The sequence below is a fragment of the Pelmatolapia mariae genome, linkage group LG16_19 (assembly GCF_036321145.2).
Source record: "Pelmatolapia mariae isolate MD_Pm_ZW linkage group LG16_19, Pm_UMD_F_2, whole genome shotgun sequence".
Classification (NCBI taxonomy): domain Eukaryota; kingdom Metazoa; phylum Chordata; class Actinopteri; order Cichliformes; family Cichlidae; genus Pelmatolapia; species Pelmatolapia mariae.
Window position 1 is genome coordinate 36,989,877 of NC_086241.1, and position 72,089 is coordinate 37,061,965.

Consider the following 72,089-nt stretch of genomic DNA (forward strand, 5'->3'; position numbering starts at 1 on the left):
TGTGTGTGTGTGTGTGTGTGTGTGTGTATCCCGTGTTCAGCTGAGAGAAAGTGTCACCACGCCCGGTTAAGCAAAGGTCAACAGTCTCCAGTAGACCCAGGTGGCCTTGAAGGAGGGACAAAGAGTTCTCACAACAATCTGTTATCATGGGAAGAATTTGTTGTTCCAGTCAGCTTCGACCTTGGCAGGCCTTCAGCTGGCGCCAGTGGGATAGCCACATGAGTGAAGATGGTGAATGTTTGGGTTTAGTGTGAACAACTGCATCCAATTTTTACAGTTGTTCTAATGTCCGTCACTGGTCTTCAATTCTCTCAGTTCTCTTAATTCCTGTTCTTCTTCTTCATATTCCCAATGTCTGGCACTTTTAATTTTTGAGCAACATCATCTATCTTGCATACAGAATATTTCCACACACCTCAAAGCTTTTGTAAACAATTAAACAAATAAAAATATTGCAATGCAGTAAATTACAGGGAGCAAATAAATAAACTACTAACTCTTTTATGCTACTGTCATGGTTCTGGGTCATTTCGACCCAGCATTTTGAGTTCTTATCTTTTGGTTTGATTTTTTATTATGGGCTATTCTTAATCTCTGGTTGTGTCTTGTTAATTATTATTATTCTTAGTCTATGTTTCAGTTAAGGTTTTGTTCTTGTACCCTCGTGTTTAGTATAGCTTTAGTCCTGTGTTAAGTTTGTGTCTTAGTGAATTGTTTCCTGTTTTACTTTGAAAGTCTGTGTCCTATGTAAATGCATTGAGTTTTGCTTCCCCTGTCTCGTCTTGTCAATTACTCCCAGCTGTGTTCTCCTCCTGTGCCTCGTTACCCTCATTATCCCTCTGTGTATTTCAGCCCCGTGTTTCTCTTTGTCAGTGTGGCGTTGTCTGTGTATGGTCCCTGAGGTCATGTCAAGTGTTTTTTCAAGATTCGTTGCAGGTCATGTTCTTAGTGTTTATTTCAAGTCAATGTTTTCTCATGGTTCTTTCATGCATCTGCACCAAATTCGGTTGGGATTCAGTTTCGTCTCCTCATCTGTGTCCACACCTGTGTCCACCTCACTCTCTCCACTCGGTCTGCCCCGCAGACCGTAACAGCTACATCCACACGTATATAGGTATTTTTGAAAACGCAGCTTTTCGTATGCGTTTGGGCCTATTGTCCACACATAAATAGCATTTTGAGTCACTGAAAAAGATTTTTAAAAACTCCTGCCAGGGTGGAGATTTTCGAAAACTCTGGACAAGGAAAACTGAGATTTCGTCATGCAACGTCAAAGGTGTGCGTCTTTTTTGACGTCACGCTGTGTACCATGTTATTGTTTACATGAGATGATTTTTTTACAATGGCTGATATAGAAAAAATACTGGTGCTGTTAATCTGACAATCTGCAGTTTTTACACGCTTACATATACAGATGCAGTTACTGTCTCTCCATTTAGAAAGACAGAGGCGTCAGAGTAAACTTCGGACGTGGCTTCAGCATTCAACACAGACGCTCTGACAACCCAAATCCCGACGTCGGATTTGAATAAATTTTACTTTTTAACAAATTAAATTTATGGATGCTCTATGCATTTTGTTCATTCCTAAGTTGTGAGTCTACACCAACCATAATGCTGTCTTTAGTTATTAACATTTTAAATGATGAAGACACTTGAAAAGTAACACAAAATTAGCTGCCTTTACAGAAAAACACAAAAACTTTTCAGAAGTATTTAAGGTTTTGTGCAGCACAAAACCCTGTTTACTGTTTCCCTCCCAGGCTTCTAGACTTCTGATTGGCCAACGTTTATTTCTACATGGTTAGGATTTGGCATGTTCTTGACGTTGTTTCTTGGTTTTTAGCCTTTACATGTGGTCGATGCTTATGACATGAAATGTGCATTAAAATAGACTATATGGAAATGAACCACATACAAGCAGATCAATTATAAATAAATGTTACTTATTTTCTTTAAAACAAAAGAAAATAAGTAACATTAATAAAGTTAGTGTGCAATGGTAGGGTATTGTGAGAGTGATACTTTTGAGATTGTCACTTGTGCTAAGATCTATATAATCATTGTGTACATGTGTGCTGATAAAATGTCTTTCCTTATTAGGTTTTATAAGCTTCTGTGTGCACTCTGTGCATCATGAGATGGAAGAAGCAGCCTCGTCGGCTATAATTTTCTATTATACATTTAGAAACGAGACAGTTGTGTTCTTCTAAGGTGCAAGACTTCACACCTCTAAAACTTCATTTGAGATATAGTATAAAAATAGTTCCTATTTTTATAGTTTAGCGAGAAGCTCACTTCTGCTTTTTCAGCATACCTCATACACATGTTAAGTTAATTGAAAGGTCACATCCTGTACAGGGCGACTGGAAAGGTTGATAAGAAACTATGTCTATGTATGGTATGGCTTCACCACACACACACACACACACACACACACACACACACACACACACACACACACACACACACACACACACACACACACACACACACACACACACGTCTGGTTTGCTATCCTCGTGGGGACATCCCATTGACATAATGCTTTCCCTAGCCCCTTACCCTAACCCTAACCATTAAAAATGAATGCCTAACCCTAACCCTTACCCTAAACCTAACCATAACCTAATTGTAACCCTGACAGTAAAACCGCATTTTGAGTGTGAAAATTGCTTTCAACCCCGAGGGGACCTGGATTTTGGTCCCCACGGTGCAGAAAGTCCCCACCAGGATAGTAAAAGTCAGATTTTGGTCCCCACCAGGATAGTACGAACCCGTACACACACACACACACACACACACACACACACACACACACACACACACACACACACACACACACACACACACACACAGGCGTATACTTTGCTCACACACACATGCCTGCTTAAGACTGTCACGTGTTAAGAAACTACGTGCATATTCATGTATAATTGCTTGTTGTGAATAGAAGAGGCAGTAACAGGGAAGTCAGCTGAGGTTGGCTAAGTTCAAGTGGAGGGTGAACAGCTCTTTACCTTGGCCGGCTTCCCTCGCACAAAGAGCACGAAGGGTGCATTCTTGTCTTTTTTTGCTGTGCAGTTGGTTGTCTCTGTTCCAGCAGAGTTTGTACCTTAATAACAACATGGTCACTTCCCCTGTTCCCCCATGTAAGCAGTAAAATAAAAGCATGTGCAAAAAACAGTAATTAACCTTCCAGGCAGTTCAAGTGGATAGCTGCTGGTCAAAGCCACCAGCAGGGCGCAGCAGCAGCACTCATAGTTGCTGTATCCACATATTCCCACGTTAACACATAAGTTCAACACATGAGCAGAAGGGAGCAAGCAAGATGTCTGTCTCCTACCGAATCAAATAACCCAGCTAAATGCCAGTTTACATACTTTCTCAGCAATATTAGCATTTGCTTAATACATGAATACAGAGCAGGACATGAGCTAGGCTAGGCTAAGCTAGCGGTTACGCTAGTGGCTAAGCATGGTTAGCCCGTTTTACACTGTAACTTATGACACAAGTTTCACACACAATTCACCGATTCAGTTTTACCTCGCAGTAGGGTAAACCAGCTTTCACACTCCAGTTAAATGACCGCCAACCTGAAAATAAAAGTTTGTCGCCTGTCTATGAACTCTGCGTCCACACTGTTGCTCATCTCTCGCCTCTCTCTTCCCAGGGAGTGCACACAACTCCCCACTTACTCCTACTCCCTCTATCTGACACTACTTCAGGGTTGGCTGGAGCTGTAGTACATACCAATAACAATACAAAAAATAATGACATACATCTCAAAATACAAATAAAAAGGTGTCTAACTGTAACTTGTAACTCGTGTAAATATTTTTTACAAAAACAAATCTTTCTTACACACACACAAATTCTCACCTTTAGATGCACAAACCTACATTTTTCAAATATTTTGGTTTACAAGGTTACAAAACTCAGTACACAAATACACATTTGATGTACAAGTATAAAATATTTATGACTACAATTTGAGCCCATAAGATTACACCATCACATTCTTGGCTAAAATGATATTATAAGTATATAATGTGACACAATCTGGCTATTTTGAAGTATAGTTCAGCTAGTTTCCATGTCTGTTGTGCTGAGAAATGCCCACTAAAACAATGGCCACCAGGCAAAAGCAATGGTTTTGACTCAGAGTTAATCCCGCCCCCTGATTTTAATGGACGAGACTGACAGATAAAATTAATTCATGAACACAGCCAGGGTAAGGAGTGCCAAAATGAATTCAACATGTCACGAGGCAGAACGGACTCAAGCGCAGACAGAATGCTCAATTCAGTTCCTTTTGTTTACACACTAGACCAGGTGCTAGTATATACAGGTGAGAGAGAGAGGGGGAGTCCTGAGGGGCACAGGGGAGATCGGGGAACAGGGGCTCTTCACACATGGTTGATTCTTCAGACAGTTCCACATGTAACACACAAGCAGCTCAGCTCGCCTGGGGCTTCCAAGGAACAGAGAATCCAACAGGAGCAAGCAGTTAGTCTAGCGAAAAACATGAAAATGAAACTAGAAACAAGCGAACAGGAGCTTACTACCGAGGACTCAATAGTCCAGCGGTGAGATGTTCCCAGCCACTGCCTTAAGTAGGAGACGCTGGTGAAGTGATGAACCACAGGTGCGTGATGATCCACAGGTGCGTGATGATCCACAGGTGCGAGGTTCAGGGATGGGAGCCCGCAATGAGGTCCGCCCAGGGGACGCATGGCCAGCGTGAGCCGAGAGAGATAAGAAAACATATGTAGCCCACCTGAGCCAGCCGGGCAGACACGAGGACCATGACAAAATAAATAAATTAATATAATTAAATAATTGGACAAATGTGTCAATAATAATTTAAATATATAATACATTAATTAAATATGTCATCAATTAATTAATCATTAAATGTTTTAAATGAAATGAATGGGCATTTTATTAATTGATGATATATTTATTTAATTCATTAATGAAACATTACATTAATTATTTAATGTCATATTTAATTAATGCATTTTATCGCTCATGGCCCTCCTATATGTACTATGAGTCTTACCCAGTAGATAATGTAGAGTTCAGATGGAGCTGATGTACGTGACGGGCCTTGCTCAGTCCTACATACCTCAAAATTTTCCAGGTGTCTTCCCAGCTAACACTGATAAAATAAGCAAACCTGAGAAGCATCAAATCCTATCAGTCCCACCTGTTAACAGTAGCTCCCCTATTGAACTCTCTAATCCTAAGTGAAAACAAAACACAAATGATTGTTTTTTGATAGTCACATTCCCCTGGACCAGCTAACTGATACACTGGGGTCCTATGTCAGCCATCTCTCTTATACTGTTAGAAATCTTGGAGTGGTCCTGGATAGCTCCCTCAAGCAAGTCTCCACAGTTGTGAAAATCAGTTTTTACCAGCTACGCCAAATTTCCAAGGCAAAGCCCTATATTCCACATAAAGACCTTAAAAAGCTTATCCACACTTTCCTTACTTTTAATAATAATAATAATAATAATAATGGATTGCATTTATATAGCGCTTTTCAAGACCCTCAAAGCGCTTTACAATTCACATTCACACATTGGTGGAGGCAAGCTACAGTTGTAGCCACAGCTGCCCTGGGGCAGACTGACAGAAGCGAGGCTGCCATATCGCACCATCGGCCCCTCTGGCCAACACCAGTAGGCGGTAGGGATGGGTACTGGTTCTGACATAAACAGTAGTAACCAGACCGAAAAGCAGCGCACATTTCGGTGCTTTATTTCGGTGCTTTTTTTTTTTTCCTGAGATGTCATACACTTTGGATTCTAGCCAATCATTTTACCTTTGCAAGGATAGTAGGCGGGCCCAGGTACGTACGTTCTTTTAGAGCAGAGCTACAGATTAAAAATGCCCAAGGCGAAGCGGTCAAAAGTCTGGCTGTACTTCACAGCAAAAGATGCAAACTCAGCAGCCTGCAACAAGTGCTTTAAGGTGATACTGTGATACTGTGCAAAGGAGGTAACACCTTGAATCTGCCGACGAACCTGGAGACGCATAGCGTTTTTTTAAAAGCCGAGAAATGCACCGAGTTAGCAACATCCCTCAAGAACCCGAAGAGGAGAGTCCTGGCCCCTAGCCCTGCCAGTGTAGCAGAAAAATGACGGATGATGATGGCAGCAGCAGCCGTTCTTCTCTGCGTGAGTAGCTTAATGTTGTTCATGTGTAATTTACGTTGAGTAGGCTAACCACGTTATTAAATTAATGCATGTAAGGTGAACTAGCAAACACCGTCGTAGTTACATGCAGCTGTCTTCTTGTTTGATGGCAAATGCTCCCTTCACCCTGGCCAAAAAGGCTAAAATGACCAAAGACAAAGTGGAAAACAGCTAAACATGAGAGGTTTTTGGACAAAGTTTGTGTTTTTTCCGTTGTTTAAGCACTGCTTCCAGCCAAGAGTGATACCATATATGCCCTATAGCTGCAGAAAAGGCTAACATTGTTATCTTTTTACAAAAAAACAGCATAACATGTGAGGTTTTTGGACAAAGTTTGTGTTTTTTCCATTGTTTAAGCACTGCTTCCAGCCAAGAGTGATACCATATATGCCCTATAGCTGCAGAAAAGGCTGACATTGTTATCTTTTTACAAAAAATCAGCTAAACATGAGAGGATTTTGGACAAAGTTTGTGTTCTCCATTCTTTAAGCACCGGTTCGAGCACCGTTTAAGCACCGGCACCAGGGCTGGACTGGCCATCAGGCATACCGGGCATTTGCCCGGTGGGCTGCTTGTGATTTTTCGTTTTTATGGGCCGATGGGGTTTTATTTCTTTTATTTTTTTAACGGTATAAATGAATGGTGGTGGATTGGCCAGTGGGTCATGATCGACTCTGGGCTGGACCAATTACAGTCGAGGAGGTCGAACTTTAAAGTTGAGGTGAAAAGGAACGTGATTTGTCCCGTGCTACTTCAGCTAGAAAGTTGCTAATTCAATCATGAATGATCAGCTGATCGGCTTTTCTCTGCGCCAGAAAGAGGAAACCAGCGGATGTCGCGCTAAACAACAGCAGCATGTTTAAGCTTGATCAGCTGTTGTTAGCATTTATTTAATATTACTTTCTAGTATCAGCTGATGTTTGCTGGAGCCACAGCTGTAAAAGCTGCTGGTCATGATGTCGGTTTGGATATGTGGTGAGAGGGAAACATGAAGATGAAACCAGGAGATGTCCTTACTGAATCATCAGAGCTGAACAGGTGATGGAGAAACAGGTTTACCTTTTAGGTGACATGAATGAGTTGAAGTTATGAACTGTTTCTGAGAGACAAATAACACCAGGATCCTTTTCTATGTAGCTGACAGCTGGTAACTGTGCAGGGGTGGCTCTAGCAAAGTTTAGCCAGGGGGCCAGGTAGGGCATTAACAGGGAGAGGGGGGCACAGAGAAATACTTTTCTTTCTTATTCTTATTTAAAATGTCTCGCTTTTAATAAAAAATTATCTGAATCTTACAACCAAAGTTTTCATCTGATGTAACATGTATAGAAATCCATTATTGTATTCAGTAAATATTAAGGCTAGTATATATCCTAGTAAGTTATAGTATTCTTTCCTTTGGGAAGGTACCATCTGTGCAGTCTGCAATTCTGTTGAAGAAAGATGTTGAATCTACTTAATTACTGGAGAAAAATAATAGATTTCTGTGCATTTGTTTTATACGTGCATTAAATTAAAAACGTTTTTGTCAATTAAGCATCTTGAGGCAGAGGGTGGGGGAGTGGTTCCCTATTTTTTACTTTTCTTTTTTTGCTGGGAGTTGGCAACCCTATTAGTGAGGTATATGTAATTATAAATTAGGTTGTTTTATATTTTTGCTAAGTACTGTTTAGAATAGCAGAATAGGGAGGATGGTGTAGGTTTAGGTTTATTATAAAGGCTTTATGGCTTTTCCTATAATACCATGGTGGGCCGGTCACTAGTCAAAATGCCCGGGCTGATTTTTTGGCCCAGTCCAGCCCTGACCGGCACCATTTCAAAAGTACCGGTTTAGCAACGGTATCGGATAAAATCTAAACGATACCCATCCCTAGTGGGCGGTAGGGTAAAGTGTCTTGCCCAAGAACACAACGACCAAGACAGACAGAGAAAGGAATCGAACCAGCAACCTTCGATTCATTGCTTACAAGATGAGCTTCCCAACCCCCTGAACCACGGTTGCCCCACAATTTTTAGACTGGACTGTTGCAACTATTGTGATATTTGGGCCTCCAACTCTCTCTCCTCCAGCTTGCAATTAGTTCAAATTGCCGCAGCACGCCTCTTAACTGGCACCAGAAGGCATAATCACTTCACCCCTGCCCTAGCCAATCTACACTGGCTCCCCATCAAATACTGTATCATTTTTAAAATCCTTTTGTATACCTTTAAAATTTTAAATAACTTGGTGCCTAGTTACCTAACTGACCTCCTCAACTTGTATAGCCCCAAGAGAGAACTTAGGTCCTCTAACCAACTGCTCTTAGTGCAACCAAGGACCCGACAAAAGACTAGAGGGGACAATGCTTTTGCAATTGCCGCACCCAAACTCTGGACTAATCTTCCAATTGATGTTCACACGTCAGAATCCATACAATCATTTAAATCCCGCTTAAAAACTCAGTTGTTTGATCTAGGGTTTTTTTGTTGTTGCCGCCTCTCCCGTTTGGTTCTTTTGCCATCTGAATTATTGTCTAAAGGCCAAGATAGATACCCAACGGATTTGCTTTACCAAGTGGACCATCCCGGCCTTGCCGTATTGGTCCATTTGACTGACCTTTGTTTTTGTTGTTTATTTTATTTTATTTTCACTTGCTACACACGGGACAGACATGACTGGGGGAAAGAAAAGGGAGAAAGAAAGAGAGGGAGTGAAAGAAAAACAGCGGGGAAGAGGAACGGTGACCAAAAAAAAGGTGGGCGGGGAAAAAATACATATATATATCAATCACCTGGATCACATGTTGAGAGAAAAAAAAGCAAAAGAGAGAGCAATATATTAAACAACATCATCGCGATAATCTATGTGTATATAACTTTAAATACTAAATATTGAATATTATTGTGCAGCACGTAGGATCGACAGCGCACAGTGTGCTTTGAGGTAGGAGCCAAAAAGGGTGTAGTTTGTGTGTGTGAGCACCCGTGTGTACACCTGTGAGCATGAACGCGCTTGTATTTAAAAGGTTCCTTCATGTAATGATCTGCTAGAGGGTGTGGGGAGCCATAGCCCCGTCCTCCAGGGCATGAAGCAGGTATGGAGGAGATCAAAACTCCAGACATCCAGAGACCCTCAGAACACAAGGGACCAAGGAAGACCAACAGAGGGGCAACCGTGCCACTCTCCCGGAAAGAGCTGAGGAGAGCCCCAGATGAGGTATCACTCAGCAGCCGCAGGGAGTTGCAGTGACGTGCCTGTGAGCTCTGTTGGCAGCCAGCTGTGCCAGAGTGGACTGAGCCCCAGGCCCAGAGGCTGAGGGCACCCCACCCCCGAAGGGGCCCAACCGAGCCACAGGCGCCAGGTCCCAACAAGCAGCCACCGGGAGTGAGCCAGTGCATACCTGAGTGCCCAGCCCGGGACACCAAGAACCACCAATGCACCGATGTCTGAGGGCATCAGCCATCGGCAGGGGGAGTGGTGGGGGGAGATAGGCCTCCATACCTTGGAGGGCCTGAGATGTCCCCAGAGAGGTGGCGTCTGATACCCGACCTGACATATAGACACAGACAAACAGGCACACACAGATACAAACATCCATTCCCACCCCCATGCACACATATGCAAATACTCAGCACTCACCCAACCTGGAGACAGACATAAGTAGAAACTGTACACACAATCACACTCCCCAAATGTACTCTATACCCCCAGTCTAGGTACCCTTGCCCCTAGAGGGGAAAACTGCACCCAGACCCAGGAGTGTTACCCTTTTCCCTGGGGTGGAGACAACCAGACTGCCCCCGACTCCGCAGTAGCAGGGAGGCCCCACATTCCAGACCCCAATCGGACGGCCAACTCCTCCTCCCAGCCCCCCGCCCCAACAGGCAACAGAGAACAGGGGTGTGTGAAGACTTTAATCTAGCCTTTGAATCAAATTAGTTCGGACTTCCATCCGATCAGCATTTGTGCTACATAACTGTAGTTGCTACTGTACCTATAACTGTTTTTTGTTGTCTTTTGTTGTAAGCCACATTGCGGCACTTGTGTGAAGCAGTTTGATGGACATTGGTACTTTTTAAATGTGCTATAAAAATAAACATTGATTGATTGATTGTGGCACTTGTAATTTCTGGCATTAATTTTAGAGGCCTGGACAGTAGGCCCCAAGAAAATGTTATAATTAAAGAGCAAGGGTAATCTGTAAGATCTGTTTGCACTAACAAATAATAATACTCAGATCTATAGTGGTGGTCGAATTGAAGCTTAAGCTCCGGCAAATGTGTTGAAAAAAACAACACACTTTTCAGAAGCACAGTCTCGAGGCTTGGATCTGCTGACCAGAGTCATGTGATCACAGTGACGTCCAAAGCTTCATTCGGTACGTCACTGCTTTAGTGTCTGATTCAGTGGTTTATAAGGAAGTGAATCATTAGCTGGATTTTGGCTGTGTTGTGGTGATTTTGTGTGAGAGATAGCGAACCAGTGTGCGACATATTGAGTCACATGGAGCCAGTGATGAACAGAGGACATTATGCCTATTCCTATTTAAAAAACCAATGGAATAACCTTATTTGTTGTCTTTATTTTACTAGTTGACAAGAAATTCTACTCCCAGGTCAACGTACATAAAAATACACTATACATATAAGTTATACCATATAAATGTACTTGTCCACTGGTTAATTACATAAACACGTGGAAGCAGGGACCTCACAGCACAGGCTTACTCCCAACTTATTATGAGAGTGTGCTGTACATTATTATATAGAATATTTTGTCTATTGTATTTTCAAATTTCAAGAAGTCAAGCAAAGGGAGACCACACCATGGCACATGTTTAAACAAAAAAGGTTTACTCATTGAAATTATGTATTAAATAGACATAACATTCTATTTTTTCACCTCCTAAAAAAATACATTTTCAAAGCACCACGGTGGCAGCCCGATATCGCACAGAACTGTCACCCTTTCTCCCTCCTCTCATGATGTCTAACCTCACCCTGTTGATCTCTAATTAACTGATGTCCACTAACACCTTATCAGCCATGCTCTATATGACTTACATGATTTAACGCAAAGTTTAAAATTTAAACCTTGAAATCGCTTCATTACATTTTCTTAGTCAGTCTTAACATTGAAACTTCCATGTCATTTGAACATAATGTCACATACGTACATAATTCACATTATGTTTCATTCAGCTTACGTAATTCAGCTTCATTTAGATTTGTTTTTACCACATTCTGACATGAACATTTATTTTAACATAATCCTTTTTCATATAAATACAGAGGAATACTTTCTTTTACTTTTTAAAACTCTGTTTGTCAGTTATTTATTTTTTAATACAATACTTCTTTTTATGAAATCATACATTTACAGTGTGTGTCACTTTCACTCCCGTCCTGCACCAACCACACACACCAAGGTCAGACTCTATACTGGCTATCAGTCAGGCCTGTTGTTAGAATCATTGCATAGATTTTATTTTACTGTTTAGTATATGGGGTAAATGTAAACGTACTAATTTTTTTATATACTTGATTATATTTTGCTCAGTATTAAGCATAATTACATATCAGCAAAATGACACATGGTTATGGTTCTATGTTCAGCCACGTATAATGATGGTTTTGTAGCTGAGTTCTTATCTTCTCGCATTTCTGCAGTCACCCACTAATCTACCGAAGTTGAAACTGGATCGTGTATAAGCACAGAAAACTCAGACTTCGGAAACATTTTTACTACTGAAACTAATTTTTAACATATTGTTCAAACTTATATTTTCATTTACCTTGGCTATGGAATAATCCTTTAACCCTTAATTATTTGAAAATAGGAAAAGCTTTGTTTTAGCACTCAGTTGTGAAGACAAGACTTCTGCTTCTCTCTACCTCACATCACCTGGCAAGGTAGTGTATAGAAACACAGATAGCGTAAGAAATATGCTTAGTGGATGATGGGAATCTTCCACCCCACCCAGCAGCCTAAAGGATATTTCCAGACTGCCTAATCCAGACCTCCCTTTTTTTGGTCATTCTTTGTATTTTGGTCTTGTGATGGTGTCACAAATTCAGAAATAACCCACTTTGAACTTCTGTTTCCTCTGTTCATACATCATAGTTTGGATTAAAATAGATGTTTTTATAATATTAAAAACATTTGAAAGAGCCTTACTTTCTATATTACCTGACTGCTAATTTTCACAACACCTAGAAGTACTACAGTGATTGAAAATGATGCCTATTGCTTTGGATCTGCAGAAAGTTAGGCCTAACTCACACAGTTATGAACATTAAACTCAATGAATGAAATTTGTTCAGTATTTCTTTGGTTCGGTTTTACAGAAAAAAATAATTAAAAAAGTAATGTAAAGTGAATTCAAAGAAACAGTGAAGACTGTAATAATTAAGAATTTCTCTTTGAACACATTATCTACTGTTCCCTGATTCAAAGCACAAGGAGTTGATTTCTGGGTAGTGATGAGGGCAATAGTAAAGAGGCATTTTCGGGCAAACACATTTTTACTTTATTTTGTTTCTTGGTTTAGTTACGTCACAGATATGTGAGTAATGTTGCAATCTGAAAATATAACACTGCTTGTTTGGGCTGACTTACTCGTAAACTGCTGCTAAAACAGTAGAGACCTCGTTTTAGTCACTCTATTCTGTCACTTTGACTATGTTGGCATTCCTGGAGCCAGACTTCAGTATTTGAAATGTAACAATAAGCTTAATAGATTTTCTAAACCAGGGGTAGAATAAGGCATAGACGATAGGGTTGAGGCACGAATTAAAATAGAAAAGACATAAAACAAATGCAGAAGATGATCCGTTGAGGAAAGCATTCTGGCCTGAGAGTGTGACACAATAAAATGGTAAGACACATGACAAGAATGCAATTACAACAATACCAAGAGTCCTGGCTGCTTTCATCTCTGATTTCTTTGGATTTCCCTTCCTTGAACACTGGTATGTGACACCTGCAGTATGAGACCGCATGGCCCGAACCTGAGACACAACCACTACAAATATTCTCAAATACAGAACTATAATGACAGTAATAGGAAGTAGGAAGCTCAAAGCAAGATCTGCAACATATTCAATAAAGTTAATATGGACAACACACTCTCCCACACAAGAATTAAACCTGCTTTGCTGTTTCAAGTTGTCCTTTAAGAGGTAACTACCAGCAAGGGCAGAAAAGCTCCAACACAGTGAAACACAGGTCTGAACTCTTTTTGCGGTGACTTTGATGGGATAATGCAGAGGATCACAAATGGCCACATAACGGTCAACTGATATGAGTACCATGGTTCCTATTGAGGAAGAGGTGTTAATTGTGCCAATAACATAATACAGAATACACATGAATTCACCAAAATACCAGCAGCCGTCTATAAACATTATGTAAAAGAGCAAATAGAGACCCACAAAGAAATCGGAGACAGCCAGAGAGAGGAGGAGGAAGTTGGTGGGATTATGGAGCTGCCTAGAGAAATAAGAAAGAAAGCACTTGTTATTTGCAGCATAAATTCATAGTTGTTGTTTTGTTTTGAAGTTTTTCCTTAAAAACAGCTATTAAGCTTTTAACTTTACAAAATATGTGGCTACTTGAAGTGGGAGATGGAGATGATGACCAGAAGGTTAAGAGTTGCAGTGAGCACAGAGACAGAAGATATTATCATGTAAATGAGCGTGGAAACTGAGACAGGACGCAGAGCCTTTCTGCAAGAGGAGTTGAGCAGATGTGGAAAGCAGAATTCAACCCCCTCCATCATCATCACAGGAGGTGAGCTGATTAGGTTTATCTTGTTCTTTGTCTCCTCCCAACATGTTCTCTTCATTAAAAAAGGTCCCTCCTTCCACATATTGAGACCTATGTACATTTGCTCCATAAGGGTTCACAGACCAATTTTAGTATCTGTAATGGACAATGGTGTGAAAAAATGTTTGCCTCCTTCCTGAATTACTTTTTTTTGTATATTTGTCACACCTAAATGTTTCAGATCATCAAACAAATTAAAATATAAGACAAAGATTACACAAGAAAACAAAATGAAGTTTCATAATGAAGGGCTTTATTATTAAGGGGCAAAAAATCAAATTCCAATCAAGTGTGTTGGGGGAATTTTGGCCCACCCATCTTTGCAGAATTGTTGTAATTCAGCCACATTGGAGGGTTTTAAGAGAAGATAAGATAAGATAACCTTTATTAGTCCCACACGTGGGAAATTTGTTTTGTCACAGCAGAAAGTGGACAGTGCAAAGTTATATAGCAAAAATTAGAGAGCACTGGAATGCAATAAGAATATAAAGAAAGATACTGTACACAACTGTACAGAATAGAATAGAATAAATAAAATACTATATACAATAGAATAAAATCAAATCAAATAATATATACAATAGGATAAAAATAGAATACAAATGCTATATACAACTGAGTAAAAATACAACTTTGTCATAAAAAGAGCATTGCACTTAGTCTTATTGCACATGTGTGGGTTTGTGTGTGTTTGATCAGCTGCAAAAGTCTTTTCAATCGGGGCGATCGTGGCTCGAGAGTTGGCAGTTCATCTTGTAATCGGAAGGTTGCCGGTTCGAGCCCCAGCTCGGACAGTCTTGGTCGTTGTGTTCTTGGGCAAGACACTTCACCTGTTGCCTACTGGTGGTGGTCAGAGGGCCCGGTGGCGCCAGTGTCTGGCAGCCTCGCCTCAGTGCGCCCAGGGCAGCTGTGGCTACAATGTAGCTTGCCATCACCAGTGTGTGAATGGGTGGATGACTGAATGTAGTGTAAAGCGCTTTGGGGTCCTTAGGGACTAAGTAAAGCGCTATACAAATACAGGCCATTTACCATTTCTTGTGGAATCTGACAGCAGTGGGGAGGAAAGACCTGTGAAATCTCTCCGTCCCACACCGTGGGTGCCGCAGCCACTGAAAGAGCTGCTCAGTGCTGTCAGAGACTCCTGCATGGGGTGGGAGATGTTGTCCAACAGGGATGACAGCTTAGTCACCATTCTCCTGTCACTCACCACCTCCACTGGGTCCAGAGGGCATCCTAGAACAGAGCTGGCCCTTCTGACCAGCCTGTTCAGTCTCTTCCTGTCCCCAGCAGAGATGCTGCTGCCCCAGCAGACCACACCGTAAAACATGGCTGAGGCCACCACAGAGTTATAGAAGGTCTTCAGGAGTGGGCCCTCCACTCCAAAAGACCTGAGTCTCTGCAGCAGGTACAGCCTGCTCAGCCCTTTTCTGTAGAGGGCGTCTGAATTGTGAGTCCAGCTCAGTTTATTGTTCAGATGAACACCAAGGTACCTGTAGCTGTCCACAGCCTCAATGTCCATACCTTGGATGTTCAGTGGTTGCAGTGGAGGATGTTTGTGCCTGCGGAAGTCTACCACCAGCTCCTTGCTTTTATTAGTGCCACTCCAAAGTCTTCAGTTTGTTTTCTCAAGGCATTAAGAGATGGTGTGTTTTGGACCATTGTCCTGCTGCAGAACCCAAGTGCGCTTCAGCTTGAGATCACAAACAGATGGCTGGACATTGGAACGTGGGTTGTACTCAGTAGTTGAGAGGAGGCGGTAGAAATACTTAGCAGGACAGTCAGAAAAACTCACGACCACACTGGTACAGGGAATTCCACAGTACTTCTCCTTTATTGCACACTCTCTTCATCAACTTTACAAGGCCCGGTTGAACGGCTGCTGCTTATATACATGAAGCACAGTGTCCCTACAACCGGTAACAATGCAAATTGTTAGAAAGGTAAAAGATATAAGGTCCATCTCGGTCCATACACTCACGTGCAAGCACGTTGCTCTCATACGCCACAGAGGGCAGTGGCGCATACTTGCGACATCACTGACTCATACCTTATGTTGTCTTAAAGAGACACCACACAATTGTGACTGTTGCAACATTCTCCTTCAGGATGCTTTGGTAGGCAGCAAATTCCATGGTTCCATTTACCACAGCAAGTCTTCCTGTCACGGTTCTGGGTCATTTTGACCCAGCATTTTCAGTTTCTTGTATTTTGGTATTTTTCTGTATTATGATTCGTGTTCTGATTCTTTAGTTGTGCTGTTTTGATTATTATTATTCTAGGTTTAGGTCAGTGTCAAGTCTGCGTCTTTGTGATTTGTTTCTTGTTTCCTGTTTTACTTTGAAGGTCCATGTCTTATGTCAGTGTGTTCAGTTTTACTTCCCCCCCGTCTTGTTAGCCCTGATTTCTCCCAGCTGTGCCTCCCTCCTGTTTCCCATTCCCTGATTATGCCTCTGTGTATATAAGCCCCGTGTTTTCCTTTGCTCTCTGTCACGTCGTTAATGTTGGCCACCCTCCTCTGTCTTGTGTTAGTTCCTAGTTTCACATTTGAGGTTTTTATGTTAGTGTTTATTTTCATGAAGTGTTCTTCCAGCAATAAAAGCTGCGTTTTGAGTTCAAGTCCCGTTTCCGAGAGTCCACCACTCCTGCCTGCCACACAGCCTATCATGACACTTCCAGCTCCTGAGGCACCAAAACCGCCCCAGTTGATCACCCTATCACCACAATAGTTTACTTTTGGTATGATGTTCCTTTCCTGAAATGATCTGTTACTTTTAAGCTAGATGTAATGGGACACACACCTTCTAGAAAATTCCACTTTCATCTTGTCAGTTAACAGAGTACTTTCCCAAGCCTTTGGGAATCATCAAAATGTTATCTTATATATTTTGTCTTTGAACTCTGCCATGCAAGCCATTTTTGCCCAATCTCTTCCTTATGGTGGAGTCATGAATACTGACCTAAACTGAGGCAAGTGAGGCCTGCAGTTCTTTGTGTTGTTCTGGGGTATGTCTGTGAAGGTTCTCAGTCATCCAGGTCATCGTAGTCTAAGGAGCTTGGAAAGACTTGGAGATCCATCTGCATCTAAAGGACAACAGTCACTCTTTCGAGGATGCCAATGTTCACATTTTAGACAGAGAAGACAGATGGGTTGAAAGAGGAATGAAAGAACCATCTACAGTGGCTTGCAAAAGTATTCGGCCCCCTTGAACTTTCCCACATTTTGTGACATTACAGCCACAAACATGAATCAATTTTATTGGAATTCCACGTGAAAGACCAATACAAAGTGGTGTACATGTGAGAAGTGGAACAAAAATCATACATGATTCCAAACATTTTTTACAAATAAATAACTGCAAAGTGGGGTGTGCGTAATTATTCAGCCCCCTTTGGTCTGAGTGCAGTCAGTTGCCCATAGACATTGCCTGATGAGTGCTAATGACTAAATAGAGTGCACCTGTGTGTAATCTAATCTCAGTACAAATGCAGCTGCTCTGTGACGGCCTCAGAGGTTGTCTAAGAGAATATTGGGAGCAACAATACCATGAAGTCCAAAGAACACACCAGACAGGTCAGGGATAAAGTTATTGAGAAATTTAAAGCAGGCTTAGGCTACAAAAAGATTTCCCAAGCCTTGAACATCCCACGGAGCACTGTTCAAGCCATCATTCAGAAATGGAAGGAGTATGGCACAACTGTAAACCTACCAAGACAAGGCCGTCCACCTAAACTTACAGGCTGAACAAGGAGAGCGCTGATCAGAAATGCAGCCAAGAGGCCCATGGTGACTCTGGACGAGCTGCAGAGATCTACAGCTCAGGTGGGGGAATCTGTCCATAGGACAACTATTAGTCGTGCACTGCACAAAGTTGGCCTTTATGGAAGAGTGGCAAGAAGAAAGCCATTGTTAACAGAAAACCATAAGAAGTCCAGTTTGCAGTTTGCCACAAGCCATGTGGGGGACACAGCAAACATGTGGAAGAAGGTGCTCTGGTCAGATGAGACCAAAATGCAAAACGCTATGTGTGGTGGAAAACTAACACTGCACATCACTCTGAACACACCATCCCCACTGTCAAATATGGTGGTGGCAGCATCATGCTCTGGGGGGGCTTCTCTTCAGCAGGGACAGGGAAGCTGGTCAGAGTTGATGGGAAGATGGATGGAGCCAAATACAGGGCAATCTTGGAAGAAAACCTCTTGGAGTCTGCAAAAGACTTGAGACTGGGGCGGAGGTTCACCTTCCAGCAGGACAACGACCCTAAACATAAAGCCAGGGCAACAATGGAATGGTTTAAAACAAAACATATCCTTGTGTTAGAATGGCCCAGTCAAAGTCCAGATCTAAATCCAATCCAGAATCTGTGGCAAGATCTGAAAACTGCTGTTCACAAATGCTGTCCATCTAATCTGACTGAACTGGAGCTGTTTTGCAAAGAAGAATGGGCAAGGATTTCAGTCTGTAGATGTGCAAAGCTGGTAGAGACATACCCTAAAAGACTGGCAGCTGTAATTGCAGCAAAAGGTGGTTCTGCAAAGTATTGACTCAGGGGGCTGAATAATTACGCACACCCCACTTTTCAGTTATTTATTTGTAAAAAATGTTTGGAATCATGTATGATTTTCGTTCCACTTCTCACGTGTACACCACTTTGTATTGGTCTTTCACGTGGAATTCCAATAAAATTGATCCATGTTTGTGGCTGTAATGTGACAAAATGTGGAAAAGTTCAAGGGGGCCAAATACTTTTGCAAGCCACTGTATGTGTGTTTGGCAGTAAGTTGATTTTACAGCACTATACGCTGCTGAACTACTTCCATTGTTTTTTATTGTTTTCTTTGCTTGAGGCTCACGTACTGGTGACAAAAGGGAAAGGTTGAGTTCCGCCTCATAAAACTGACACCGCTCCGTGCGCAGAGTAGAAGGGCGTGTCAGCCACCACCCTGAAGTCAAGCGTGCCAGTGATGGCCCAGCAAAATCTTTGAGAATGGAGAATAAACAAGCAAAATTAACACCTGATGAGAAATGTTTAGAAAAACAACAAACCAGAGCAGGAATAATCCAAAAGAAAGACAGAGGAATGCATAGTAGAACAGCAAGAGGTAGAGGTAGGCCTACACACACACACACCAAAAAGTGGCTTTAGCACTGCATGCTGGAGGTGTGGAAAAGAGGGACATTTTGTACGTGACTGTAAGAAACAAGGAAGCAGTTCAGACTAGGAAGAATATAATAATCCCTCATCAAGTAAAAGATCAGAGATCAAAGTTTAAAAAGGGCTGGATACAGACCCAACTGAATACATATAAATACAAGAGGAATAAAGTGGAATAAACAAAAGGCTAAATTAAATTAGAGCTTATCTTTAATGTATTCAAATTAATAATAGGAAGGATAACAAGGATGACAACCTGTAAATTGGTGAAACAATGAAACAACGACCATGCCCAGAATGAATAGAATGAATGACAGCAGATAATTCACACGAAAACATTTTAAATGAAATAGAGAGATGCATAAGGTACATTAAGGCTGTGTCATTGTTCAGCCAAGGAAAGTGTGTGAAAAGGAAAATGTCTCCAGCTTGGGAAAGGGTGAAACTGCAGATCACCCGCAGCCCTTGATGGATACATAATAAAATATAAATAAAATATTATAATAAACTATTGTATATTAGTAGTATAGTGGTATACACTAATAAAATATTGTAATATACTATTGCTGTTATATAAAAAACAGATATAACATTAATAATGACATAATATTAATAATAAGAGGCACCTCAGTCAGTTATGATGTGAGGTGGATAATTGTTAAAAGTAGTCTGATTCAAGCTTAAGGTTTGCTTCAACTCAGTACAATGATATATGAGATGAAGAAAATAAAGGAAATACCTAAACTAATCAGGTGCATAGAGGCACTTGACCTGCTTGAAAACCAGTCATCCTAGATGAGACTTTGCTGAGATGTAGAGCAAACCTATACTAACATCTAATAAGCCAAACCCTGTATACAACAGCTAAAGCTACAAGATTGAGAAGCTGAATTAAATATGTGGACACTACTAAGCTAATGAGCAAGTTACGCATTTTTTATTTTTTATTTATTTGTTTTTTAGAGCAGGAGCTGCATGATATTAAAGCTCACACATGCAGCTGTCTGTGAGCTCAGTTTTTTTCCTCACACTTCTGCTTTGTTTCTGGCAGCAGCTTTTTTCTTTTTGTGTCCTGATTCATGTGTGTAAAGCGTTCATGCCATTAGCAACTTGTTTTTTGTTTTTGTTTGTTTGTTTGTTTTGCTGAATTGAAATAAAAACAAATTTGTGATCATGCTTCTGGATTGCAGTGACACATAATGATTAGGCATATGATTTACTAATGCCTAGTTTTAGAGCTGTGAGCTATGAGCTGTGAGTAATGCAAAGTTTTTTAAAAGATGTATGAATTCTTTGAAAAAAGAGAAATTACCTAAAAATGCCTTAAGTAAAAATGTAGTGTTGCATCTACAAAGAAATAAAACAGAAGAAGCATTCAGTAACTTGAAACTAGCCTTTCTACTTACGTGTAGATGGAGCAGCAGGTTACATGAAAGCAGTTTTAACACAGGCATTTGGAGAAAAACAACGCCCGCTTGCATTTTACTCGTGACTCTGTTGCGTCAGGCCTGCCTGTATGTGCAGGCCTGTGCAGCCGCAGCAGAGGCAGTAAAAAAGTCAGCTGACATTGTTTTAGGGCACACTTTGATCATCACAGTACCACACGTGGTGACTTCAATTTTACTCCAAGCCAATTTGTCCTATCTCACACATGCGAGACAACTGTCGTATGTTGGAATCTTATTGTCGCAATCACACATGAGAATCGAGAAATGTTGTCAGTTGAACCCAAGCACACTTTTGGCCTCACCCGAAGAAGGTCATCCACACTGCTGTATGAAAAAATTAGATGAGGAGACAAAGCCACGTGCTGACATTTACAGCACACCACAACCTGGTTTCACTGACGTTTTTGTAGACGGCTCAGCGTCTAAAAATAGCCTAGGATGAAACTGTGTAGGTTATGCTGTAACCACAGCAGACAGAGTTATAGAAGTGAAACCGCTGACATCCTCACACTCTGCTCAAAGTGCAGAGCTAACAGCAGTGATACGTGCATGTGAATTGCACGCAGGCCAAGATATAAATATATACACTGACAGCCAGTATGTTTTTTCAGCAGTACATCACTTTGCAAAAATTTGGCAGAACAGAGGAATGATTACATTTACTGGACACCCAGTACAACATGGAAATCTTCTGAAGACACTATTAGAAGTAATAACATTGCCAAAACAGTTAGATTATGTAAATGTGCTGCACATCAGAAAGATAAATCAGAAATAACTAAAGGCAATAACTTTGCAGATCAAGCAGCCAAGTTAGCCACACAACAAACTGTGGACACATTAATGTCTACATCCACCATGCAAATACCACTTGAAGTACTTAAAGATGAACAAAAAGCAGCGCCAACCACAGAACAAAAGAAATGGTTAAAGTGTGGAGCACAACTAGAAGAACACTACACAGAACACCAGTATTAGTGACCCATGGGGTGACCCATGTGTCATCAGGAGGGATGGTCCAGGTCATTAATACACACTTTTATACTCTAAATTGAAACTTCAGCAAAGGAATTTGTGAGGACATGCATGATCTGTCAAAAACACAATTCACAAGGCAATCTGAGGACAAAAAGAGGACATTTCCCCACACCACCTCATCCATTTCACAACATTCACATGGACTTTATTGAATTAAGTGAAAGTCAAGGCTCAAATTACGCTCTAGTGATTATAGACGTATTCTCAAAATGGCCAGAGATTTATCCAGTGAAAAAAGCAGATGCAATCTCAGTTGCAAAATGTCTATGTAATCATTTCATCCCAACATATGGCATCCCTACTCTGATAAGATCAGATAATGGGACACATTTTGTCAATGATGTGATTAGTAAAGTCTCTGAAGCACTACCACTGACAAGTGAACCTTTAGACAAATCTGTCAGAGAAAAAACTCTGGCAGAACGGATCGCAAAACTACTAGAAAATAAGGATATTGTTTTGAACAATAAACTGCCGTACGACTCTTCTCTAGTCTCTTGCAGGTTGAAACCAGGCGATTGGGTCCTAAAGGGGTGCTCCAGAGGAGAAATTGGAGCTCGCCTCGCTGGGAGGGCCCATACCAAGTGTTATTGACCTCACCCACAGCCTGTAAAATTGCAGAGAGACCCTCCTGGATACATCAGAGCCACTGTAAAAAGGTTGAGGTCCCGGGAGCCCCGACACAAAGGAAGAAGCACATTAGGGAAGTCTCACCCAGCAGGGGTGAGGGGGGAAGTGCTGATTGAGCGCCCGTAGGGAATTGCTCGCACTTCAATCTCCATTTGATCAACTTTAGGGCAGCCAAGTGACAGGGTGGGACGGACCTATGTGCAACCATGGGAAGGGGAACCCTCCTGGTTACCTTGACTACGAAGCTCACCCTTACAGGAGCCCAGCTGATGCCAACAGCAGCTGAGTCACGAGGCAGACAGAGAAGATGGACGCACGACAACTCCCACCTAATGGACATGACACAAGACCACATCCACTCTTGGATGAAAAATGCCTGATACAGATATGTGTTTAACAGGATCACAGAGAAAGACTGTTACGTCTGCTCGCACATGCCGAGCATGTTAACACACCCAACCATATATGGGAAACACCCTGGAACATGTGCACCAATTCTGATCTCCGACCACATCTTCAGAATGACTGCACAATCAACATCATCATCCTCATCCAGGAAGAAACGCTCAACTTCAACAGTCAGACCACATGACTCAATCTGGGGAACCGACGTACCTGAAGAATTCAAACTCTGGACAACTGGACAAAACTCACTCTTCCCGTGGGCAGGAGTTGGAAAACATGCTCTCAGAAGTGAGACACTGGACTATAGATTCGGCTTGTTCCTCAATGTATCCTGCAAGGTCAACAAGGGACAAAACCAAGAAATAGACGCTCTCAGAATTGCTGTAATGCAACATCGTGTAGCACTGGACATGATCCATGAGGCACTAATCATGTCAGCACAAGAACAAGCTCTGAAGACGGCCGTAGTGATCGATGTAGCGGTTCCGAATGACAGCAACATCAGAACGAAGGAACACGAGAAGCTGGAGAAATACCAAGGGCTCAGAGAAGAGCTCGAGAAGATGTGGAGGGTGAAGGTGACGGTGGTCCCAGTGGTAATCGGAGCACTAGGTGCGGTGACTCCCAAGCTAGGCGAGTGGCTCCAGCAGATCCCGGGAACAACATCGGAGATCTCTGTCCAGAAGAGCGCAGTCCTAGGAACAGCTAAGATACTGCGCAGGACCCTCAAGCTCCCAGGCCTCTGGTAGAGGACCCGAGCTTGAAGGGTTAACCGCCCGCAGGGGCGAGTGGGGAATTTTTTATTTTTATATAAACTTAGACGAGGAGGGTACTATGTTGTCACAGAGAGATACCTGTCTGACTGTGAGGTACTGCGACAGCAGAGGGCACCAATACTCCTTGGAAGCGTGTAGTCCGCCAAACCAACGAAGAAGAATATAGCGCCACTTCTAACATTCCAGACTGACTCAGCTCAGCAAGGGAGGCCAGCAGCACCCTGCACTGAACCAACAACCTTCCATTTCAATGTAAGTATATCATTAGACATGAAACGTATATCAGCTGTAACCATAGTTCGCTTGGTCAGTTTTCTTGTTGCATTGAAAGCATTCCTCTGTCACAGGCTTTGCCTTCAGTCCTGTTCAGTTTTCTGGAAAGTTCATGCTAATGCAGCAAGTTGAAGATTTTAGCTAGCTTTACTGTAAAACAAACACCTGTTTAATTCATCAGGAGCAGCTAAAGACAATGTTCCTTTTTGATTTCTGTGCCAAGTCAGTGAAGTCACTGAGGGGTTATGCATTTCATTGCGACCTGCTTCTGCCATCCTGACCATTGTAGAGGAAATTTTAAAAAATACATGAGTTGTGTCAGTCATATACTCTGAATAAGCTCACTACACTTCTTAAAACTGAAACAACATTATCTGATGAGGGTATTTCCAAGCTTTGTGAGTTGGTCAAGGGATCCAGGCTGTTTTCTGCATGTCATAAAGGGCCAGTGAGGAAAACATACTCCAGAACACAGTTCTTCATACACATGTTGAACTATGTGGAGCCCAAGAAAATTTTTTTAGGACAAAGTGAGAATAGAACAGATCAGTTTGCATACCATGTACCTCTAAGAAAGACTTTGAAATATTTGTTAGACTCTGATTTGTGGCAGAGATGTGTAACAGGTGAGCAATCAGCTGAGTCTTCATCATATGTACTGTGTGACATTAGTGATGGTAAGATATTCAAAAGTACTACTTTTTTTTTTTTTTTTTTTTTTTAACCAAAATCCATTATGTTTCAAATGCTATACCAAGATGCCTTTGAAGTTGTTAATCCTTTAGGTTATGGAAATAAATAGATAAAACTGTAGTTAAAGGAACCTTGTTTTGCATGCTGGAGATAATTTGGGCTCACGTTGCACTGGTGGCTTCTGCTTTAGTCGTCACACACATCATTTCTGTAGATATTGTTTAATGACACAATCTGTTTTTCAGGGTGGTGATCCAAATCAGTGTGGAGCAGAATGCACCATAGAGATGTACAACTCTCCTGTTGAACACCTCAAGACTGAAGGTACACTAGATATAGAAGGAGTAAAGTTTGAGTCAGTTTTCAACTGTTTAAAATATTTTCATATCTGTCAGCCAGGTTTGCCATTTTGATTAGGACACAAGATTTTTAGGGCATTTTGTCATATGATGTTGCGCTGTTTCTTAAATTTTTTCTGAAAAAAAAAAAAGAATGGTTCACCTACTCCATTCTGCATTAAGCAGTTTAAATACTCTGACTCTGATACCTCTTCAAAGCCGTGTGAGGTCAGTCCTCAAACAAACTCTCAGGACAGTTAATACAAAACTGGAACTTTTGAAGGCTGTTGCCTGTCATAATTGATGACGTGGTGGAATGGAAGATGGAGCAGATGATTTTTACCCCACTGCATCCAGACTGCAAATGAATCGCGCATGTGCGAAGCCACTGCTGGCATGTGATGTGCATTTTTTTTCCCCAATGCATCACGATAACTTTATTTCAGTTTGTTTCTTTTCATCAACAAATAAAGGAGGTTACATATAAGCTATTTTTTTTATTGCTCAAAACTTGTCTGAACACAGACTGCACTTGTTGGTCCACTGTGATGTATGTGGCTGAAGAAAACAAATTGCTGTTATTTTTAGGTTGTACAGTCCTGATCAAAAGTTTTAGACCATTTGAAAAATGGCAAAAAATCATATTTTGCATGGTTGGATCTTAACAAGGTTCCAAGTAGAGCTTCAACATGCAACAAGAAGAAATGGGAGTAAGGCAAAACATTTTTTGAAAATGTAATTTATTAAAAAGAAAGCTTAAACTGAAACAGGCTGTTTTACAGCTGATCAAAAGTTTAGGACCACACCTCCAAAAAGCATCGGTAAACCCCCAAAACAGAAAGTTCCAAACTTGAACTCAGTAATGAATAGGTTCGCTGTTATTGTTGATCACTTCATGCAAGCGTTTCCATGAGGGGAGTGGGAACATTTCTCCAAGTGGTGAAGACGGCCACACGAAGGGCGTCTACTGTCTGGAACTGTTGTCCATTCTCAGTTGGATTTAGATCAGGGAAAGACGCAGGATGGTCCAAAAGAGTGATGTTATTCTCCTGGAAGAAGTCCTTTGTCCTGTGGGCATTGGGTACTGTAGCGTTGTCCTGTTGAAAAACCCAATCGTTACCACACAGACGAGGGCCCTCAGTCATCAGGGATGCTCTCTGCGACATCTGGACATAGCCAGCAGCCTTTTGACACCCCTGCACCTCCTGAAGCTTCATTGTTCCACTGAAGGAAAAAGCACCCCAGACCATTATGGCGCCCCCTCCACTGTGGCGCATAGACAACATCTCAGGTGGGATCTACTTGTCATGCCAGTAATGTTGGAAACCATCAGGATCATCAAGGTTACATTTTTTTACGGGAGAAAAAAAAAGGTTTCATTTTTTTCTCATCAGATAATTTGTTTTTGAAGCCCTTCAGTCTCAGATGCCGTTTGATGGTTATGGGGGTGCAGTCAGCACCAGTAATGGCCTTAATTTGGGTTGAGGATTTTTTAGGTCTTCCACTTCACGTTTTTGTTCCATAACCCCCAGGATCATTTAAGAACTGCTTCCCACCTCAGCAGCAATGGCACGCTGTGAGAGACCGTGCTTATGCAGTTCAACAAGCCGACCATGTTCAAAAAGGAAAGTTTTTTTGCTTTTGCCATCAGAACATCCTGTCAGTCTGACTACCTGACAGAAAATGACAATGAATCCACAGTTTTGCATGGATTTGGCCTTTTAAAGGCATGTGGTCCTAAACATTTGATCAGCTGTAAACCAGCCTGTCCCAGTTTAAGTTTGTTGAATGTAAGTTAAATGTTTTGTCTCACTCCCTTTTCTGCTTGTTGCATGTTGTTGGAACCTTGTTAAGATCCAACCATGCAAAAGATGATTTTTTTTTGCCATTTTTCAAGTGGTCTTAAACTTTTGATTGGGACAGTATTTAATAATCGATTAGTTTCTTCTGAATGGATTAAAAATGCTTTATGTCTGCATTGAAATGCATCACAATTGTAAATCATTATACGATTAATTGTGTCAGCTCTATTAAATGTAAGATTGTATATTTGCTTGATACATGTCTATTTGTTTTTGAAATGGGCAGTTTGCTTTATTGTGCTTTGTATTTGCTTTCAGACTGCAAGGAAAGAACGCTTATCTACACCGAGCATCTGAAGAACAACATGTAAGTCCTCAACACATTGGATCCAAAACCTGTTCCAGTTCCTCAGACACCATCAGAGACTGTTTTGAAAGCCCTCTACTATCAAGTCCGGATTTGTAACCTTCACTAAAGCTGTTTCTGTGCTGTGATGAGCTCTGAAACCTGACTGAAACTCTTCAAATAAGCCATTCCTCTGCAGATGATCTGTTAGCTGTTTGACAACTACTCTTTCAAGGATGTTTGATATGAAAGGAAGGTTGGAGATTGGCCTATAATTAGCTAAGACAGCTGGGTCTAGAGATGCTTTTTAAGTAAAGGTTTAACTACAGCCAGCTTGAAGGCCTGTGGTACATAGCTGATTATTAGAGATAGGTTGATCATATTTAAGATTGAAGCATTAATTAATGGCAGGACTTCTTTGAGCAGTTTTGTAGGAATGGGGTCTAAGAGACACGTTGATGGTTTGGAGGAAGTAATTACTGAAGTTAACTAGAAAAAGAGTCTAACTTAACATCAATGGTACTAAAAGTAGCTGTAGATAATATTACATCTATGGGATGATTATTGGTAATTTTTTCTCTAATTATTAATATATTATTTGTGAAGAAGTTCATGAAGTCATTACTACTTAACGTTAAAGGGATGGTTGGCTTAACAGAGCTCTGACTGTTTGTCAGTCTGGCTACAGTGCTGAAAAGAAACCTAGGGTTGTTCTTATTTTCTTCAATCAGTGATGAATAGTAAGATGTTCTGGCTTTGCAGAGGGCTTTCTTATAAAGCAGCAAACTATTTCTCCAGGCTAAATGATGATCCTCTAAATTTGTGACACGCCATTTCCTCTCCAGCTTACGAGTTATCTGCTTTAGGCTACGTGTTTGAGAATTATACCACGGAGTCAGGTACTTCGGATTTGAGGCCTTAGTTTTCACAGGAGCTACAGTATCCAGAGTCGTACGTAGTGAGGAGGTAAAATTATTAACAAGATGATCGACCTCTGTTGGAGTCGTGTTCAGGTAGCTGCTCTGCTCTGTGTTGGTACAGGGCATTGAAGATGATAACAGTGGGTGGATTATATTCTTAAACTTAGTTACAGCGCTTTCAGAAAGACATCTACTGTGATAAAGTCTACTCCCCACTGCTGTGTAATCAATTATTGTAAATGTAAATGTTATCAGGAAATGATCAGACACCGCTTTTTTTTTTCACCGGTTGTATCTGCAATCTTGTTCTGTTGGTCACTACCCACAGCTCGTGGCCATAGGTGAGTGTGGGGATGTAAATCAACGGGTAAATTGAGAAGTTCATTTTTACAGTCAGCTCTCTCTTCACCATGATGGACCAGTACAGCATCCGTATCACTGCAGCCACAGCACCAGTTACCAACCAATCTCCCCTCTCCCCTCATTCATGCACAAGACCCTGAGAAACTTAAACTTTTCCAAATTGGGCAGTAACACATCTCTGACCCAGAGTGGGCACTCCACCCTTTTCTGGCTGAGGACCATGGCCTCAAACTTGGAGGTGCTGATTCTCATTCCCGTCACTTCACATCCAGGTTTGAACTGCTCCAATGCGAGCTGGAGGCCACCACTTGATGAAGCAAACAGAACCACATCATGTGCGAAAAGCAGAGATTATGAGACCATTTCGGATCATCAAACAAATTTAAATATTACACAAAAATAACACAAGTAGATGCAAAATCTAGAAAAAAGGAGTATTATTAAGTAGAAAAAATCCAAAATTATTTGGCCCTGTCTGTAAAAGTGATTGCCCATTAACCCTAATAACTGGTTGGGCCACACTTAGCAGCAACAACTGCAATCAATTGTTTGTGACAGCGGCCAATGCATCTTTTAGAGCGCTGTGGAGGAATTTTGGCTTGGGGCTCATCAAGATGTTTTCTGGCAAAACTCAGAAAAACTTGTTTCTTTTGCTGAACAGTGGTTTTCACCTTGGAACTCTGCCAAGCTATTTTTGTCGAGTTTCTTTCTTATAGTGGAGTCCTGAACACTGACCTTAACTGAAGCAAGTGAGGCCTGCATCTCTTTTGATGTTGTTCTGGGGTCTTTTGCGACCTACTGGATAGTCATTGTTGCGCTCCCTGGGTGATTTTGGTAGGCTGGCCACTCCTGGGTAATTTCATCACTGTTACAGGTTTTCTCCATGTGTGGCTAATGGTTTTCACCATGGTTCACTGGAGTCCCAAAGCCTTAGAAATGGCTTTGTAACCCTTTCCAGACTGATGGATGTCAGTAACTTTGTTTCTCAGTTGTTTCTTTGGATCGTGACATGTTGTTTTGCTATTTGAGATCTCCTAGCCTGCTTCAGTTTGTCAGACGGGTTCTATTTAAGTGATTTCTTGATTTATTGATTTATTGCTCATGCAATAACCAGGTCTTAGTGTAGCGGTGAAACTGATGTGTAAAAATGTGGGTAACCAAAGGTTAATTCATGATTTAACAAGGTGAGGGCAAGTATTTTTTCCACACAGGGACATGTAGGTTTGGATTTTTTCCCCTTCATAATAAACATATTCATTTAGAAATTGCACTTGTGTCTTCTTGTTTTATCTTTGTCTAATATTTAAATGTGTTTGATGATCTGAAAGAATGACAAACAAAAAAATAGAAAATCAGGAAGGGAGAATTGTTCACACCACTCTACATGCACATCACACCACAAACAAAACTATATTTTTTACGGAAGTACAATCAGGAATCCTGACATCCGTCCGCTTGTCAGCAGATATATATATTTTTCGTTTTCTATCTCCATGTTACACTGCTTCACTTGAATTTGGGCTTCATGTTTCTTCTTTCTAAAATGAAGTAATCCAGTCATTGACATGATGTGAGGAAAAAAAGGCATCTCTTCCTCAGAGCCTCCATTGTTTTTTTGTTTTTGTTCCCACACATTAACCTATTACTTTGCGAACCTGCTGAGGGGACTCCCAATTGTGCTTCAGAAAGAAACACAGTTATGTTTGTGGTCTGATGTCATGTAGTAACCTGTTATTTTTTAAACTGTTTGGATGTGCTTTGGAAAAGAGAAAGTATTTGATTGCGTAAAATAGCACTGATCCCATCAGCTGATTGCACTTAGCCAGACGAAGAAAAATCAGTTTTACAACCACCACAAAAGTGACTGACTTATACTGACTTTTAGTTTTAATGTATATTAGGTTTTCAGAGCAGGACTCCATGGTGTAAATTAGCCTTTATGCTTGAAGTTTTTCATGTCCACTTTCATAATGCAAAAAAGTAGTTCTGCAAATGGTAGCTCTGAAGATGTGTTAAGACACTTCCCTTTGTTCCTGCTTGCTTTGATTTGACCTCTGGGGTGTGGAGCATGAGCAATGAAATTTATGTCTCATTGGATGAAGACATATAGATCTAGTTTATCAGAATTTTCTTTGATTCAAATGCAACAGACAAGAATCAGTCATTTAACAAACATAACAGGGCTCTAGAGTGCAACCAATTTTTCAATGGTGCGACTAAAAAAAATCCTTAGTCGCACCGGTGCGACCAACTGTTCCAGTAAAAAAGAAAAAAAAAGTCTCTGCAACTCTGAAAGTCTCCGTGTGGTCAACAACGGACACACATCATCATGCCCCTATCTTGTGTCCCAATCAGAGATAGTCAGGGGCGGGACCTCTGTGATTGGCCGTGGTCCTGTAGTTGTCGTTTGAAAGTGCAGTGGAAGAGGGAGGTGAGTAGCTTGAATAAAGCGATATCGATTTAGTTAATCCTGAATCGACTTTTAAATATAAATGTATTTTGCCAGAAACACCAGAATCTCAGGTTAAAGCTCTTAAAAATATTTCAACAAACAGCAAATGAGAGCAGGTAAACGGATTCTGCACAAAGAAGTAAACACAGAGCGGACCCGACGCATCAGAATCAGCTTTCCCGGCTTTCTCACCCGACGGCCCGTAAACGGACACGCCATCGGGGCTGAAAGCCGACAGCTCACTGATTCTGATGCGTCGGCAGGTCCACGCCTTGTGTTTCCATCTTTTTTGCGCTCGATTCTGATCTACAGGTTTTTGTCTCTCTCCAACCAAAATTCACTGAACCAGCAGCAAAACACAATCCAAACTACGCTTCATATTTGATAAATGTCGTCATTAATTCCCTCTGACTTTTGCTGTTTTGCTTCCACCACGATAAAAATCAAACTTCATGCACAGCTCAGTGTGTGTACTTCAAGAACAGTTTCCCATCTCAAATCTCTGTTTTCTTCATCATTCATTCACTCATTATTACCCACCAGTCTACCGTTGTTTACAACGCTGTCAGCCGCTGTCTCTCTCTCTCTCTCTCTTTTTTTTTTTTTAACTTAAATGACCTCGGACAAGAAAACCTAATTTCTGCTGCTCAATACTGAAGAAATTTAAACTTTTTAAAATTATGCAAAATTGCAGAACATTTTTAAGGTTATCTGCTATAAAAAGCCAGACCAGAAAAATCTCCTTCATGTTTTTCTGTTTTATTCTCAGTTACTTTGACACAAAGGCATCTGCTGTGGTGCTACACCTCTGATAAAGTCTCACAGTATCAGTACTGATAAATGATCAGAAATATAATATTTCTGACTATCTGAGGCACAATTGAATCGAACTGGGACCTTGTGAATCCAAATCGCATGGATTATAGAAATCAGTGATGATATCCAGCCCTAGTGAGTAGCCTAGGCCCGACAGAGTGGATGTAGCTGTGGGTAAAAAGAAAAGATGAAAAGAACTGTCAGAAATTCATAGACAGTGCTCTGACACGGAGCCATCAATCTCTGAATGCTGAAAAAGCACAGTGTATCCAGAAAACACATTATATGCTGCGATAAATGCACAGTCGAAGAGTCCCCTCGCCCCACTGCCTTTCAGCAGCAGGTAGCAGCAAACAGGTCGTCAGAGGAGGCTGATGTGATGATTAAGTTTAACATTGTCCAGGTGACGGCGAGGAAGCCGGAGACGAAGACGAAGAGGCCGCAGGTGACGGCGAGGAAGCCGGAGACGAAGAGGCCGCAGGTGACGGCGAGGAAGCCGGAGACGAAGAGGCCGCAGGTGACGGCGAGGAAGCCGGAGACGAAGAGGCCGCAGGTGACGGCGAGGAAGCCGGAGACGAAGAGGCCGCAGGTGACGGCGTGGAAGCCGGAGACGAAGAGGCCGCAGGTGACGGCGTGGAAGCCGGAGACGAAGAGGCCGCAGGTGACGGCGTGGAAGCCGGAGACGAAGGCACTGCAGCTGGCGGCGTAGATGGTGAGGCTGCAGCTGGCGTGAATGAAGAGGCGGCAGCTGGCATGGAAGCCAGAGACGGAAGCGCTGCAGGCGGCGGCGTGGAAGCCGGAGGCGGCGGTGCTGCAGGCGGCGGCGTGGAAGCCGGAGGCGGCGGCGCTGCAGGCGGCGGCGTAGATGGTGAAGCTGCAGCTGGCGGCGGCGTGGAAGCCGGAGACGGAGGCGCTGCAGCTGGCGTGAATGAAGAGGCGGCAGCTGGTGTGGAAGCCAGAGACGGAAGCGCTGCAGCTGGCGGCGGCGTGGAAGCCGGAGGCGGCGGCGCTGCAGCTGGCGGCGGCGTGGAAGCCGGAGACGGAGGCGCTGCAGCTGGCGGCGGCGTGGAAGCCGGAGACGGAGGCGCTGCAGCTGGCGGCGGCGTGGAAGCCGGAGACGGAGGCGCTGCAGCTGGCGGCGGCGTGGAAGCCGGAGACGGAGGCGCTGCAGGCTGGACGGATCCCTTGGACCCTCCAGCGACGACAGGAGGCAAAGGCCGGAGCGGTCCCTTGGACCCTCCAGCGACGACAGGAAACGAAGGCCGGAGCGGTCCCTCGGACCCTCCAGCGACGACAGGAAGCAAAGGCCGGAGCGGTCCCTTGGACCCTCCAGCGACGACAGAAAACGAAGGCCGGAGCGGTCCCTCGGACCCTCCAGCGACGACAGGAAACAAAGGCCGGAGCGGTCCTTCGGACCCTCCAGCGGAGACACGAAAAGGCCGGAGCGGTCCCTCGGACCCTTCAGCGGAGACACGAAGGAGAGAGTCCACCAGCTGACATAAAGGCAGCTGGCAATGCGCTGAGCACTGGTTCTGCCCTGGCAACGCTGACGTGGTGTGGTTCTCAGGGGGCTGCTTAAACCTCAGGGGTCCAGTACTAGCTGGGGGGTGAAACTTAGCTTCTGGGGAGGCCCTGGAGTGCATTACGGTGCTTGAAGCAGCTACGGTGCGAGAAACTCCCTGGGTGGAACACAAACTTTTTCCCTGCAAAAGGTGAGTGTGTGAGGCTGGCGACGGAATGAGCGGCGGAGCTACGGGGGACACTGGAGCTACGGGGGACACTGGAGCTACGGGGGACACTGGAGCTACGGGGGACACTGGAGCTACGGGGGACACTGGAGCTACGGGGGACACTGGAGCTACGGGGGACACTGGAGCTACGGGGGACACTGGAGCTACGGGGGGCACAGGGGCCTGGACTACAGGCGGCACAGGGGCCTGGACTACAGGCGGCACAGGGGCCTGGGCTACAGGCGGCACTGGGGCCTGGGCTACAGGCGGCACTGGGGCCTGGGCTACAGGCGGCACTGGGGCCTGGACTGAGGGTGAAGCTGAGGGCACTGGAGACTGAACTACAGGTGACGCTGAGGGTGCTGGAGACTGAACTACAGGTGACGCTGGGGGCGCTGGAGACTGCACTGAGGGTGGCTGCGGGGCAGCTAACTGAGCAGAGAGTGGCTGCGGGGCAGCTAACTGAGCAGAGAGTGGCTGCGGGGCAGCTAACTGAGCAGAGAGTGGCTGCGGGGCAGCTAACTGAGCAGAGAGTGGCTGCGGGGCAGCTAACTGAGCAGAGAGTGGCTGCGGGGCAGCTAACTGAGCAGAGAGTGGCTGCGGGGCAGCTAACTGAGCAGAGAGTGGCTGCGGGGCAGCTAACTGAGCAGAGAGTGGCTGCGGGGCAGGCAATGAACTGTTCCCAAAATCATCTGCCACACAAAAGACAGCCCCAGAATGAACAGTCACGCAGTCCGAAAACAGAAAGGAGTCCTCACTCACCACAGCCGGCGAATTAGAAGTCCGGACGTCCGGCTGTGGGGTGGCGCGCCGGCGGCGCGATCGGCGTTTCCTCCCCGCAGACGGCTCCGACGGGCCGGGCAGCGAGGCAGGAGTGGCTGAGAGAAGGTGAGGTGTGCGCCGGAGAAAAGCCTGCATGGTCGGAGGAAGAGATTCCAAAAGCCATGGCAGGCCAGAAAAGAGCCGTTGAAGCCGGCTTTCAACAGCGCGGCGAAGGTCATACGGAGGGTTCTCCAGCCATTTCCCGAGGAGGATCTCTACATTATAGGTGATGTCATCTTGGAGCTCCTCGGACGGATTGAATGCCGCAGGGTCCATGGTGGCTGGTTCGTGCTGTCACGCCCGGTGTGGCAGGCGTGTGGAGATTATAGAGAGGACCCAAAAGGCGGCAGCTCTGGTGCAGGTGAGTCTTTATTTACACGCGTGGGCACAAACAACAAAGGCAGGTGAACAAGAACTGAAAAACCTAAACTGGGAAGAGCTAACAAACAAACCTGAAACCTTGGGTCGAGAAACGGAGATGCAGGGAGAAAAACACGAGAACACGGAGGGGAGCAACACAGACGAACCAGCAACTAACAGAGGCAGACACGAGGTTTAAATACACAGAAGGATAACGAGGGAATGAGACACAAAAGGAGGGCACAGCTGGGAGTAATCAGACCTGACGAGACAGGGGAAAGTAAACTGAACACACTGAGATAAGACAGAGACTTTCACAATAAAACAGGAACTACACATACAAGGACACACACGGGCTGAACAGAGTAAACACTAAACAAAGGAAAAGCAGAGCCAAAATCACACTAAAAGAGAAACACAAAACGCTGGGTCAACCGGACCCAGGATCATGACATTACTTGGGAAAGGACCTCTTGGGGTGACAGGCTGGCAGAGAACGTGGTCATGAAATTGATGGAGCCGTTTTTGAATGATGAGAGAAACGTCACAATGGACAATTTCTTTACTTCACTGTCACTGTTGCACAGACTGCTGCAGCGCAAACAACGTTACTGGGCATGGTGAATAAAGTCAGACGAGAACTTCCTCAACTCGCAAAAGACACTGCACAGATGGTATTGTCTGCTTCAGTGCTTAGAAGTGGCAGTGTCTCGTGCCAGGCAGTGCCAGGTGCAAGACAGCTGCAACAGGAATCGCAGCAGGTTTACCTGTGTCAGAAATTCGCCTGTGCCAAATGCAGGGATGATGGATACTGGGTCTGCAAACGCTGTAAAGTTTGAAACACTTTAACCTCCTAGGACCTGGCGTCCACGTATGTGGACATCACATTTTGGGTTATTTAGACCAAAATACTCAATTTTGCTCTACAAGGGCCTGATATCCACTTACGAGGACATTATACTGCGACTGTTCTATCAAAATTTTAAACGAATATCCTCATATGTGGCTCTGATTTTTCATAAAAACAAAAATAAGTAAAAAAAAAAAATCTGGTAATTCTTTGTTTTTACATTCATTGGGCCCCAATATGCCCAAATATCAAAGAGAAATTAAAAATGCATGTTGTGGAAGAGTTCGGGTCTTAGGAGGTTAAAATAAAACAGAGTTGTGTATCACTATATTTTGAATGTGTTTCTTTTGTATATCTACGGCAGGCATTTCTGAAAGTTGTAACACAGAGGGTTGGCCTGCCTTGGATCTGAGATACTCAGAGTAAACAAATGCAAATGTTGCACACACACACACACACAAACGCAGCAAATCTGTCTTTATTAGTCCCACAAGTGGAAAATCTGCATTGTCATTGCAGAAAAGTGGACAGTGCAAGACAAAAGCAGCAAAAATAAAAACTGTACCAAGAGTACAGTATAAAAAGTGCACTATGCAAACAATCTGGAGACATAAATATGGACAGGTGTATTGAAAAATATTGGTGTATATATATATATATATATATATATATATATATATATATATATGTAGGGATTGACAAGAAGTAATACTGCATGTGAGAAATATTGCACATAGAAACTACCAAGGTGTATTGTAGGCTGCAGGTACTTGTAGAGTCTTGAAATGATTGGAAGGATGAGCTTCTGAATCTCTCCTGGTTAGGGTCTGGGAGAGGGTGTGTTTGCACAACAAAAGCAGGAGAACAATGGAGCTGAAGGCCTGTGAAAATCTCAGCAGGGTGCTAGGAGGTGTTAGGTTCAGGGAATTTACGCAAATTTGCGCAGGGTTAGTAAATCTAGTAGTAGGGACTTGCACCAGGGAAAAAAGGGGTCAGTAATTCTAGTGTTAAACTTTAAACATCGACCAAACTTTACCAAAACTCGAGCATAACGTTTTCTGTGACCTACATCTCCAATAGAAGGCTATGCCACCCACATTAAGCTGTCTTAGAAAAGTTAAAAGGCCAAATAGTACGGCTTAGACCAGGCATTCACACAGCTCCAGATTCACACAAAAGATCAACTAATTACCTGGACCTGTGCATATGAAAGGGGAAAACCCAGACTCAGGTCTCACCTGTCACACTACGAAGAGTCCTGATGTTTCTGTCAGAGTTGATTCTTTGAAAACTGTCATTTGTGCAAAGTCACATGACCATTGCTTGTATGTGCGCTGATAAAAAAAATTTTCATATTAGGTTGTAGCCTTTGCATGTAGTGAGCAGTCTCGTTGCTGTAATTTTTCCATTGCACACAAGAAGCCACAAGTTCCTGTTTTTATAAGTTTAGCAGGACTGCTCACTTCTGCTTTTGTACATGTTGGTTTGTTAAAAGGTCATGCCCTAAAATGGAGTGACTTGAGATGTTGTTGAAGGGTCACGCCATAAATGGTGTCAGGAAATCACACACACACACACACACTCTCGCTTGTTCAGGTATGCTCGCCTTAACTGTCACGTGGTTAACTGAATGCATGACTGCATTTCATCAATAAAAGGAGCTGTAAGGGGAGTCAGGTTCAGAGTTGGCTGAGTTCGGGCAAAGGCCTTACAACTTTGAGACCCCGGCCCAACTTCCCTTGCCGGCAAGTAAAACCGATCAAGCTCTGAGTGTCTTGCTTGGTTCACAGTGACAGGTCTCTGAGACAGCAAGGTCTGTGAGTTTAGACCTAACATTAATTTGGTCCTTCGAGCCGGATCCCAAGACATCGCCACTCATCGAGGAGAGGGAGGACACACCGAAGTCTGTCGACAGCCTGAACGTCTGGGATGCCTGACACAAGCCCTCGTTGTATTATCAGCCTAATAAAAGTAAGACTAAAAGTTAAAAAGGGTTGGAAACCCGATCGAATTGAATAAATATAAGTACAAGAGGAATGAAGTAAAATAAGTGAAAGGCTAATTTAAACTAAAGCTTAACAGTAATGTATTCAAACTGATAATAGCAAGAATAACAACTATAAATTGGTATTAATAATAAACATAGCTGCGATGAAAACTAAGCCTAGAATGAATAGAATGAAACAAAGTAAATAATTCACACAAACATAATAATTGAAATAGGTAGTGGTGATTTCTACTAATGTCTCAGAGCTTAGATGTATAATGTATATTAAGGTTTTGTCATCACTCAGTGAAGGAAAGTGTGTGAAAAGGAAAAATGTCTCCAACTTAGGGGAGAGGGTGGTACAGCAGATCACCAGCTGCCCTTAGTGAATACACAATAAATAAATAGGAGAATATGTATGAGCAATAATAACGAAATATGAAGAGGTCCGAGACCACGTGGAAATCAACCATTATGTGACAAAGACCCTAGCAAAAAGCCCTTGGAGAAGAGCAGAAGGCCATCAGAATGATGGTGCTACAGAACAGGCTGACTTTGGATTTGATAACAACATCACAAGGAGGAGTTTGCAAGATCATCGGAGACACTTGTTGCACCTGTATACCAGACAGATACACGACTGGAGGAGACATATATGAAGTGTTACAGAACTTGACAGAGTTGCAGAAGTATGTGGAGGAACGTACACCAGGAGGATCCCCAGGAATGGACGGAGTAGCCTGGTTGATGTCTGGACCATGGTGGCATATGATTTTTGTGTGAAGTGTTAACTCCTGTTCTTGTATTGTTGACATTGTTTTGTCTGTTTGAAGGATGCATTCTGCCATGTATAAGATCAATGATAAGTAAGATGATTGCTAACACATTTACTACCTATGTACTGTTGCAGCAACAGAAGCGGGCACAATACACGGGAATTTTAAATTCTTAGCTGATTTTACTGACACAGGGGAAAAGCATGCAGAGCGAGATACAAGGGCAGTTTCAAAGGGGCAAGTTCCACCATAAATGGAAGAAAGCAGAGTTAGACCATAACAGAAGATAGCGAGGGTATGGCTTAGGTGGTCTGAAGGTAAGAGAATCAGTAAAAGGGAAGGGAATTCTCTGAGTGAGTCAGTTGGCAGTAGATCTATGAATTGAGTGATTTGGGTAGCAGCGTAGGAGAGAGGAGTCAACGACAGTGGAGATCCAGGCAGGTATGGGGGTTTGTGTGGAATGAACCGGTGGTTTAGAAGACAATCTGGTCAAGGATCATGGTCTGAGTGCTTCTTCTGAGAGAGGCCAGCATGGAGCCCCTGAAATCTGCCAGAAGTGGGCCACAGCTCCAGAGAAAATTAACTTAGTGCCGCCCCTCCAACATGCAAGGTCATGACAGTGTTTGTTGTAGGACGTATGGCCGTGTTGCTATCATGTCCCACATTAGGTGGCACTTGATTGAAATGGAAAATGTAGTCAAATGGTAAAGAAGAGAGGGAAGGTAGTCGGAACTGAGGGGATCGAACTACCAGAAAGCAACATTGCAGACATTGAGGACAGCTACAGCTACCCGGGGATCCCACAGGCAAATGTGAACCACGATGAGGCCACTAGGAAGGCTGCAACCACTAAGTACCTGCAGAGTGTCAGGCAAGTCCTGAGGAGTCAGCTGAACAGTAAAAACAAGATCTGGGCTATCAACACCTACACCCTGCCCGTGATCAGGCACCATGCTGGGATAATAAGCTGGCAAAGGAAGAGATAGAAGCCACTGACATCAAGATGAGGAAAGTCCTGACCATGCATGAAGGATTTCACCTCAGGTCCAGCACCCTGAGACTGTGGAAGGAAGGAGGCTGGGGAAGGAGGCTGAGAAAGAAGTGTTAGTACGACAGTCCAGAATGAAGCAACGAATACATCAGGAAGATGGCCCCAACCAACTGCATGCTCAGTGAATACCTCAGGCAGCAGAAACCCAAGAAAGAGGAGGAAGAGGAGGAACCATCATGGAAGGACAGGCCCCTGCAGGGTATGTACCACTGGCAGATAGAGGAGGTGGCTGACATCCTAAAATCCTATAAGTGGCTGGACAAAGCTGGAGTGAAAGACAGCACAGAGGCAATAATCATGGCAGCACAGGAACAAGCTCTGAGCACAAGATCCATAGAGGCTGGAGTCTACCACACCAGGCAAGACCCCAGGTGCAGGCTGTGTAAAGATGCCCCTTAGACAATCCAGCAGGTAACAGCACGGTGCAAGATGCTTGCAGGCAGGGCATACATGGAACGCCATAACCAAGTGGCCGGCATAGTATACAGAAACATCTGTGCCGAATATGGCCTGGAAGTCCCGAGATCAAAATGGGAGCTGCCCCCAAGGGTGGTGGAGAATGACTGAGCTAAGATCCTGTGGGACTTCCAGATACAGATGGACAAAATGGTGATGACTAACCAACCGGGCATAGAGGTGGTTAGTACCTCAGCCTCAGCGGTCTCGAAACCCAAGTCCAAGGAAACAAAAACAGGAGCACCAAAAGGCCCCAAAACAAAACACAAGAGTCCAAAACCCAAATGTCCAAGAGATAAACTGGAGCTAAGAAACGGTCCGCAAACAGTTCAGCTGGGCCTGAGGGGGCCAACAAAACAAGTATCCATACAATTCCGGGGGCTGACCCAGAGGTCAGTAGCACAGGAGCCAAGGGGAAAACAGTTCCGGGGGCCAACCGTGCGGAAGGCAGCAACGGCAACACAGGTGAAGTCGGTCTGGAGGCTGGCTGCGCGGAAGGCAGCAACGGCAACACAGGTGAAGTCGGTCCGGAGGCTGGCCGCGTGGAAGGCAGCTGCGGCGACGCAAGTGAAACAGTTCTGGAGGCCGCCCACAACACCGAAGATGTCCAGCCGGTGGCCTGGAAAGTGGCCTGCGATGTTGAGGGAATGGACGTGGAAGAGCCGGCCACGCTAGACATGTCCGAGCAGTTCGTGAACCAGACAGAGATGTGGCAGTTGCTGGACCGGATGAGGCAGGACCAGACAGGACAGGCGCTGCAGACGACGGCATGGAAGTCGCAGGTGGTGACGCTGCAGGTGACGGCATGGAAGCCGCAGGTGGTGACGCTGCAGGCGACAGCGCAGAAGCCACAGGTGGTGACACTGCAGGCTGGATGGTTCCCTTGGGCCCTCCAACAGAGGCAGACGAAGGCTGAACGGGCACATCGGACCCTCCAGTGGAGGCAGACGAAGGCTGAAGCAGCCCCTTGGACCCCCCAGCAAAGGCAGAAGGCTGAAGCGGTCCCTTGGACCCTCCAGCGGAGAGAGACGAAGACTGGACGGGCCCCTCTGACCCTTCAGCAGAGACAGGCACTAAACCAGCAGGCAAGAAGGTGGCTGGAGCTGTGCAGGGCACTGGCTCTGCCCAGGCAGCGATAACACGGTGCAGTCCTCACCTCACATAAGGTAAGGTAAGGTTACTTTATTTATACCAATAGGGATATTTGCTTTACAGAAAAAACGATAGCATTTGGCATCCCTTCAAAAGACAAAAACACACATACCTAATAAAAACCTCACTATAACACATATCTAGTACTTTAAACATTTCAAATCAATCTTCTCTTTGAACAAGATAGAAATTTAGGAGTAGCATGGCCTTACAAACCCAACAGTGAGATCTTAAGAGATCCACAGCCTATGGCTCTTCAATGGGGTGTCACAGGGACACCGGGAAAAAAATTGTAAATGTAAAATAATAAAATAAATATTCTTCTGTAGCAATAACACAAGAATATCCAGTAATGTTCCTGCCTACAATTAAACACATTCACTTACCGAAAATCGGGGGCATCTGCTGTGGCAAATGGGTGCAAGCCTTTTACCACAAACTTAGTCACTGCTCGGTGACATTCGTCTATCCTGGCCTGAAAGGAGACGCTACCGGTAGACTGCAGCGAGAAATGCCAGCATCTAAGCCAGCCAGACTCTGTCTCTCTCATCATGGTCACCTAAATGCAGCGCACAGTAATGGCAGGTTTTGTAATAAGGCAGATCGCGCTAACATAATATGCACTGTTAGTTGATTATTTACCTGCCGCATTAACGGGAGAGGACGTGCAAACGTTACCGCTGCTGCTGCGTTGAGATTCATGAGTCCGGAGCGGAATTAAAAACACGACATTCATTTAAGGTTATCGTGTGTTTTGTGAGCAAATGCTTTTGCATATTCGTAGTGTTTGCTCCCTTAAATGAAATATCTACTTTGCAAGTATTGCAAAAGATAAGGGAATCTTTTGCAAAAATGGCAAACAATTCCAAGGAATTGAAACAGTGGGAACCGGTTCTCAACAAGAACCGGTTTTCGATACAAATCCCTACTCCTGGGTATTGGTGTCGCTTCACCCGCTCGTACAGGACTTCATCGTAAATGAGCTTCACCTTCATCCACCAGCTGCTACTGCTTACCTGCCCAGTTCGGAGCAGGATGTGCTGGACATGAAATTACCCAGACCATCTGAGCCATCTACGGGGAGGAAGCGACGATCATGCCACCGGCGCGTCACCCCACAGCCAGATTTTGGGACTAAACTGTGGTCGGCTGTGGTGAGTGAAAATGACACTTTCAGGAACTGTTTGTTCGGGGACTGTGTGTTGTATGACGAGGAATAATAGCCATAGTATACCTACCTCCATCATAACTGAACTTGCACAAGTTAAAACTCCAATAAAAGTCTGTTACTTTTATTGGAGTTTTAACTTATTGGAGTGGATGACTCCAATAAAAGTCTGTTACTTTTATTGGAGTCATCCACTCCACCACCAGCTCCAGTAGCTTTGCCGTTAGCCCAGCCTGTTAACAAAACAGCAGTTTTGTTTTCAGCTCAGTCACTTGTTCAGCCCTTAGGTTCACCAGTAGATCAGTTATCAGTTCAGCTTCCTGCCTCCTCACCTGTTCAGTTAATTACTCACCATCTTCACCTGCCTCTGTTCAGGAAGCTGTGTCTATGCCGCCCGTTTTGGACTATTTTTCTAGCGCTTACTCAGAGCAGAGAGACAAACATTTCAACACTGTCATCGTTACTCAAAAACTGGCCAGTTTAGAGACAGTTACTCGCTCCAGGGCCTCCCCACAGGCTGAGTTTCAGCTCTCGGCTGACTCTGGACCCCTGGAGGCTAAAAAGCCAGCTGCGGACTGCACCCAGCTGTCGCTGCCTGAGCAGAGTCAGTGCTCTGCGCAACTCCAGCCTGCCTCGTGTGTACCAGACGCCCCCATGCCCGCTGGTTTTGCCTCATGTGTGCCAGAGGCCCCCGTGCCTGCTGGTTTTGCTTGGTGTGTGCCAGAGGCCCCCGTGCCTGCTCGTTTTGCCTCGTATGTGCCAGAGGCCCCCGTGCTGGTTCTGTGACTGCTGGGGGGTCCGAGGAACCGCTTCAGCCTCTTGCTTCCGCTGTGAGGTCGGAGGAACCGCTTCAGCCTCTTGCTTCCGCTGTGAGGTCGGAGGAACCGCTTCAGCCTTCCGTCTTCGCTGGGGGATCAGTGTAGCCCGCCCAGCCATCACCATCGCCTGCAGCTTCCACTGGGGGGTCCAAGGAGCCCATCCAGCCATCATCCTCGCCTGCAGCTTCAGCCTCGCCTGGTTCTGCAGATGCCACCCTGCCGTTTGGTCCATGTCCAGTGCCTCAACATTGCCGGCCACCTTCCAGACCACTGGCTTGACATCACTGTTGGGTTTATCTAGGCACAAACCCCGCTGGAACACGAGACACTCAAAGAGCTCTGTCTTGTCTTGTTTTGTCGTGCAGTTATTGTGTTTGTGGCTCGCGAGGGAAGTCAGCCAAGGCCTTCACCTGTCCTTAGCCAACTTCGACTGATTCCTTCGCTACAGCTCTTTTTATTGTCAGCAAGCAATCATTCATTAATATGCAATTACAAATACACGTGACATTCTTAAGCAGGCATATCAGAACAACATCAGTGTCTGTATTCTGTGTGTGTGTGTGTGTGTGTGTGTTTCCAGCTATACCATACATAGACATACGACCTTTCAATGAACTTAAACTGTGTGTATGAGGTATGCAGAAAAGCAGAAGTAAGAGTCTTGCTAAACTATAAAAACAGGAACTTGCAATAGGTCATGTCTCAGATGCACATTTAAAGGTGTGAACTCTCGCACTTTTAAGAAAACAGAACAGTCTGGTTTCAAAAGCTATAATGGAATTCTAACATCGAGACTGCTTCCTCTCATCTCATGGTACACAAGTGCACACAGAATCTTATTAGACCTAATAAGGATATGATTTTTATCAGCGTACAAATGATTATATATTTTTAAGCATAAATGATTATATGTTTCTAAGCACAAATGACAATATAAAAAAATCTCACTCTTACAATCACTGTCGTGGACAACCTCCTGAATGGTGTGTGTCGCCGCCACTGCCTCCCGCGTGGCCTGCCCCCTAAACTGTTTCACCCTGGTCTTCTGTGGTGTTGGCCCCCGTGTCAGCCGCCTTAATTATGTTTTGAACTGTTTCTCGAGCTCCAGTGTGTGTTACGGACGTTTTGTTTTGGGACTTTGTTTTGGGTCTGCTCCGAGTCATCTGCATATTTAATAACGGCCCTGTTTTCATATCTGCTCTGACACGTGTTTGTATCTGGTCTTTAAGTCTGCAGAATTAGTCATGTCTGGGCCCAAACTCCGCTGCAGGTCCCTAAGTCAAACTATCACTGCAGCATTACTGAGATTTGAAAAACTGTCTAAATTCTTTAATCTCTAATAAAATGATCAGTGTGGCTGCTTTACCAGGTGTAACAATTAAGTTTAACATCCAAGCATCCATGAAAACAGAATTTATGATATTTAATGGAGTTAGAAGTTAGCAGGAAGTTAGCTCGCTAGCTTCCATCTAAATATAATATGCCATCTTTAGACGGAGGGATTTATGAAACAAATTAAAACGTACAGCTCTGCTATCACCTCCAGCATAAATGAAGACAGGAAAGTAAACAGCAGTGACGTTTGTAGGGTTTCTGAAGTTGGGCTAGCTGCTATATAATGATGTGCTACGTGATCGCTAGCGCGACAAAGCTATGTTAGCATAACATAAACAGTGAAGCTGGAGGGCGAACGCTAACGAATGGGGGACTTTTTTCCACTCAATAAAAGTTAATGTGAGAGTTTCCAATGGATAGGGGCAAATGCAATCGCATGGCAGGATGCTGTAAACGGACCAAACGTCAGTCAGGAGAACTGAGAAAATCCATCCACAATACGAGGTTAGTCATTAATATACTGCTGCATGGGCTGGGCTGTAGTTACATTGTAAGGGTTTAAAAACTGAGCTTTAAAATGATTAGAGGTAATAAAAACCAAGAGAAGCCGACAGTGATCACTGACTGTTTTTAGGGGCTTGTTGAAATTAAATAGAACTATGCAGACTACTTTGGGCCCAGAAGTAGGATTTATCACGTCATCACTTAAAGACCAGATAGAGAATGAATAATAAGGGCGATAAGACACACCCTTGAGGAGAACCTGTGGAGGAGAACACTGGGTCAGACAGAACCCCATTTATTCTCACTTTTTGTGACCTATTTGTTAAAAAATTAGCTTGCATAGACACATTAGTTGTACCACTTCTTAATGACGGTATCTTAGCTAACAACCCCAACAACCACATACAGCTTGTAATTGGCTAAAAATAACTTAGCCTACCCTACCTTAGCCCAGAGGGACGTTGCTAGCTGGCAGTTTTTTCAAGTGATATTGAAATTTCCACATTCCGACACTTCAAATGCTTCAGGAGCTGTCCGCTCAGCGCAGCATCAGCACCGCGGAAATACACGGATACATCTGTAGACTCAAGACTGATCAAACCAGAAAGCTTTAATGAGCAGCTGGATTTGTCTCATATTAACTGGCTGGACACAGAGGACATCGAAATGCAGCTGATGGAACTGGAAAGTTCGACTCTGTGGGGGTCAAAGTTTGCAGAACTATGAACGCAGCTGGAATCCACAGCTGTGCGTGTTCATGGAGCTTGCATTTTCACCTGCTGGACATCACTACCTGACTAGTTTAACTGTCTTCAGAACAATGCAGAGGCCTTATTGACAGTACTTGGCTCTACATATCTGTGTGAGCAGATTTTCTCTCACATGAAGAGTGTCCTCAGGTAGCTGTCTGAATGCTGGACACTCGGAGACCTGTGTCTCTGAGTGGGAGACCAGAGATCACATTAACATGTGTAGCCCTGTATTAACAAGCATGTCATATTGGCACAGTTTATTTTTCTTATCATTGTTGTGAGGAGACCATAAATAGCATTTGCATTTTCTGCTGTACAGTTCATTTGCTGTTCTTGTTATGGATAAAAAGTGTCTTCTTTTTGTTTCAAAATAGCTGATAACTATTCGCTGATAGCTGCCAACATCTGCGAACAAATATAATTCTATAAAGTTGTTTTATATAGTGTGTAACTGTTAATATAGAGCGTTATTAAATTTGTTGCTAATGCAATCAAACTGACTTCTGAGGAAATTTTAGTTGGCACTCATCATCAGAATGGTTGCCGACCCCTGCTGTAGTCAGTCGACAATCTTATCTAACCTTATCTACTGGCCAGAAGTGGAACACTGGTTGACATGTATCAGATATCATCTGTCTTGTTGCTAAATTTCTTTTTGTTTTGATATTAAATTGTTCTCCGTAGTCTTGATATTTCACAGTACAAGATAAGATAAGATAAGATAAGATAAAACTTTATTAATCCCTCGGGTGGGTTCCTCTGGGAAATTCGGTTTCCAAAAGCACAGCACCGACAGAAGTTACAGAACGTGAGCAGAATATTATATATATACACATATATAAATACAGAGACATATATAAATAAAATATACGAAAGGGATAAATAGAATAAATAGGAATAAGAATACAAGGGAATTGCACATTTCAAGTATTGAAGTCTATTGCACCGTTGACTATTAACAAAAAGTATTGCACAGTATTTCAAAAGAGATGATTTTTCTTAGTCTATATAGCCTTAGGGTATGGGGTTACCACTTTATAAGGCTAAGGTAAGATGTACCATGTTTTCAGACACATCTTTCTCGGTTTAAGTTTATGGTATAAATTTTGTTCAAGTACATCAATAAATTGCATTTAATGTGAAATACAAGCAAGCTGGCAATAGACAACAAAAGTTGGGTAGGCTTATTTAATGTTTCATGAAATTTCTCATAAGGCCAATCGATTAGACAAAATCATAACATTAAGGGCGTTGCACTATCAGGAGTTGAACATAAAGTAGTAATGTTCGCCGATGATGTACTGGTTTGCCTGGAGGACCCAGAGAGGTCTTTTAGTGAGTTGATGTCTACCCTAATTGATTTTGGGAAGTTATCTGGTTATAAGGTTAACATTTCAAAAACACAGGTGATGACTTTAAATTACACAGCTTCTGCAGCTTTACGTAGGAAATTTAAAGTAAATTGGGATAATGAGAAAATCAAGTACCTGGGATTATACCTGACTGCGGACCTCTCAGGGCTCTTTCAGGCAAACTACGAGCCAATATCTGCAAGTATAAAAGATGATCTGCACAGATGGAATCTGGTCCCTTTTTTGAGTCTCAGCTCCCGGATATCCGCAATCAAAATGAACATGCTTCCCAGACTGCTTTACCTTTTTAGAAATTTGCCAATAGAAGTGAGTGACTATCAATTTATTGAGTGGGACAAGTGGATCTCCAGATTTATCTGGCAGGGCCGAAAGCCAAGGGTTAAATATGCCACCCTACAGCTCCCCAAGGAAAAGGGAGGATTGGGTCTCCCCTGCCTCAGGAATTACTATTATGCCGCTCAAATAACCCCTCTCCTATATTGGTGCAACGAAACATATACAGCTAGGTGGAAGGAACTGGAATCCAGCCTGTTGGTCCGGCTCCCTCTACAAGCTGTAATGGCAGATAAGGGTTTAATGTGTCGGCTGGAAACCTTGGGGAACCTCTGACTAACTCACACCCTCCAACTTTGGCAGAGGGTAATTAACATCTGTGGGATACATAAAACGTTAAAAAATTTTCAGGTGGTTTGCTTTCGACTCAGATTTTATCCCAAATAGACACCACTCTAACTTCAAAGCATGGATATCCTATGGCCTTACGACATTCCTCTCTCTTACTCATAGAAATATTGTGCTCAGCTTTGAGGCCTTGCGGGACAACCACTACTTGACAAAATACGATTTCCACAGGTATCTACAGCTGAGATCATATATTGATCATGAATGCAAATTGTCTGACTTCAGTGATGTTGAGTTGCATTTTCTCCTTATTCTGAAAAATGCCACAACCATGATTCCTACTAAATCCATCTCCAAATTATACAAAGCTCTCTCAAGTGCCAGCGAGGATAATACTTTATACACTAAAGATAAATGGGAAAGGGAATCAGGGATTGTTATTTCTGGGGGGGAATGGGAAAATGTTTGGCACTGCCAGTGGGCTACATCCAGTTCTATGAGCTGGAAGGAGCATGGCTGGAAAAATATCATTAGGTATTTTAAGACACCATATCAGGAGAGATACAAAGGGGTTCATATGCAATGCTGGAGACAATGCGGCTCGACTGTTGCTAACCATTTTCATGTCTTTTGGGACTGTCCCAAGTTAAAAAATTTCTGGATGGGTGTCCAGACCTCTTTAAGTGCAGTCTTCAACGTTCAAATACCTTTAGATTTTAAGGTTTTATACATGGGTCTGGTCCCCTTTCTGGAGTGTAAGAGTGAGATTAAGTTGGCACAATTACTTTTGGTGGCAAGTAAAAAAACAATTACTAGAAGATGGTTAAGCCCAGTCCAGCCTACCCTGGATGACTGGTTTGGGATCATTCTAGAGATATTTAGGATGGAAAAATTGACATATTTGTTAAGAAACCAAAAGGCCAAATTCTACCAAATTTGGAACAATTGGATTCAATTCATTACCCCCACAAGAGCTGACGTCACTTGATTTCACTGTTACCTGTTTTTTTTTTTTTTTTTTTTTTTTTTTTTTATATTATTATTATTCGTTCAATTATTTACTTATTTATCATGACAGCAGCACGGATCTCCCCCCAATTTGTGTTTATAGCTCCATGTAATGTTTTCTAGGTATCTCCTTTTGGAGAGCAGGTGAGCAACTCTCCCAGTAATGGCCAGAGGAGGATATGTACCTGCTGATTATTGTTGTTTATCATCTGCTCTCCTAAACTAAATCTAAAAACCTGGAATGGACTCTGTTCATATGTTATTCATATACTCTACTTATATACATATCTCTACTTGTCCAATCCAAATAAAGATATAATAAAAAAAAAAGAAATTTCTCATAAGTCGCTCCAGTCTTTTATAGTAAATTGGCCTTACAGGAGTGAGAATTCAGTATCTTAAGTGTTACTATTAGTTTAATAGATCTCCAGAACCACGGATAGAAAAAGGCATAAACCAGAGGGTTTACACAGGAATTAAAATAGAAGAGAGTTATAAAAATAGTCGCAGTTGAAGCATTGAGTAGGGTCTTGTCACCTGTAAGTCCAATACAAAAATAAGGTAAAAGACATGCTAGAAATACAACTACAACAATTCCAAGAATTCTGGCAGCTTTGATTTCAGATTTCTTAATAGTTACTGTTACAGAACCCTGCACAGCGACAGCTTCAATACGAGACCTCATGGAACGAGCCTGAGTAACAACCACCATAAATACTTTCAGATACAGAGCTATGATAACAATGACAGGACCAATAAATGACAATAAAATATCTACAATTCCAGTAACATAATAAACAAGAACCACACACTCACCAGAGCAGGAATTATAACTACCTGGTTGTCCCAGATTATCTTTCAACAGCACAAAGACACAGAAGAGAGAAAAGATCCAACATAATGAAACAGAAGTCCTTACTCTTTTTGGAGTGACTTTGCTTGGGTAATAAAGGGGGTCGCAAATAGCCACATAGCGGTCAACTGATATGAGCACCATGGTTCCTGTTGAGGCATTAGTAACAACATAATCGAAAATATAATACAGATTATATTTTTTTCTTTCTGGGATAGTGGCGCGGCTGCCCCTCTGTTGGTCTTCCTTGGTCTCTTGTGTTCTGAGGGTCTCTGGATGTCTGGAGCTTGATCTCCTCCATACCTGCTTCATGCCCTGGAGGACTGGGCTGTGGCTCCCCACACCCTCTAGCAGATCATTACATGAAGGAACCTTTTAAATACAAGCATGCTCATGCTCACAGGTGTACACACGGGTGCTCACAAACTACACCCTTTTTGGCTCCTACCTCAAAGCACGCTGTCGATCTTACGTGCTGCACAATAATGTTTAATATTTAGTATTTACTGTCATATTCCCATAGATCATCGTGATGTTGTTTATTATGTTGCTCTTTTTTTTCTTCTGCTTGTTTTCTCTTTTTTCTTTCTCAACAGGTGATCCAGGTGATTGATAGATGTATTTTTTGTCTGCTTATTTTGTTGGTTTTTGGTTTTTGTCCCTTCATCCCCGTCCCTCTTCCCCGCTGTTTTTCTTTCCCTCTTTCTTTCTCCCCTTTCTTTTCCCCAGTCAAGTCTGTCCCGTATTTAGCAAGTGAAAATAAAATAAAATAAACAATAAAAGGTGAATCAAATAGACCATTATGGCAAGGCTGGGATGGTCCATTTGGTAAAGTAAATCTGTTGGGCATCTTTCTTCACCTTTAGACAATAATTCTGATGGCAAAAGAGCCAAAAGGGACAGGCAAAAAAAAAAAAAAAAAAAAAAGAAAAGAAAAGAAAAAAGAAAATATAATACAGAATACACAACTGTTCACCAAGATACCGGCAGCCGTCTATGACCAGTATTTGAAAGACTGTGAGATTTTAAAAATTATATACTAGCCATATTTAAATAAAGTAAGCAAATTGTACTGGGGAAAATTAAGCCATTATGACTGGCTGGGATGAGCTGGGAAATAGCTGGAGTTGAAGTGAATCTAGGCCTGATCCGGCCTGAATGCGGGATTCTTATTTTTTTGGATCCATCTTACTGTGTAAGTGGACTTCTACCCAGACACCTGACTCACAGATTTACCTGCCACTGAAACATTAATTTTTGAGTCCTCTGAAGGTTTTACTAGATTGTTTGGAGCAGAGCAGAGTTTTTGATATGGGCGACATGGCAGTTGCCCAGGGTGGCATCATGCCAGCGTATTTTGGGGATTGCATGGGCACCGATCGGTTTGCTATCGCCCATTTGCGGGGAGTAAAGGTGCCCTCCGTTTGCCAGGTAAGCCTGCTGCTTCCTGCACAGGGAGGAGAGGGCAGGACGGTGGGGGATTCTCTGGCTGGCTGGAGCGGCATCTAATAACCAGCTCGCAAAATAAAACAAAATGAAAACAAAATGAAAACAAATCAACAAAGTAAGGCTGTCAACATTAATGCCATCATCACAAATAAAATTTTAACGCAATTAATCCATTTGGAGCGCAGAATGACTCAAAATCCCTAAAATGTTTCTGTGAACGCATTTCACCCATCTGGAGTCCATTCTGCATTAAAAATTTTAATCGCGTTAATCGTGATGATGGCGTTAACGTTGGCAGCCCTACAAACACAATAACTGAAGACATTATGATACAGACTTATAATTTGCACCGATGTGTTTTCTATATTCTAACACACACTTAACGTGAAAAGTGCACCAAGGGCCCTTGGTGCGCCTGCTGCTGCTGTTGCTGTGCGGAAGTCTCACACACAACCTGTCGAGGGGACAGGGGGGAGGGGAGGGGGCGGGCTGTTTCCAAATAGGACACATTTCATTCATAATATTGTCAATCCAAGCCCGTTATGTACTAATTATTTTTCCTGGGTTGTGTGAAATCCCAGAAAAAAACCCTATACAAAGTGTAGGTTTGTTAGGTTATTAGTTTATGTTGTGGGGTTGGATGTTGATACTGGAGTGCAAAATTACTGATGGAAGATGGACAAGGAAAGGTCAAAGCCATCAGGTCCTCAGTTTAGAAAAAAAGAGAAAAGAAGAGGAGAAGAGGGAGGGTTCGCCCAGGGCACCATACAGGCCAGGACCGCCCCTGGTTTGGAGAAGGGTAAGGCATGGATGGCTTTAAACTTTCTTAACTCAAATCAACAGAAAACAGAGGTCATTGTGTTTGGTCCCTGTGACCACTACGACTTTGGCCCTTTAGAAATTTATAAAAAAAATCCCTTTGTGAAGAACTTAGGAGTGATTTTTGACAGTAACCTAACATTTGATAAACAGATTAATGCTGTAATCAAGTCCAATTTCTTTCATCTTCAACTACTTGCAAAAGTGAAGCAATTCCTCTGTTTCAGAGACTTTGAGAGAGCTATCCATGCCTTCATTTTATCTCGCCTCAATTTTTGTAATAGTCTTTACTCAGGTGTCAGTCTGTCATCATAGTCAACTGCAGCTGGTCCAAAATGCTGCAGCACGGTTACTAACTGGCACACACAAGTGACACCACATATCCCCCATACTGGCATCCTTACACTGGCTGCCAGTTAGTTTTCCAATTGATTTTAACCTAAGAAGCATAAAATGAGAAAGTCTGAGTAATAAAAAAGACAAACGTAGTACAAACTCATTCTGATTTAAAAGCCAAGGAATTTAAGTGGGTTTTCAAACAGGTTGTGAAAGTGTTTAATGTTGGGGAGGTCCTGATGTGAAGGAGCAGTCACAACAAAGGCCCGATTTCCTCTGTGCTTGAATCTGGACCTCAGGACAGCCAGGAGCAATTGATCTACAGACCACATTGATCATGTAGGAGTGTTTCCATTCAAAAGAGCAGAAAGGTATGAGGGTGCTAACCTGTGCAACGCCTTAAAAATGAATAATAAAAGCTTAACCTCTTAAGCCCCAAGCCTAACTGATCTCCTGCCTTTTGCCCCCTGCTGGACACTCAGGGGGCCCCTGATACAGGGGCAAAAGGCAGGAGATCAGTTAGGCTTGGGGCTTAAGAGGTTAAGCTTTTATTATTCATTTTTAAGGCGTTGCACAGGTTAGCACCCTCATACCTTTCTGCTCTTTTGAATGGAAACACTCCTACATGATCAATGTGGTCTGTAGATCAATTGCTCCTGGCTGTCCTGAGGTCCAGATTCAAGCACAGAGGAAATCGGGCCTTTGTTGTGACTGCTCCTTCACATCAGGACCTCCCCAACATTAAACACTTTCACAACCTGTTTGAAAACCCACTTAAATTCCTTGGCTTTTAAATCAGAATGAGTTTGTACTACGTTTGTCTTTTTTATTACTCAGACTTTCTCATTTTATGCTTCTTTTCTTAAATTTTGTCATGTCTTCTTATGTTTTTTTCTCTTTTGATTATTATTTCTTTTTTTTTGAAAATGTTTTTATTGAAAAAAGAAAACAACAGTACTTGCAGTTACCGAAATACAATTACCCTTTCTTCATTTTCCTAAGTAAATATACTTATATATATGAAAAAAACAACTAAACAAAAACGCATTCTAAAACAAAGAACACCCCCCCCAGTCCCACACAGATCAACACAACCATCAAACATATTACAGGAATATAACAGTAACAGAAGTACATTTAAACAGGCAATACCTCTAGACTAGTAAAATAAGAGATAAAGGGTTGCCACTTGTAAAAAAATTTGGCTGTGCAACCTCTCAATGTATATTTAATTTTTTCAAGTTTTAAAAAAAACATGACATCGTTAAGCCACCGGGAAATAGTAGGATACTTAACAGACTTCCAATGCAACAATATTAGACGTCTCGCTAATAGGGATGTGAAGGCTATAATATCCTTTTGTGTGGAATCAAGTGTAAGTGAGCAATCAGGAATCCCAAATACAGCAATGAGAGGACAAGGACGAAGAGTTACCCCAAGAACAGTTGACATAATAGCAAAATACCCTGTCCAGAAACCTTGTAGCTCAGGACACAGAAAAAACATGTGGCTAAGGTGACAAGGAGAACCATGGCATTTATCACATTTATTTTCCACTTCTGGATACAATTCAGAAAGTCTAGACTTAGAGAAATGCACCCTGTGTATAACCTTAAATTGAATAAGTCCAAGACGAGCACAGGAGGTGGAAGATCGAACCCTCGCAATAGCCTGTTCCCAAGACTCCTCATGTATTCGAATTCCTAGTTCTCCTTCCCATGTACACTTAAGCTTAACATTAGAGTGGTTACTAAAAGACAGAATAGCATCATAGAGTTTCGAAATGGTTCCTCTGTGATGAGGAATAAATGATAACATAGTTTCCCACTGCTGTTCTGGTGGTAAAGAGGGGAAATTTGGGAAACACTTGGCAACAAAATTTCGAATTTGAAAATAGCGAAACAAATGGGTAAGAGGGAGATTATAACGAGAAGACAAATTGGGAAAACTATCGAAAACACCATCCACATATAAATGTTTGAACTGTTTTATACCCTTGTCACACCACACTGAGAATGTTGAGTCCAAAAGTGAAGGGGGAAACAAATGGTTGTCGCTTAGAGGACCCGAAGAAGATGGCATTACAAAATTGAAGTGACGTCTAAACTGAAACCAGATCTTGAGTGTGTTAAGAACCACCTGATTATCAGTATACAGAGAGGGTTTTACGGGTAAAGAGGAATAGAGCAAAGCTGGTAAAGAAGAGCCCTTACATGATAATAGCTCCGATTTACACCACGAGGAACCAGAAGATTTTAGCCAGTAGCAAAGTTTATGGATGTGAGCGGCCCAGTAGTAAGCTAGAAAATTAGGTAATGCAAGTCCTCCACTAAATCTGCATCGCTGCAGCAAAGTTTTAGAAACCCTAGGTGGCTTCCCTCCCCAAATGAAAGAACCAATAATCTTGTCCAGTGAAACAAAAAAATGTTTCGGCAAAAATAAGGGAATTGACTGAAATAAAAATAAAAATTTTGGTAAGATGTTCATTTTAACAACATTAATCTTACCGATTAAAGAAAGGGGGAGATTACCCCATCTTTGAATATCAGATGTGATCCTTGATATAAGAGGAGACAAATTTGCTGATTTAAGGCCAGATAGAGAGCGAGTCACGTTAATCCCTAAGTACTTAAACCCAGATGGACTGAGACGAAAGGGTAGATCGGACTGTTGAAGTTGACGCGCTGCCGTATTAACAGGAAAACACTCACTTTTCCCTAAATTTAATTTATAACCTGAAAACGAACTGAAGTTCTCCAAAATACTTAAAACAGCGGGAATGGAGCATGCAGGGTCAGTCATATATAATAACAAGTCATCCGCATACAATGATACTTTATGTGTAATTCCATTACGGATGATTCCCCTGAACACAGAGGAGGATCTCAATGTAATGGACAGAGGCTCGATGGCAATGGCAAAGAGTAAAGGTGACAGAGGGCAACCTTGATGACAACCACGACCCAGCGCAAAATAATCAGAGTAAACATCATTAGTATGAACACTGGCTTTAGGGGACGAATAAAGAAGCCGAATCCAGGAAATAAATTTATCACCAAAACCAAATTTCTCTAAAACTGCAAACAAGTATTCCCACTCCACCCTATCGAAAGCCTTTTCAGCATCTAAAGAAATCACAAGTTCAGGAAGTCCAGACAGATGCTTTGAGTAAATAACATTAAAGAGTGTACGGGTATTAAAAAACAATTGCCGTCCCTTTATAAAGCCATTCTGCTCTTCAGATATAATTTGAGGGAGCACATCCTCAAGGCGAGACGCAATTACTTTAGCCAATACCTTTGCATCTGCATTAAGCAGAGATAATGGCCTGTAGGAACCACAGGAGGTTGGGTCCTTGTCATTTTTGAGAAGGAGCGCTATGGTGGCTTGTGTGAAAGTAGGTGGTAATGAACCTGTTTCCAAGGATTCGTTAAACACAGACAAAAGCAATGGTGCCAATTTACCAATAAATTTTTACCATCTGGGCCTGGGGCTTTATTAGACTGCATAGCCGTAATAGCTTTTAATACTTCTTCAACAGATAATGGGGAGTCCAATTGCCCGGCATTATTAGTACCAATAACAGGGTTTGAAAGATTATGAAGAAATTCATTAATTTTAGCTTTATCCGTGGGAAATTCGGACTTGTACAACAAAGAGTAAAATGTTTTAAAGGTAGAATTAATTTCCAAGGGATCTGTAGTGATATTGTCATAAGAGTTTTTAATACTGGGTATCACACGCGAGGAGGCCTGACGTCGTAACTGATGTGCCAACAAGCGACTAGCCTTGTCACCATATTCATAATATGAGCCACGACTGCGTAGTAATAAGTGCTCAGCCTCTTTAGTTGACATAAGATCAAATTCTGCTTGCAAATCAAGGCGCTGCTTCAGTAATTCTGGAGAAGGGTTCAGCGTAAAACTTTGATCAAGGTTACTGATTGCAGCTATAAGTTCTTTAAGCCTGGCATTAATCTTTTTATTAGCACGGACAGAGTAAGAAATAATTTGACCTCTCAGGTAGCATTTAAGAGTCTCCCATAGCAGAGAATATGAAACAGAATCATCCTGATTGAAGGACAAGAACTCCTCAATAGAGCTTGAAATAAATTCACAACATTCTTTATCCGCCAGAAGGAGAGAGTTAAATCTCCAAAGTGGAGGACTACGTTTATAGGTAGAAAGTTGAACATCCAATAGCAGAGGAGAATGATCAGATATTACAATACCAGAATAGTCGGAATACTTAACACACGAATTAAGAGTTCTGTCGATGAAAAAATAATCAATCCTGGAATAAGACTGGTGGACCTGGGAGAAAAACGAAAAATTTTTGATTGAAGGGTTGCGAAATCGCCATGGATCAACAAGATCATTCTGTTTCATAAAATCTGAGAATGTTTTAGACAGAGATGATGGAGTCAAATTACGAGGACTAGATCGATCCAAGATTGGATCAAAAACACAATTCAGATCACCACCAAGGATAAGCAAATGTGTATTCAGAAAGGGGATGTTACTCAGCAATCTATTAGCGAATTCAGCATCATCAAAATTCGGGGCATATACATTTACCAACAAAACCTTTTTCTGCATGAGGGTACCAGCAACAATGATGTATCTACCATTCCTATCAGCGATAACATTGGTCGAAGAGAATTGAACTTTCTTATTAATGAGAATGGCCACTCCTCTAGCTTTTGAATTAAAATTTGAGTGAAAGACCTGACCTACCCAAGGGCAATATAACCTATAATGATCCTTAATGCGAAGATGAGTCTCCTGTAAAAATGCTATGTCAGAATGTAGACGTTTCAAGTGAGTAAAAACCTTAGATCTCTTAACAGGGTTACCCATACCTCTGATATTCCAACTAATGAATCTAAGAGGCATGCCTGACCGGTCTATATTGCCATTAACCATTCATAAAAAGGAAGAAGAAAAAGACCAAACCAAAATGCCAGTGGCCATGAAGAGCCGAAATGGGACAAACCCCCCCCCCCAACCCTGAACACAAATACACCCCAAGTCTCCACAAAACAGAACCAAGGAGACAGCAGTGTACCCCAAAGTAGCAAAAATGATTCACCAAAGTGACTGGACTAATTGGAGTCTAAATAAAAATAAAAGCGAGAGAGGGAAAAAACAACCTCTCGCCAACTTCTCTACAGTATAACAGTGTGCGCGTAACAATAAAAATGTTTTTTGTTTTTTTTTAAAAAAAAGGGGGGAAAAAAAAGAAGAAACCAACCAATCAAAAAAGATCTCACAGTGCAAAAGATGATTTCCTCAGATTGAGAACTTTCCAACAAAACACCGAAAGTGCACAAAGTTAAAAAATAAAAATAAAAAAAATACATACATAAATAAATAAACCAATTAAAACAAAAACAACCAAAAAAAAAAAAAAAAAAGATAACAGAAACAAAAAACAACCCAGTCCTATGTAAACCAATGCAGCAAGCTTGGAGAAGATTGTGCTGGACTGGTCCGAAGTTCAAGTATATATTATATGATTCAGTTTCATTAATTAACAATGAAAATAAAAGGAACCAGCACACCAACAGTACAATAACTAGCACAACGGCCTAAGAAAACAATGCACAGGTGACGTTAAACCTAATGAGAGCGTGAACCCTTAGCAGCATTACAGCATCAAACTGAGGGGCTATTGAGGCTCACCCAGAGATCAAAGTTTTGACATAACCACTGGCCTCCTCCTTAGAAACAAAGTCCTTCTCGACACCCTTATATGTGATGCGGAGTCGCGCTGGATGAAGCAGGCCATACCGAACACCTTCAATGCCACGGAGTTGCTGCCTGGTCAGGTTGAATGCAGCACGAGCCCGCGCCACCCTGGCGGTGTAGTCGGGGAAGACTGAGATGGTCCAGTCTCCAACTTTAATCTGTCGGTGTTCTCTAGCACGTCGTAAAATGTCAACACAGTCAGTGTGGTAATGAAACCTGCATACAATAGCTCGTGGACGGTCGCCAGGCTTAGGTGCGGGTTGGTGGGTCCTGTGCGAACGATCCAAAAGCGGCTCCTTCCCCAGATCAAATGCTTCTTTTAGCAAGGAGGCTACGGCAGCAGTGGTGCACGTGTCAGGGCCCTCCGGTACTCCTACTATCCTAACATTGTTGCGCCGCGACCTGGACTCCAAGTCTTCACACTTATTTTCCAGCTTGGCTACATGAGCTGTGAGGCCCTTGATAGTGTTTTTCATCTCAGCTATATCATCTGAGCAGACGGTGAGTGCGTGCTCCATCTCCTTGACCGTACCTTTTAGCTCGGACATGGTAGAGTCATTGGCAGCTTTATCGATCGCCAGCTGCGTCTTCACCGCCTGCAGGTCAAACTTAATGGTAGACAAGGCATCACCCAGAGTGTCCTGAAGTTCCTTTTTAAAGATGTCGGCGATATCTTTCCTCAGCGAAGCCAGCAACTCGACCTTGAGAGCCTCAATATCAGAATTAGCTTGGGATGAGGGGGGCTATGCAGGAGACGACGGCTCACTCGAGGGTGTGGTCACGGTTTGCAAACTAGGCCTCAGTTGTGTTTGAATAGTACTGCGGGTTTTAACACTTTTTGCTGCCATTTTACGCCGGCCCGAGTCAAACTTCTCAACAAAACAATCCACAAACCAAAACAGGACTGGAAAAATGGCCAAAAAGCGCAAATGAATAACAATTTAATCGAAATCGGCGGGAGCTCCCAGACTCGCGTCCTACTCCATCAGAGCTCAACCGGAAGTCCCTCTTTTGATTATTTTAAATGTACAGCACTTCGGTCAACAGTTGTTGTTTTAAATGTGCTGTATAAATAAATTTGACTTTGGCTTTATATAGCGCTTTTCTACTGTACTTGAGCGTTCGATTGGTTGTATACAACATGTCTTATTCACCCTTTCACAGCCAGTCATAAAAGCATTTTTTAATGCTTTTTCTACCTAAGTGCTTAAAATGAACTTGCATTCATAATCCAGTGAACACAAGAGAGCAACTTGGGGTTCAGTATCTTGTAGACTGTAGCAACTAAGGATCAAGCCACCAACTTTTCTATTAGTAGATGACCTGGTGACTGACCTACCTATCTACAGCCATCTCTGCAGAACCATCTTTAGCTGCAAGAACTTGAAGACTTCTTGCAGTAGTACGTGCAGTCGTGATGTAGGTACAGGTGGTAGTGCTAGGGAGGCGGGCAGGGCAGATGGGGCTGATCGGATAATCAGGCTCTCACCTATATCAGGAGGTGGCAGGGACCAGAGAAGAGAGCTGTGCTGGAAGCAAAACAGTTGAAAAGTTGCACAAAACACACTAAAAACAACTGACTGCAAACAAAAAATCACCAACCCTGCGCCTGTGTACAAATAAAGAACTGAATTAGTGGCAGTCAGCTGGTTCAGGTGGAGCAAGAGGGGATGAGTGACAGAAAAACTCAGATTAATCATAGAATCATAGAGTTAAAGAGATGACAGAATATGTAAATGGACTGATTCTTATTTAGCGCTTTTCTACTCTCTTGGACCACTCAAAGCACTTTATACAACATGCCATATTCACCCATTCAGACAAGCACGTTTTTCTAAGCTTGTATGCTATTCTGTGCTTTCTATTGTTATAAAATATAATTGAACTGCCTATTTGCTAAGTATATATTAAAGTATATATTAAAGTGTAATGTCTGTGAAGGTTCTCAGTCATCCAGGTCATCGTAGTCTAAGGAGCTTGGAAAGAAAAGCGTCTGGACTTCTTTAAGTTGCTTGAAGACGTTTCACCTCTCATCCGAGAAGCTTCTTCAATTTTAGTGTAATATTAAAGTGTAATGTTAAAGGCCAGCTTTGAGGGTTTATATACTGTGCTCTAGGTCATTAGACTGCTTGGCGACATTAAACTGTGATAAACAGGATCTTTTAGTGCAGACTTTCCAGAGAGTGTTGCCTATGTTTGTGCTGCTAGATGATAACAACAGGAGACAACCTTCGGGTGGTGGAAGCCAGACGTGAGGAGTGGGGGTGTAGTGTATATCACACACATCCTGTCAGTAATGCATTAGATTTGCTTCGCGTTGTGCACATTTGCAATCAGGTTTTGTTGAAAAAAGCATATATTTTGAATACACTGAGTTTGCGTCCTCTGTGACAAACCTGAGGACAAAAGAATCGTGTCAATACTATCTAACATTCACACAAATTCATACTACCATGAAGTCAGCAACTGGGGGTTCAGTATATCTTGCCCAGTGATATTTGGCATGCAGACTGGGGCAGCCTGAGATCAAACATCGAACCTTCTGATTAGTAGATTATCTGCTCTACTCCCTGCGTTAAAGCCACCTGATGTGGAGTGGAGAGATGTGTGGAGCGACATAGGCCAGAAGTAATTCCTAGTTAAAGGTTTGCACAGTAGATCCTGAGGCTATGAAGATGACTTCTTTTCTCTATCTATCCATTGTTGTACCAGAAGTGTGACAAGATTTAAAGATAAATATTTCAGCTTACTCTAATAATAACAATGATCACGTGTACATTCAGAAGTCACTGGGTATTTTTTTTCTTTTCTTTTCTTCTTTTTTTGTTTAGACATTTCCTATAAAACCTAGAGACAGCTGTGTGGAAAAAATTCATGTAGACCACCAGCCTGTCTGGCACCTGTAACCAGATTCAGGGTCACACATTTCCCCTTCCTTAGCTTATCTGGTGTTTTAACTTTAGCAGGTCATCTTCACCATCTCCACATGACCAAATGCACTGAGCTGATGCCATGTAGTTGGCTTATAGGATAGTTGCCTTAGTAAGCAGTGGAATATGTGTACATAACAAAATGGTATTTCTAATTTAAATTCTTGTTCTGTGATTTGTGTTCCTGAATGTATAAGAAGAATGAACATACATGTGCAGTACATTTCTCCCCGATTTGTGTTTCATTTCTTTACTTGTAGGTGCCACTTTTTTCATTACATATTTCAGTTACACCGAGCGTATGTTTGAATTGACTGTCCCTTTTTTTACTTGGTAAACATTCTGTTTGTATGTGAGTGCTTTCCTTCTGTTTACATGATATTGGTGTCACAGGAGCCAGACTTCAATATTTTAAGTGTAACAACTTGTTTAACAGATTTTCTGAACCAGGGGTAAAATAAAGCATAAATTAGAGGGTTTAGACAGGAGTTTAAATAGAACCAACAAATTATAAATGCAACAGATGAAGCACTGAGCATGGTATCTTGACCTGAGAGTGTGACACAATAATATGGGCAGAGACATATTAGAAACACAATGATAACAACACTGATGGTCCTTAATGCTTTCATTTCAGATTTCTTAACATTTGTACTTACTGACCCCTCGTGTGTCAGAGCTGCAATATGTGACCGCAGGGCACGAGCTTGAGTCATAGCCACAACAAATACGTTTAGATAAAGAACTACAATCACAATGACAGGACCAATAAAGGACAACAATAGATCTGCAACTCCAAAAGCATGGCCAACAACGACCACACACTCCCCATAGCAGGAATTATACCTGCCAGGTTGCACCAGGTTGTCTTTTAGCACAAAACACTGGAAGACTGAAGAACAAATCCAACACAGATAAACACATGCTTTTGTTCTTTTTGGGGTGACTTTGGTAGAGTAATGGAGAGGGTAACAAATAGCCACGTAACGGTCAATTGATATAAGAACCATGGTTCCTACTGTGGCAGAGGTAATAATGTAGTCCAAGAGAAAATACATACTACACATGAATTCACCAAGAAACCAGCAACCATCTATAATCATAATTTGAAATAACATCAGGAGACCCACCAGACAATCAGAGACAGCCAGAGAGAGGAGGAGGAGATTGGTGGGGGTGTGCAGCTTCCTGAAGACAAAAGACAGAGACACAGTTATTATTATTGTTATTTGTAGCAACAAGTACAATTTTATACAGATATATGTACAAGAGAAAAACAGACATTACTACCGACACACATTTCACTTATACTCTAATATGTTATCTTCATTTTACTGATCCACAAAACCTGGTAACCTTATCTATGACAAAATTATTACTTGAAATGTGAGATGGAGATGATGACCAGCAGATTAAGAGTCACAGTCAGTAAAGCGATGGAGGACAATGTAATATAAATGAGTATAGATACTGAGTGAGGTTGCATGGGCTTCCTGCAGGAGAAGTTAAGAAGCTGTGGAAAGCAGAGTTCAGTTTCTTCAAACATTTCCATCACTAGTAAAAAGGAAGAGACAGCTTGCTGTGGAGTTCCGCCACCTTTCTGTCTGAAGCTCTTTGCCATATCCTGACTTATTTACTTTCCTGCTTCACATTGCTCCTCCTGCCTTACCTCTGGTGGTAGCTGTTGTTGGAGTGAATTGCTAAATGTTGTCATTGTTGTGTTTAAATTTGTAAACCTTGCCTTAAACTGCATGTTTAGATGTTTTTCTGTTCCTCCCCTACATCTAAGATGTGGGGGTGTTATAGCTATAGTGTTTAACTGCAGGCACATTCTATGTAAGGTTCTGGTTTCCTTATTTAGTAAGGAATGTTTACTTCCTGCCCTTTTTGGCCTCACCTGTGTTTGTATATGGTGGACCGTTAAAGGAGATGAGCCATATACAGGGGTGAGGGGAGATGACCCTTTTATGACCAGCAGGAAGTCACGTATACACACACACACACACACACACACACACACACACACGTATACACACACACACACGCGCGCACACACACACACACGTATATACACACACACGTATACACACACACACACTGTTAAAGGATTTTTATATGTATTATGCTCTATTGTAGTTAAAAATCCCTAGGTGTTTAGCTTCATTTAAAACTCCTACTTCACTGTGTTTCATGACAAAGCTTGCATGAAGAAGCTGCCACAGGAAACCTCACTCTTGCTGAGTTTGTTGAAATAAGTTTGACCAGTTCCTGTTTTGTACAACTATCCCTTTGTGAAAGTACGTTGCGGCAAAGCGTGATGTTGTGACAGTTGAACGTATATGTTTTATGCTTATCACCTTGTAAGGAGTTGTTTTTGTACTCACAAGGGGCGCCGCCCCGACATATGCTACGTAAGAGCTGTCTATAAATAAAGAGGGAACTGATGTCTCAGTGTGAGTCTCCACTGAGATCACCCATGTATATACATGTTTGAGTTGTGTCCTTCTTTGCTTGCTGAAATGATTCTTTGACATATTTTTTGGTCCTTCGAGCCGGATGGGAAATAACAACTGTTTTGTTGTGACTCCAAACAGAGATCTACACTGATTCCTGACATCGTGGGGAGCCCGCACTGAAGTCTGTCGACAGCCCTCTCCAGGTAGAGGAGAGAGTCCAGAAACGTTAAATTTGGTTTCTGGCCAGTGTTTTTATCAGTGGTCCACGGCGGTGGGATTCAGTGGAACGATCTAACGAAACCGGCTGCAGCGACGTTTCAGTAAGGTAAAGAAACCCACACATATACACTCGCGTAAAACGTTGTTCGCCCACCGCACGGACTGGTAGAAAAGTGCAGGGAAAGCGATCCAAAATAAAATTCGCCTATCGCACTGGCTGGTTCGCCTATCACACGGGCTGGTATAAAAGTGCAGGTTCGCCCACCGCACGGGCTGGTATAAAAGTGCAGGGATTCGCCCGCCTGAAGGGCCGGTAGACTGATCCACTAACAGGATCTGCGCGACTGTATATTAAATGTTTGTGTTTTCTGTGTGTGAAGAGTAAATCATTTTTATCAGCACAGTACGCTGCTGGATTGCTCTTTTGTTGTTGTCATTTTATTTCCTGTCAGTAGCTAAAGTACTGGTGAGAAGGGAGAAAGGTCGTGTTTCATCACGTAAAGCTGACACCGCTCCATGAATAGCTTGGAGTAGAAGGGCGTGTCAACTACCACTCCTAACTCTAATACCAGAGATGGCTCTGCAGCACTGTTGTAATGGGTAATAAAGCTATAAAACTCACTGCTGACGAGCAGTGGCTAGAGAAAAAATGTCCAGGCGCCGGACAAATTAGTGCATGCAGATGGAGGAACCCAAAGAAAACTAAATGTCCCACATGGGAGGGAAAATGTAGCCCCTCCGCATTGACTAAATTAAAAGAAACCCTCCAAGCAGAAATAAATACTGAGAAAGATCCAAAAAAGAAAATAAAACGCTCACAAGAACTGCAATATTTTAAAGCATGGAAAGAGGAATAAAGTGGAATAAACAAAAGGTTAAATTAAATTAGAGCTTATCTAATGTATTCAAACTAATAATATGAAGGATAACAACCTGTAAACTGGTATTAACAATGAAACATAGTTGGCATGACGACCGTGCCTAGAATGAATAGAATGCATGAAACCAGATAATTCACACGAAAATATATCAAATAAAAAAGAGAGATGCATAAGGTATATTGAGGCTGTGTCATTGTTCAGCCAAGGAAAGTGTGTCTCCAGCTTGGGTGGGGGTGAAACTGCAGATCACCTCCAGCCCTTGATGGATACATAATAAAATATATATGAAATATTATAATAGACTATTGTATATTTGTATTATAGTAGTATATTGTAATATACTATTGATGTTATATAGAAATAAGAGAAAATAATTAAGAGGTAATAATATTAATAATAATATTAATAATGACATAATATTAATGAGAAGAAGCATCTTATTCAGTTATGATGTGAGGTGGATAATTGTTAAAAGTAGTCTAAATCAAGCTTAAGGTTTGCTCCAACTCAGTACAATGATATATGAGATGAAGAAAATAAAGAAAATACCTAAACTAATCAGGTGCATAGAGGCGCTTGACCTGATTGAAATCCTGTCATCCTAGACGAGACTTTGTTGAGATAAAGAGCAAACCTATACTAACAAGTAATAAGCCAAACCCTGTATACAACAGCTAAAGCTACAAGATTGAGAAGCTGAAGTTTTTTTCCTCACACTTCTGCTTTGTTTCTGACAGCAGCTTTTTCTTTTTCTTTTTGTGTCCCAACTCATGTGTGTAAAGCGTTCATGCCATCAGCAATTTGTTTTTTGTTTTTGTTTGTTTGTTTTGTTGGTTTGAAAAACAAATTTGTGATCATACTTGTGGATCACAGTGACACGAAATGATTAGGCACATGATTTACTGATGCCTAGTTTTAGAGCTGTGAGCTATGAGCTGTGAGCAATGCAAAGTTTTTTCCCAACTTAGAAGTTTGACATATGTAACATGTGTGAGATATATGAATTATTTTAAAACAAAATAGAAATTGTCTAAAATGCCTTAAGTAATAATGTAGTGTTGCATATACAAAGAAAAAAAGAAGAACCATTCACTAACTTGGAAATAGCCTTTCTACTTACATGTAGATGGAAGTGCAGGTTACATGAAAGCAGTTTTAACACAGGCATTTGGAGAAAAGCAACGTCCGCTTGCATTTTGCTCCTGCAAATTAGACTCTGTTGTGTGCAGGCCGGTGCAGCTGCAGCAGAGGCAGGGAAAAAGTCAGCTGACATTGTTTTAGGCCACACTTTGATCATCCAAGTACCCCACGCAGTGACTTCAATTTTAAATCTAAGCCAATTTGTCTTACCTGACACATGTGAGACAACTCTCAAATGTTGGACACTTATTGTCGCTATATGGAAAGTTCGACAAAGAGTTCGATTAGTCTGGAGAAACAGGAAATATGTGTGCCTGTGGTGTGTCTGTGACAGGAAATCGTGTGTGTAACAGGAACTACATGCCCATAAAAGGAGCTGACTGTGTCAAGGACGCAGACAGACAGAGAGACACACAGACAGCCAATATGTCTACTCTGCATGTACACCATTTTGCAAAAATCTGGCAGAATAGAGGCATGGTTACATCAACAGGACGTCTGGTACAACACGGAAATCTTCTGAAAACCTTACTAGACGTAATTACCTTACCAAAACAACTAGCCGTATGCAAATGTGCTGCACATCAAACAGAGAAGTCAGACATAACTAAAGGAAATAATTTTGCAGACGAAGCAGCTAAAGCAGCTGCAAAACAAAAAGTGGACACACTGGTAGTCGACACCCCGACGCAGATTCCACTAGACGTCTTAAGAGATGAACAAAAATCGGCACCGTTATCAAAGCAAAAGAAATGGTTGAGGTGTGGGGCGACCTTACAGGATGATCTGATGGTATATCATGGAAAACCAATACTACCGAAGTCTTTACATAAAACAGTAGCTCTTGTGACACATGGAGTTACTCATGTGTCAACAGGAGGGATAGAATAATTAGTTAAAATATATAATATACTTTTATATACTAAATTTTGACTTCGGCAGACTTCGGCAAAAGAATTTATAAGGCCATGCATGATCTGTCAAAAAAACACAATGCACAAGGTAATCTAAGACCAAGAAGAGGTCATTTTCCTGCACCACCTCACCCATTTCATACTATTCACATGGATTTTATTGAGCAAATGAAAGCCAAGGTTCAAAATACGCCTTAGTGATCATAGATGTGTTCTCAAAATGGCCAGAAATTTATCCTGTAAAAAAAGGCAGACGCAATCTCTGTAGCAAAATGCCTATGTAACTATTTTGTTCCAATATATGGCATACCGTCCCTAATAAGATCAGACAATGGAACACATTTTGTAAATGATGTAATTAGCAAGGTCTCCGAAGCATTGGGATTTAGTATAAAAAATCACTGTGCTTACCACCCACAAAGTGCAGGGTTAGTGGAAAGAACAAATGGCACTATCAAGCAAAGATTGGGAAGTGCATGGAAGAAACAGGGAGACCATGGCCTGAATGTATAGGTCTAGTGAAAATGTGATGAGATTAACACAAGGCTCACAAAAAATAGACGCCATTTGAAATAATTCATGGAAGACCTTTCCCACTACCAATACTGAGCGAACCAGTAAACAAATCAGTTAGAGAGACTACTCTAGCAGAGTGGATGGCAAAGTTGCTAGAAAATACAGAAATTGTACTGAACAACAAATCGCCGTGTGACTCTTCTCCAGTATCTTGCAGGTTGAAGCCAGGTGACTGGATCCTAATCAAGGTGCTCCAGAGGAAAAATTGGAGTTCACCCCGTTGGGAAGGACCATACCAAGTGCTTCTAACCACTCCCACAGCATGTAAGATCGCGGAGCGACCATCCTGGATACATCAAAGTCACTGCAAGAAAGTGAGTGAGAGCATAGACTAACTAAACGCCGACGCCCCTGCCCTCTGGTGATCCGAAAGGTGGAGGAAGGGCTGATTGGGTATATCCCGCCTTTTGCTTCTTGCCTTCAGTCTACTTATCAGAGGGGCCAGGTGTGCCAGGTCACCATGAAGCTGCTCCTGATCTCACTGACCCTGGCAGTACTGGCAGCAGGATGCTTCCTACTATTCAATATGGACCAAAAGCATCACCAGAAGAGAGCTTGGACGCATGATAACTCACACCACTACACAATGACGCAGGACCACATCCACCCTTGGATGAACAACGCATGGTATCGATATATACATGACAGCACACCCAGGAAAGACTGCTACGTATGCTCGCACATGCCACCAACAACACAGCATGCAACGTTGTATGGCAAAGCAATGAACATATCGCAGGTAAAGTGTGCGGCAAGCTACGCCAGCCTCGGGTACCAGTACCATGGAATCGTGATCAACCACAGCGAACTTTTGAACATAGGATTACGAGACGGCACATGTGGGGAATGGTTCTGGGTTGACCTGAAAGTGAAGCACAGGAGTAAGGCTGGATCATGTCCAGTCTTTCTCGAAAACAATGGGAATTTGAACCACACCCTATGCTATCGCCAAGTGAACGGATCCACGCCAATGGGAAACACCACCAACTGCAAAGCAGTACAGACACACGCTCCTGGCGGACCAGTGAAAAACAATGAAGCTTCCAATGGCACCTATTGGGTGCAGGGAATGGCCTGGCTATGTGGTCAGCGTGCCTATTTCACTTTCCCTAAGAACTGGACAGGTACGTGTGCTCCGATCTTCATATCCGATCACACATTCAAGATAACCACCGACAACCAATCATGCGCAAGAAGGAAGAGGTCAACCAGCTTATCAGCTCCAACAGCACATGACCCAATATGGGGCTCTGAAGTCCCACAGGAATTCAAGCTTTGGACTACAGGACAGAAAGTGCTGCACTCACTCTTTCCGTGGGTGGGCACAGGAAAAAATGCGCTGAGGATCGAGACATTGAACTACCGGTTTGGGCTGTTCTTGAACGCATCATGCCAAATCAATGACCAGCAGAACGAAGAGATAGATGCCCTGGGAATAATGATCATGCAACACCAAGTAGCACTCGATATAGTGCTGGCTGAAAAAGGAAGACTATGTGTACTTTTTAACACCACCTGTTGCACCTACATACCTGATAACATACATTCTAGTAACATGACAGATGCTTTAAAGGTTTTGAAACAGCTCCAGAACGTGCAGTCAAAGGAATATGTGGATGGAGGCACTGACTGGCTGAGATGGTTATTAAGTGGCTCGTGGACTGCTTTGCGGTATAAAAGTCTAATAGTCGTAGGAATTTTACTTCTGTTATTTTGTGTGTTTTCCACATGTGTTCTCCCATGTCTCAGGAAGATGATTTCTAAAATGATTTCCACATCATTGACAGCTTATGTTTCTGTACCAATGGATGACAAGAACGATTTGAGTAACAGTGAGGATAACTTTGAAGACGAAAATGTTTATGTGTAGAAAGAAAATCTTAAAGACGACCTGTAAAGCTAGATTGTAATATAAGTAACACATAATGATGACATGTTTGAAAATGCTAGGAGCAAGACAACATGTTCTGAAATAAAGTGTGGAACGAGTTGAAATGAGCTAAAACAGGAGGGAATGTTAAAGGATTTTTATATGTATTATGCTCTATTGTAGTTAAAAATCCCTAGGTGTTAAGCTTCATTTAAAACTCCTATTTCACTGTGTTTCATGACAAAGCTTGCATGAGGAAGCTGCCACAGGAAACCTCACTCTTGCTGAGTTTGTTGAAATAAGTTTGACCAGTTCCTGTTTTGTACAACTATCCCTTTGTGAAAGTACGTTGCGGCAAAGCGTGATGTTGTGACAGTTGAACGTATATGTTTTATGCTTATCACCTTGTAAGGAGTTGTTTTTGTACTCACAAGGGGCGCCGCCCCGACATATGCTACGTAAGAGCTGTCTATTAATAAAGAGGGAACTGATGTCTCAGTGTGAGTCTCCACTGAGATCACCCATGTATATACATGTTTGAGTTGTGTCTTTCTTTGCTTGCTGAAATGATTCTTTGACACACACACGCACCCACACACACACACGCGCACACACACTCACACACACGTATACACACGCACCCACACACCCACACGTATACACACGCACCCACCCACACACACACCCACCCACACACACACACCCACATACGGGTCTATGTTGTATGGAGGGACTATACTACGTCAATCCGCCCGGTGGTGGTTTAAGGGGACTACCGTTTCCAGAGGACTTAGAGCCAAGGGAGCGAGGTTAAAGTGTTCGAAAAAATCTGAAAAAAATTTGGGTCACTTCAGACCTTATACACTCCCTATAGAAGTCTAGATACACTGATACACACCAACCAGACTCCATTGTGTTTTCTGGAGACATTGTCCACTTGACAACGATGTGTTTTATGAGGTCCAAAAAAACCAATATTGGGTTTTTAAAGGGACAATGATGTCATTTTTAAATAGCTCATCATTACCATGAATACACATCTGACAGGACACAGGATTACTGGGACATCATTTTATTAGTGTTCTTGGATCTGAACATTAATTTTAACCATAAATAAAAAAGAAATCTATGGACAAAAATGCCCACGCTTCCCACAGAAATATAAAAATATAGAAAACAGAAAAATTAAAAACATTTAAAATGATTTTAATAGTTTAAAGGTAAATATTAAGGGGAGAAAATATGCATTTATATTTTTTTATTTTAAATATAACCTGTCAAAAAATATATATTAAAATAAGAACCTGTCAAAAAAACCTAAATAAATTAAATTTAAAAATTATGAAATACAAACTACTTCTGTAATTAACAAGAACTTTTTTTTCTTTAAACAGAACATCAGTGAGGCAGCCTGCTGCACAATAAGTCAGTTTTAACAACAGTTCGGCAATCTGACCAAGATGTAAAACCACATCTGGCTAAACAGTTATTTTAGTTCATTTTTTTCTGCCTTTTTGCAGTTAATCCTCTGTTTCTTACAAAATCTCTTATGTTTTGAACTGTTCTTCCTGCCAACACCGGATCTTCTACCAATTTGCAATGACTGCATTCATTTTTGGTGGCCAGTTTCCCTTCGTTTATGTGGTCTTTAAAATGCCTCATCACTGCAGCAACCTCAGCCTTGGACCACATGTTTTTGGGAGCTCTTCGGGAATTGTGGGATTGAGCAGCATTTTTATCTGGAAGATATATAAAGTAGTAGTAGTTAAAACAAACAAACCAAACAAAAAAAACCCAAAAATCATTTGCTTGTTAAAAGAATGGACGCTACCCTGTCCTACCTTCTGAAATGTGTTGGTACCATCAATATCAAAACGAGCTAAAATTCTCTTTGAAAATTTATCAAATTTCTAAAATGAGACAACATTTAGTGTTCCACTGTGAATAAAAGACTGAATAAAAAGTTGAATAAAAGTCTCTTGATGCATGCTCAATCATCCAGGTAAGTAAATCCTAAAACGTTGATTCTGTTAATCTGGACGTAACGTTTTCAGTGGGAGAAACATTTTGTCACTCATCCAAGTGACTTTTTGCCACCACTCTGCAGTTTGCCATATGTCGCAAAGTGATGAAACAATAGATGATGAACAATTCAAGAACCTTAAAGCACAAACATCTAAGTGACGAAACATTTCTCCCACTGAAAAAACTACGTTCAGATGAACAGAATCAACCTTTTTACTTACTTACCTGGATAATGAGAATGCATCATGCAAGCACCATAGTATGTCACATGAAGTAGTCTGTAGACAGGCCTCACCCAGTCATTAAATTGTTTGTCAGCTATACAATTACCCTTGAGCTTCTGAGAATAATAGACTACGCATAATGGCTGTGATGTGATGATTCCGTCAAATCCCTAGAATTAAAGCAGGAAGTCTACTTTATCACATATAGATATTGTTTGATTTTAAAATCCATTGTGGTGGTGTACAGAGACAGAATTGCAACGAAATTACAAAGAACGTGTCCATAAGCTTAGAGAACCAACTGCACCCCTTACCTTCAGAGGGAGCAGCAGTCTCACTTGCTGCAGGCATTGTGAGTGGTCCTTCATCTGCTGATTACACAATTTGATTAAGTTTTAATATTTGTAACAAACATTTTATCAACAGAAATCAAGCTAGTGGTAACTTACCACAATCTACAGTGTCTTGGAGCTGCGCTGTGTTTGTGGAATCAGCCACTGCATGTACAGGCTCACTGGTGCCACACGCTGACATTGTGAGTGCTGTGTCATCATCATCTGATTCAGCATCACTTAATGCAATTTCATCTGAGAAATTGTGGGAAAAAAACACAAAAAAACCCAACACAAACACCCCCCCCCCCCCCCCCCCCAAAAAAAAAAAAACCCACCTCACATTAACAGCGAGATATGACAAAATACAGAACAAATACTGGAAATTATACTTTTTCCACAGTACATAGTTTTACTATTTAAGGCCACCACTCTGCAGTTTGCCAAATGTTGCAAAGTGATGAGACAATAGACTTCAAGAACCTTAAATCATGGACATTTAACAGAATGGTCTGTACTTTTAGGTTTTAATTCTGTTGATAAAGCATAATATTCAACTACTGCCCTAATATTTGCTCCTTTCAATACAAACCTTCAATTTCGATCTCATCCAGTGATTTCCCCTGGATCTGGGAAAGATGTCCTTTTTCCAGTGTTAAAAGCAGTTTGGAAATCTTGGCCAGCTGTGTTGTGGGAACTGGTAATCTGTAGAATTTGCGGTGAACGCGGATATCATGACCCAGGAAATCTGCAACCTGATCAAGTTCATTGTTTTTCAAATTAAGGACTTGTGAGAGTGTGGCAACATGTTTTCTGAGCTGTGTCGATCTTAGATACTCAGGCTGTTTTGCTCCACAATGGTGTGCATGAACACGCAAGGAGTCCATTCCTCTGTAATGACTCATTGATCGGGATCTTGCAAATTGGTAGATATTAGTGGCACAAATACCACAGTCAGGCCTCCTACTAACCAGTAGTGACAGAGCATCCAGCATGCTTGGTGTTAGCAGAACTGGAACATTTCTGTCCCTTTTTCCCATTATTTCTATTCTACAGAAATAGTTACAGAGTCTCTGTTCCATTTCTG

At 42.3% G+C, this 72,089-nt stretch overlaps 2 protein-coding genes across 2 annotated transcripts; both read right to left on the reverse strand.

The window, feature by feature from the left end:
• Positions 1–12,844: 12,844 nt before the first annotated feature.
• LOC134644564 (trace amine-associated receptor 13c-like) lies at positions 12,845–13,962 on the reverse strand. Its single transcript, XM_063497653.1, has 2 exons — positions 13,796–13,962; positions 12,845–13,673 (listed from the first exon to the last, which is right to left on the reverse strand). The coding sequence occupies exons 1-2, from the start codon at positions 13,960–13,962 to the stop codon at positions 12,845–12,847; spliced, it is 996 nt and encodes a 331-aa protein (XP_063353723.1).
• Positions 13,963–60,736: 46,774 nt separating this feature from the next.
• Positions 60,737–61,917, reverse strand: LOC134645933 (trace amine-associated receptor 13c-like). The gene is made up of 2 exons (XM_063499566.1): positions 61,745–61,917; positions 60,737–61,553 (listed from the first exon to the last, which is right to left on the reverse strand). The coding sequence occupies exons 1-2, from the start codon at positions 61,915–61,917 to the stop codon at positions 60,737–60,739; spliced, it is 990 nt and encodes a 329-aa protein (XP_063355636.1).
• Between the last annotated feature and the right edge of the window lie 10,172 nt (positions 61,918–72,089).

Coding starts and splice junctions, on each gene's coding strand:
- LOC134644564 (XM_063497653.1), bottom strand. CDS start 13,962: ATGATGGAGGGGGTTGAATTCTGCTTTCCACATCTGCTCAACTCCTCT. Junction 13,674..13,795: donor ATCTCCATCTCCCACTTCAA/GTAGCCACATAT, acceptor TTATTTCTCTAG/GCAGCTCCATAATCCCACCA.
- LOC134645933 (XM_063499566.1), bottom strand. CDS start 61,917: ATGGAAATGTTTGAAGAAACTGAACTCTGCTTTCCACAGCTTCTTAAC. Junction 61,554..61,744: donor ATCTCCATCTCACATTTCAA/GTAATAATTTTG, acceptor TTTTGTCTTCAG/GAAGCTGCACACCCCCACCA.